The following is a 72,089-nucleotide window of genomic DNA, read 5'->3' as shown; positions in this document are numbered from 1 at the left end:
CTTTGGTTTCGTCAAACGTCACCCGTAACTGGGTGGACCATAAAGGCGATTACTGGGTATGTAACAAATTATGCGGAGGGATGTGAGTGATGTAGATGTGATCTATCCCTCCTATATGACGGGAGAGACATCGGTATTCTTGATAGAGTGAGACCACGAAGTGCATGACCATGCCCAAATGAGTCAATATAAGATATTAAGCTCATTTGATTGAGTGAGTCTACTTGGAGTTCAAGATTTAGATTGATTAGAGGATGACACGGTCTATGCTTCACATTGATCAATCTAGATGTCTAGGATAGAATGACACTTGTCATATATTGTGAGGAGTCACAATTAGTAGTCACGAGGTGATGTTGGATCTCAACATTCTTGTAACTTGGGTAGTAATGATGTATTGCTAGATACCGCTCATTACTTATGTTTCTAAATGAGTTTAGGGGCATTGCCAACGTTACAAGAACCTATTGGGTCACACACAATGAACAAGTGGATGGAAATTAGGTTCATATGATGAACCAAGAGGATTAGATTCATTTGATGAATCAAATTGGATTAAGAGTAATCCTAATTGGGCTAATTGAGTTGGACTCAAGTTGATTCATGTGTTCAATGAGTCTAATTTAGATTATGACTCATTGAATCAATTTAATATAATGAATTAGATTCATTATATTAAATTGGCTTGAATTAAATGGTTGGATTAGATCAACCATGAGAGAGATTAAGTCAAGTTTGACTTGACTTGAGAGGAAGATGAAGAGTCAAGTTTGACTTGACTTTATGCCACCTCATTGGTGAGTTGGCATTAAGTGGACCAATGATGATACTCCACATCATCATGGTTACTTAAGTGAAGTGCCACCTCATGGGAGTTACCAAGAGTTGTGACTCTTGGTATCCCATGGAGGTTACAAACCACTTAATTAGATGAAAAAAGAGTTTCATTTTTGCAAGTGTAACTCTCATTCAAGTGATCTTCCTCCTCCTAAGCTCTCTTCTTGCTCCTTCTCTTCTCTTGGTCGTGGGTTTCAAGCAAGGGAGAAGAAAGGAGAGTGAATCTAATCCAAGAAGAAAGGTTAGTGAAAGTCACATAGAGATTTTAGAGGAGTGTGTTCTCTTCTTTTCCTTTCTTCTTCTTCCAATCCTACCCGAGAACCTTAGAGAGTGCTAGCACACTTGTGGTGCTCTCTTCTCCATCCTTGAGTGTTAGAGAACACTTCTTGTTCGTGTGGATATCACTAGAGAATTGTCTACGTTGACAACTTCGAGATCCGGTGTACCGTTGGACGAGCGGGATTTGCGAGGGCACGCTTCAAAGGTATAAAATGTTTTTCCTTTGTAGATCTACTGTAGATCATAGTTTGAAACTCGTACTCGTAATTTTGAAATCTATCCTTCGCACGAAATCCAGTGGCATGGGTGATTGGGGTTTTCGCGACGCGAAAAGTGATTTTCGTGACCTGAAAAACCCAACACCCAGTTGATAAGGCATATAATTATTGACTAATTAGTAGCTATGTAACAAGTAAGCAGGCATAATATTGTCATAAAACAATATTATAGTCCTAATTATAATCCTTACAATCATAGCGTAGTGTCATGTTTAGCATAGATATAAAATATCTAGCGGATAGGCCCCATACCAACAGTTGCAAATGATATCGAATTGATAGTATGTTTATAAAATCCGTTACCAGTATGGGCTAATTATAATCATATATATCCGGTATCTATAATCACCGGATATAGAAACAACAAAAAGGGTTTATAAACGCTAACACAATGTCATTACTAGGCCCTATAATAATAGAACATAGCTATTATGTAAACAGTCATGTCAATACTCGTGGTTCATGGGCACCATAACCCACTGTGACATAGTTTAATATGTCCTACATGTCCTACATGTACCACTGTATTAACCCATATAGGCCATATCCTGGTAATAGTTAGTTAATTTACATTATGTTACCGAATACTAGGTACTCAATTGGGTATAATACCCCAGTGGGTTATGGTGCATCATACACTTATACTGCACATTGGCAATGACATGCTCATATTATGGTAACACCATAATATGGGCCTTACCAACATAGTCAACTTGATAATATGTATAACAATATGTGATATTATCACTAATTTATATTTAATAGGGTACTAGTATAGATAAACTTTTACTCATATCAGGTAATGAACGTGATTTACCTAATTATTAAATCACGTGTATATATACCCACGGTCAATTATGTGAGCCATAAAAAAGATACATATCATAATTGTTACATTAATGGTAACATTATCCCATACGCTAAGCTTATATGTATTGTCCATTATGACATATCCAATTATATCATCATATAATAACATTATGATGGCCTCATACATAGTACCCTATTAAAGATCTATATAATTGACATGGGTTATCACTATTGTAGGTGTTTACACATTATATAATTATGGATAACATATTACATAGTATGATAGTCAAATGTACTCTATAATACTCTATATGACCAATTAGTTTCATTACTAATTGTCGCATATGCCTCCTTGCTATCACCCCTAATTGCTTATAGGGATTAATTACATAGTATAATGAGCAACAACCACCCTGGCATTATATCATGAACTAAAGGGATACAATATTATGGGAAACATACATTATGATGGTGATTACATTGGTATTAGTGGCATTGCACTGTATGATGCTACGATCGGGGTGGATGTCACTCCGACGTTCTGGGCGTAAGTATAACAACAGACCCTTTTATGCAATTGTGGTCTGATATACATGGTGTTGGTTAATATCGATTATATCATATTTTGCATAGCCATAGTTAACAGAAATCGATAGAAAAATCTTGGTCGATATCATTCTTCAAACACTGCGTAAAAGTTTTGAGCAGTTCCGCCTGAACTATAATATGAACAAGAGGGTTTATTTGTTAGCGGAACTTCTGACAGAACTTCAAGCAACAGAAGGACTATTTTGCCAAAGTTCTCAAATTCACATTGCTGAAAATGTTTCTACTTCTAAGCCGAAAGACAAGAAAAAAAAGAAGAAATAAATTGGTTCAGCAAAGAAAGTGAATCGATCTCTGGGGACTGGGCCGGAAGTAGGAGTGAAGAAGCCGAAGGGCAAGTGCTTCACATGCAAACAGTCTGGATATTAGAAGGTGGACTGTCCTTGTAGAAAGGAGAACAATAAAGGTATATCTTATTCTTTAGTGGTTGAAACATGTTTAGCGGTGTTATCTACCGGTACCTGGTGTATAGATACGGGAGCCACTGATAATGTCTGCAATTCATTGCAAGGGTTCCTGGAAACCCGACGACTACATGAAGAAGAGATCACCGTCTACATGGGCAATGCTACGAAAGTGGTGGATGTTGCAGTGGGAGATGTTTATTTATCTTTTGATAGGAATAAAACATTGATATTGAGAAATTGCCTTTATGTACCAAGTTTTAGAAAGAACTTGATTTTAGTTTCTAAACTATTTATGGATGGATATTATGTTTCTTTTGATGACAAAGTAGTTGTCAAGAAAAATAGGGTGGTTATGTGTTCTGGTACGTTGGTTGACAATTTGTACACTCTAAATCCAATAACTCCCATGAACTAACAAACAGAAATTAATAACATATGTTCTAATTCTAATAAGAGAAAGCAGCATTTGGAAATGAACCAAACATATCTTTGGCATCTAAGGCTAGATCATATTAACTTGAGTAGGATTCAAAAGTTAATAGTCGATGGACCTTTGGGTTCATTGGTGGTGGAAAATTTTTCAACCTGCGATTCTTTCTTGGAAGGAAAAATGACCAAAAGGCCTTTTAAGGCAAAGGGGTATAGAGCCAAAGAAGTGTTGGAATTGGTTCATTCTGATTTGTGTGGACTTATGACGATCCAGGCGAGAGGTGGTTTCAAATATTTTGTCTCTTTTATAGATGATTATTTGAGATATGAGTACATTTACTTGATGCGGCGCAAGTCTGAATACTTTGATAAGTTCAAAGAATACAAGGCTGATATGGAGAAACGTCATGGTAAAAGTATCAAGACACTACGATCTGATCGTGGTGGAGAGTACCTCTTAGGAGAGTTAGGAATTACTTATCAGAGGCTGGGATTCAATCCCAACTGTCTATACCTGGTACACCCCAACATAATGGTGTGGTGGAACGAAGGAATATGACTTTTATGGAAATGGTTAGATCGATGATGAGTTATTCAGAATTACCAAATTCGTTTTGGGGATATGCTCTGGAAACGATGGTGTACATTCTGAATTTGGTACCTTCTAAGTCAGTACTCTCTACTCTCATAGAATTGTGGAATGGGCGTAAGCCTAGTCTAAGACACATTCAAATTTGGGGTAGTCCAGCACATGTGCTAAAGAGAAATACTGATAAGTTGGAATCATATACAGAAGTTCGCTTGTTTGTGGGTAATCCTAAAGGAACGAAAGATGGTTTGTTTTATAGTCCTAAAGATCAGAAGGTCATTATTAGCACCAATGCTTGATTTTTAGAAGAGAACTATGTAATGAACCACAAGCCCATGAGTAAAATTGTTCTTGAGGAAATAAAAGAGAATACGTCTAATTTAGTACCAACACTACAAGATGAGATACCATAAGAAACTGCAACACGTGTCATGAATGATATACAATCACAGGTAGTGTCTCATCGTAGTGGAAGGGTTGTTCGGCAACCTGATAGATTCATGTTTTTGGGAGAGTCTTTGGACTTGATCCCTGGTGAACATGAACTTGATCCCTAGACATATGATGAAGCACTCCAAGACAAAGATGTGTTGGTTGCTACTCGGAAAACCTAGAGGTTCCACTGTACAAAAATTTTGTACAAAGGTCTGAACCTTTTCCTAGCTACCATGTGTTCTTTTAAATTAAATTTTGGATCGCCTGCGGAACTTAACACGTTTGATCCAAATCACCTAAGTTATTAATTCCATTAAATATTAATTTCCATAATTGGTTCCCAGTACTGACGTGGCGAGGCACACGGCCTTCTTGGATATGGGAGCAACCACCACTGACTAGACAAAACCTTTTATAGAAAGCTAATATTTAATTTCCTAAAATAACTTTAGGTTAACCGAAAAGAACAATCAAATCACAAGGAAAAAAAAAATAAAAGAACACAACATCGAAAAACATATTCGAAATTCTAGAATCGTAAGCCTCTTGTATTTGGTATTATTTCCATAAATAACTAGTATGATGCGGAAAGAAAAATTACTAGTTATACATTGTAGAAAAACCTCTTGATCTTCTACCGTATTCCTCTTCTAACCTCGGACGTTGTGTGGGCAACGATCTTCCGAGATGAGAAACCACCAAGCACCTTCTTCTTCTCCTAGCTAGGTTCGGCCAATCACAAAGAAGCTTCACCAAGGATGAAGAACAAAACACCAACCAAGCTCCAAGGGATACAAGCTTTCTCTCCTTCTTCTTCTTCTTCTCCAAGTAGTATCCGGCCACCACAAGAACTCCAAGCAAGAGATAAGTTTCGGCCACCACAAAAGAGGAAGAAAGGAAGAGGATGGCCGGCCACAATAATTTTCTTCAAGGATGAATAATTTCGGCCACCACCAATGCTCCAAGGGATGCTAGAGATGAGACTTGCTTTCTCTCCTTCTTCTCCTTCCTTGATCCGGCCACAAACAAAAGCTCCACCAAGAAGATAGGTTTCGGCCCACAAGAGGAGAAGAGAAAGAGAGGAAGGACGGCCACCACACCAAGGAAAAGAGGGAGAAAATAATAGAGGTTGTATCATGAAGGCACCCCTACCCTTCTTTTATATTCCTTGGCTTTGGCAAATAAGGAAATTTATTTATAATAAAATTTTCTTAACTTTCCTTGACAACAATTAATTAAGAAAAAATTAAATAAATTTTCCTAATTAATTGTATGTGGCCGACCACCTCATGTAGAGCAAATAGGATAATTTTAATCAACAATTAAAACTTCCTTTTTTGTCTTTGGAAATTTTAAAAAATAAAATTTCCTTTTAAAATCCCTTCATGGTTGATAAAAAGAAATTTCTATAATTTTAATTTTCAACATGTGAATAATTTTTCAGAGAAAATAAAATATCTTTCCAATCTACAAATAAGGAAAGAGATCTAATCTCTTTCTTTTAATCTTTTGGTAGATCTTTTTAAAGAGATATTTTAATTTTAATTCTCTGTAATAAATTATATCTTCCACATAATAAAAATTAAAATTAAAATTCCTTTTAATTTAATGGGGCCGACCACCTAAGCTTGGGTTCAAGCTAGGGCCGGCCACCCATGAACCAAGGCTTGGCCGGCCCTAGCTTGAACCACAAGCTAGCTTGGCCGGTCCCTTTATCATGGGTACGAAGGTGGGTATAGGTATGTATAGTACTCTATAAATAAGAGGCTACGATAGGGACCGAGAGGAGGAATTGGTTTTGGTCTCCCGATAAAATTAAGCATCCCGTGTTCGCCCCGAACACACAACTTAATTTTATCAATAATAATTCATTCCACTAGAGAACTATTATTGAACTACCGCACCAATCCCAAATTACATTTTGGGCTCCTTCTTATTATGAGTGTGTTAGTCTCCCTGTGTTTAAGATATCGAATGTCCACTAATTAAGTGAGTTACTGACAACTCATTTAATTAATATCTTAGTCCAAGAGTAGTACCACTCAACCTTATTATCATGTCGGACTAAGTCCACCTGCAGGGTTTAACATGACAATCCTTATGAGCTCCTCTTGAGGACATTATCAACCTAGTATCTCTAGGACACAGTTTCCTTTTATAATCAACAACACACACTATAAATGATACCATTTCCCAACTTATCGGGCTTATTGATTTATCGAACTAAATCTCACCCATTGATAAATTAAAGAAATAAATATCAAATATATGTGCTTGTTATTATATTAGGATTAAGAGCACACACTTCCATAATAACCGAGGTCTTAGTTTCTTTATAAAGTCAGTATAAAAGAAACGACCTCAAATGATCCTACTCAATACACTCTGAGTGTACTAGTGTAATTATACAGTCAAGATAAACTGATACCTAATTACACTACGACCTTCTAATGGTTTGTTCCTTTCCATTATGGTCATGAACTACTGTTTATAATTTATAAGATACTGATAACATGATCCTCTGTGTGTGACACCACACACCATGTTATCTACAATATAAATTAATTGAACAACTACATTTACCATAAATGTAGACATTTGACCAATGTGATTCTTATTTCTAGATAAATGTTTATACCAAAAGCTAGGCTTTTAGTATACACTCTAACAAGATGCAGCATCTTGGCAAAGTACAAAGAACTCTGAAATAGAATCTATGTATTCTAATCAGGTCTGGGAGTTTGTAGAACCACCAAATGGTGTAAAAGTCATTGGATGTAAATGGGTCTACAAAAGGAAAAGAGGGACAGACGGAAAGGTGGAAACCTTTAAAGCAAGGCTTGTTGCGAAGGGGTATACTCAGAAAGAAGGAATCGATTATGAGGAAACCTTTTCGCCGGTAGCCATGCTTAAGTCTATCCAGATTCTTTTATCTATTGCTACTCATATGGATTATAAGGTTTGGCAAATGGATGTCAAGACAGTTTTCCTTAACGGAAGTCTTGAAGAAAACATCCATATGAAGCAACCAGAGGGGTTTATTGAAAAAGGTAAAGAGCATCTTGTTTGTAAGTTCAATCAGTCCATTTATGGACTGAAGCAACCTTCAAGGTCTTAGAACATCTGGTTTAATGAAGTAATCCAGTCTTATGGATTCATTCAATGTCCGGATGAGTCTTGTGTATACAAGAAAAATGACGGAAACATGGTGGCATTTCTTGTACTATACGTAGATGACATTTTGCTCATTGGCAACAATGTCAAAGTGTTGTTAGATGTAAGGGTATGATTATCCAAGTAGTTTGATATGAAGGACTTGGGAGAATGCGGATATATTCTTGGGATCAAAGTAATAAGGGATCGCAAGAAAAAGATATTGTGCTTATCCTAAGCTTCATACATCGATACTATCCTTACTCGTTTTAGCATGCAAAACTCTAAAAAAGGTTTCTTACCTTTTCGGCATGGAGTACATTTATCTCAAGAGATGTCTCCTAAGACACCAAAGGAGATAGAGGAGATGAAAGCGGTTCCTTATGCTTCGACTGTAGGAAGCCTAATGTATGCAATGCTATGTACGAGCCCAGGAGAGAGACATTAGACTGTTATAAAGCATATATTGAAGTACCTGAAAAGGACTAGAGATTATATGCTGGTTTACCAGGTAAATGATTTGCTCCCTGTGGGATACAAGGATTTCGACTTCCAATCAGATAGGGATAATAGTAAGTCAACCTCAGGGTATGTGTTTTCTTTGGGAGGTGGAGCCATAGTGTGGAGGAGTGTTAAGCAGAAATGCGTTTCAGACTCCACCATGGAAGCTGAGTATGTGGCAGCCTCTGAGGCAGCCAAAAAAGCAGTATGGCTCAGAAACTTCTTGATGGACTTAGATATGATTCCTAGTTTGCCCAAAGTTATCACAATTTATTGTGATAATAGTGGTGCAGTAGCAAACTCGAAGGAACCACGAGCCCATAAGGCAAGTAAACACATTGAGCATAAGTACCACCTAATACGAGACATCGTGAAACGAGGAGAAGTTCTTGTCGGTAAGATTGCATCAGTAGATAACCTGGCAGATCCTTTCACTAAGGCCCTTCCGGCGAGAGCTTTTAATGGGCATGTTGAGGGTATGGGAATCAGATGTATGGCAGCATATATGACAGCATAGTCTTTTAATATAAGTGGGAGATTGTTAGAATGTATAAAGTCTAGTTTTTTGTATAAATATTTACTTTAAAATAAGAATCACATTAGTCAAATATTTGCATTTATATGCAATTGTCCATTTAATTTATATTGTAGATAACATGGTATGTGGTGTTACACATAAGTTCATGTTATCGATTCCTTATAAATTATAAAAGTAGCTCACAACCAAGATGAATTGGGACAAACCATTGGAACGGTTATAGTGTGATTTGGTATTAGTCTATCTTGACTATAAAATCACACTAGTACACTATGTGTGTATTGAGCAGGACCATTTGAGGTAATTCCTTTTATACTGACTACATAGAAGGACAGAACCTCTATTATTATGGATGCACATACTCTTAATCCCGATATAATAACAAGCACATATACTTAGTATTTATTTTTTTGACTTATCAATGGGTGAGATTTATTCGTTAAATCAATAGACCCGATAAGTTGGGAGATAGTGTCATTTATATAGTGTGGTGTTGATTATAGAAGGAAACTGTGTCCTATTAATATAGGTTGATCATGTCCCCTTGAGGAGCTCATAAGGATTGTCATGTAAACCCTGTCGGTGGACTTAGTCCGACATGACAATGAAGTTGAGTGGTACTACTCTTGGAGCTAGATATTAATTAAGTGAGTTGTCAGTAACTCATTTAATTAATGGACATTAGATATCTTAAACACAAGAAGATTAATGCACTCATGATAAGAAGGAACCTATATTGTAATATGGGATTGGTGCGGTAGTTCAATAATAACTCTTTAGTGATATGAGTTATTATTGATGAACTTGAGTTGGGTGTTCGGGTCGAACACAGGAAGCTCAAGTCCATCAGGAGACCAAAACCAATTCCTCCTCTTGGTCCCTGTTGTAGCCTCTATATATAAGCCTCGCATCCACCCAAGCCCTGCTTCTTACCCAAGCTAGGGTCCTGCCACATCCTTGCTTGGAGCCCAAGGGGTCGGCCAAGCCTTGCTTGGTGCCCAAGGTTGGGTCGGCCACAATCCTTGCTTGGTGTCCAAGCAAGGGGCCGGCCAATCCCTTGCTTGGTGCCCAAGCAAGGGGTCGGCCAAGATGGATTTAAAAGAGAGTTTTAAATTTTAAAAATCTTTCCTTTTTTGTAGCCATCTACAATGGTTTAAAAGAGAGATTTTAATTTGTTAAAACTTCCCTTTTTTAGCCATCCATAATATGAATAAAAGAAAGATTTTATTTTTGTTAAAATCTTCCCTTTTATAGTCATCCATGAAGGGATTTAAAAGAGAAATTTTAATTTTAAAATCTTTTCTTTTATAGTCATCCACAAAAGAATTTAAAAGGGAGATTTTAATTTTAAAATATTTCCTTTTATATCCATCCACAAAAGGATTTTAAATGGAGATTTTAATTTTAAAATTTTCCTTTTATAGTCATCCACAAAATGATTTAAAAGAGAGATTTTAATTTTAAAATTTCCTTCTTTCTTGCCCAAAGAATGGTCGTCCACATATAAGGAAGTTTTATTTTTGTTTGAAACATTCCTTTTTAGCAATCACCAAGGATTATAAAAGAGACGTAGAGGGTGCCTCATGAGATACAACCTAAGCTCTTCTTCTATTCCCTTGGTGGCCAAATCCCTCTCTCTCAATTCCTTGGTGGTCGGTTCTCCTCTTCTCCCTTTTTTCTTCATAAGGACCGGTGGTACTTGGAGAAGGAACCTCACCTTATGGCCGGTTGCTTGGAGGAGGAGAAGAAGAGAAGGAGGTTTTCTATTCTAGCATCCCTTGTTGGCCAAAGTCTTGGAAGCTAAGCAAAGGAAAGGTTCAAGTGGTGTTGTCTTGGTGGATCGTCACCCACACGACGTCCAAGAGGAGGAGAGGAATACAACAGAAGATCAAGAGGTCTTTAACTACAAAGAAAGGTATAACTAGTTATTTGTTTCCCCTGCATAATTAGTTTATTTTCTTTATATGGATCTTGAAATACCAACACAAGAGGTCAATGATCTTGTGCTTCGATTGTGGTCTCTGAAGTTAAACCTAAGGTTACTGTAAGGAGTTTAAATATTCAATTTCTTTGAAAGGTTTTGTCTACGAAGTGGTGGATGATCTCATACCCAAGAAGGACGAGTGCCTCGTCATGTTTAACCTGGAAGCCAATCCTTGAAATAAATATTTAATCAACTTCTGTAAATTAGTTTAATTTTTGAAGAACACATGAGTTAAACTTGGATTAAGAATGTTAAGTTTTGTTTACAATCCAAGTATAACTTCTAAAGAACACATGGGTTGCTAGGAAAAGTTCTGTGCTTGTACAAATTTTTATACAGGGGGTTTACATAGAACGAAATTCCTAGTGCCAACAATTAGTATCATTGCTAGTTTTCTACCTCTGTGTGTTTGGTTTTCAGTTAAATTATGCACTTTTCATACATAAATTTAGGCAGAATAATAGTAGAAAGTTCAAAAAGATTAACTCTATGGTTGCAGGCATCCTAGTTCCAACTATTATGGCCCTATTGTGTTTGTGTGTGATTTGGACCCTCAGGCATATCGAGCGCATTTTATGTGTGTGCATGATTGTAATTATTAAATACAGCAGGAGCTGTATTAGTTTTACGATTTTACATTCTGTTTAATCTAGATTACGTGTACATTCCCTTGTGAAATATAGGATCGATAAATGTAAAATTTTATTTTGTTGCGGCTCATCTCCTTGCTATGCGAGGACTGGAGGCGCGGCGGAAAAGGAAGAAGAAGAATGCAACGACATAAACCCTAGGGCGGCGGCTAGGATTGCTGGCATACGGAGGATAGATATGGATGAGGACATAATAGTTGGAATTTTTTTTCCATATTTATTGCCTTTTATGCTATTTATATGTGATGTGTTGTGTGCATATTAAAATTCCTCGTTTTAAATAACTAAGTGGGAGAGGAATTATTTAATTATATTCCACGGTCTCCATTACTAGTTTGTAAGTGATGCATTCAAACTTGCGTGTTGGCTTTAAGTGCCTTCCTTCACATCGGATGAGTTTGTTTACGGATCACTAGATCAAACTTCCTTTATGGATGATTATAGGAAATTACTTAGGTTTGTGTGATCTTCTTCATCTGAAGGGACACAATCCTATTTAATGGACTAAGTATCAAGTAATGGTATATACTTAGGCGCATTTAATAGTATCCTTCCTATCGGAGTCACTGCTATTATTTGTGTGACCAAACACAAACCAACTATTAATTTTATTTGTCAAAAAGTTAGGTTGACAAGTTAAAATTAACGGGTAAAACCTCCTCATACAAATGATTTTAATTTGTATACGTCCACACTATCGTGGCATACAAAATTCACGGTGTTTTGAGATGTTAGTGAATTTAAATGATATTATTTAAGGAATCAATATTATTTTAAATTCTAAAGTTTTGACCAAATATTTTGTGATTCTTAAGGATTTCAAATGGCTTTCAATCCTCTTGTTGTTATATTGAAAGAGAACAAACTTACTAGTCCCAATTACATTGATTGGAAATGAAACCTGGACGTTGTCTTAACTGCTGAAGGCTATAAGTTCATACTTTTTAAGATATGTCCTAGCCTGCCTAATAGCGATTCTAGTGAATAGGAGATTGAGTATCATAAGAAATGGGTCAGGGCAGATGAGATGGGACGGTGTTACATTTTGGCTTCTATGTCAAATGTACTGCAACATCAACATCAGGTCATACCTACTGCTTATGATATGATGCGCGATCTCAAGGAACTCTTCGGACACCAGAATTGAGCTACCATGCAAGATGCTATGAGGAACTTAATGACAACCACCATGACTAAGAGGACACCTGTGAGGGATCATATCCTCAAAATGATGGCTCATTTAAATGAGATAGAAATCCTTGGAGCTTAAATCGATGGAGAAATCCAGTCGATATCATTCTTCAAACACTGCGTAATAGTTTTGAGCAGTTCCGCCTGAACTACAATATGAACAAGACACTACAACAAAATCGCTCATAGACATCGGTTTTCCACTGGTGTCTATTTGATTTTCGACCGATGTCTATGAAGCCGATGTTAAAAGTCTGCCATTTTAGACATCGGGTTAAAACCGGTGTAGTATCACTTAACGACACCGGTTTTCGAATCGGTTATTAACCGGTGTAGTATCACTTAACGACACCGTTTCATACACGGTGTAAAACCGATGTAATATTGTATGTTAATAACACCAGTTTTGGCAGCGGTAAATGACCGATGTAATATTACTTTATAACACCGGTTTTACATCGGTGGAAAACCGATGTAATATGTATTTTTTCTAACAGCACAGATTTGATTTTAAAACCGACAATAACAAAAAAAAAATACACAAATATTCACAAATTGTACAAATATTCTTCATTCAATAATATCAATAAAATACACAAATATTCACAAATTATATAAATAATCTTCTTACAACAATATCCATAAAATACCCAAACATTCTTTTTACATCAAAAGCTAGCTAATAAATATCAAAATCAAGGTAGAACATTCTTTTAACACATCAAGGTAGAACATTCTTTTAACACATCAAGGTAGAACCGCACTTCAAATGTAATCTAGCATGCATTCAGCCCACTCGAACCGCACTTCATCAATTTCAACTCTGGAGTACTTGAGATTTGTAAACTGTAAAAACACATAAATCCACCATATGTCAAATAACTAAAACAAATCCACAGAAGAGGAAAACACATCCACATAAGAGGAAAACATATCGAAAGCGTCTACAAAAGAAGTAAATCAAAACATCTCCAGGAAGAACAATCAAAGCCTTTACCAGAAGAAAACCAGTCGAAATCCATACCAAATCCTCACTTTCTATAGGTTTTCCACCCCACTATACCTTATGGATTTCGAGTTATCACAGGTAGATACACTTGCCTCTTTCTTCTTCGTCTCGCCTCCACTCGTCCTCGCGTTGTGCCCCGTCAGCTGTGGCGCCGCCTGCGAAGCTCAGCTAGGCAGCAAAATGGCGCGACGAGTGGCTCTGTCGACTCGGGAAAAATGGAAAGAAGAGAAGGGTCGGCGGAATCGGGCAGGGAGATGTGACGAGGAAATGAACCCACTGTTCAAAGGGGACGGCGACGGCGAGAAATCGAGGGAGCGGAAGTTGAGGCGGCGCCAGCAGCTAGGGTCGAGGGAGGCGCGGTACCAGGACTTGCAGACGAAGGGGACGGCGACGGCGAGATCTCCGAGGGCGAGACGGCGGAAGGGGAAGAGGGAGATGAGGCTGAGGTTTAGGTTTAGGTTTAGGTTTATGTTGAGAGAAGGGGCACGATATTGGTTTAGGTTTGGACGGAATTTTGTGAAGTCTTGTAAATTTTGGTCGGTGAAAAAATTAAATTATTTAAGAAGGGGTTTATTAACATCGGATTTAAAAAACCGATGTTAAAATCGGTGTCTATTAACCAAAAAAAGGGCACTCATAGACATCGCCTAAAAAACCGATGTCTATGAGCTAAAATCTGCGCTCATAGACACCGATTTTTAGAAAAACCGGTGTAAAATACTCAAAGACTTCGGTTTTAGCCTAAAACCGATGTTGTTCCACTGATGTCTATGAGCGATTTTGTTGTAGTGAGAGGGTTTATTCGTTAGCAGAACTTTTGACAGAACATCAAGTAGCAGAAGGGTTATTTCGTCAAAGTTCTCAAATTCACATTGCTGAAAAGGTTTCTACTTCTAAGCCGAAAGGCAAGAAGAAAAAGAAGAAACAAGTTGGTTTAGCAAAGAAAGTGAATCGATCTCTAGGGACTAGGCTGAAAGCAGGAGTGAAGAAGTCAAAGGGCAAGTGTTGTTGGGTTTTTTGAGCCGCGAAAACCGCTTTTTCGCTTCGCGGAAACCCCGAAGCCCCAAGCCACTGGATCCGTACGAAGTAGAAATAAAACAAAAATACGAGTACGAGTTTCTAATCTAGATCTACACTAGATTTACAAAGAGGAAACCCTTTATACCTTAGATGCGTGCCCTTTTCGTATCCCGCTCGTCCAAAGAGATGCCGGATCTCAAGTTGTCAAAGTAGACAACTCTCTAGAAGTATCCACACGAACTAATTAGGTGGAGAAGACCAAACAATAGGTGTGCTAGCACCTAGATGATGTTCGGCCAAGAGAGGAGAGGAAGAGCAAGAAGAGAGAGCACTTGAGGAAGAAGAAGATGTAAATGACACTTGAATGAAAAAATGAATTCATTCCCTTCACAAAAGTGGTCGGCCACTTTCACAAAAGTGTAACCCCCATTTTGCATTAAGTGTAGCCATTAAAGAGATTTGTAACCTCCATGAGGTGGCACACACATGTGTTAAACATGATGATGTGGCACCTCATCATTGGCCACTTAATGCCAAGTCACAAATGATGTGGCATAAAATCAAGTCAAACTTGACTCTTCCTCTTCCTCTCAAGTCAAGTCAAACTTGACTTAATCTCTCTCACGGTTGATCTAATCCAACCATTTAATTCAAGCTAATTTAATATAATGAATCTAATTCATTTAATTAAATTGATTCAATGAGTCATAATCTAAATTAGACTCATTGAATACATGAATCAACTTGAGTCCAACTCAATTAGCCCAATTAGGATTACTCTTAATCCAATTTGATTCATCAAATGAATCTAATCCTCTTGGTTCATCATATGAACCTAATCTCCATCTAATTGTTCTTAGTGTGTGACCTTATAGGTTCTTATAATGTTGGCAATGCCCCTAAACCCATTTAGGAGCATAAGTAATGAGCGGTATCTACCAACACATCATTACTACCCAAGTTACAAGAATGTCGAGATCCAACATCACCTTGTGACTACTAATTGTGACTCCTCACAATATATGACAAGTGTCCTTCTATCCTAGACATCTAGATTGATCAATGTGAGGCATAGACCGTGTCATCCTCTGATCAAACTAAATCTTGAACTCCAAGTAGACTCACTAAATCAAATGAGCTCAATATCTCATATTGACTCATTTGGGCATGGCCATGCACTTCGTGGTCTCACTCTATCAAGAATATTGATGTCGCTCCCGTCATATAGGAAGGATAGATCCCATCTACATCACTCACATCCCTCTGCATAATTCGTTACATACCCAGTAATCGCCTTTATAGTCCACCCAGTTACGGGTGACGTTTGACGAAACCAAAGTACATAACTCCTTATGTAGGGACCCATGGTGACTTCAGGTCTAAGGACTAGTAGTCATACTAATAGCCACATGAGAAAGTATATGACACTCATATAACGATCCATGAAACTTTCTCATGGCGGGTCATTCAGTATACATTCTCCAATGCATACCCATGTGTCAACTTGATATCTCCATATCCATGACTTGTGAGATCAAGTCATTGAGTTGACCTACATGCTAGTCTCGTCGCATTAACATTGTCCCTGAATGTTAATACTCGACTAGGAATGATTAAGAGTAGTGTTCCCTATATCACTCACTATCGGTTCAACTAACCGATTGATATAGGTGAGAACCTTCTACTCAAGGACGCTATTATACTTAGTTTATTTGGCACCAATACAAGTAAGTATAATAACAAAAAACAAATTCCTTTAGTTATATAAGAATATGATACAATAAGTCCATAATACAATCATCAAATGATTGGCTCTAGGGCTCTAACTAACAATCTCCCACTAGCACTGGTGCCAATCAGTGTAGGCTCTAAGCCCCAATGACCTAGTGTGACCATCACGCTTCCTCTGTGCCAAAGCCTTGGTCAAGGGATCTGCGATGTTAGCCTCTGTAGGTACTCTGCATATCTTCACATCTCCTCTCTCAATAATCTCTCGAATGAGATGGAAGCGTAGTAGTATGTGTCCGCCGGTGTGAGCGAGGTTCCTTCGTCATATAGCTCCATTGTTGTCACAATAGTGCTCAATAGGGTCACGATTCGGAACCACCCCAAGTTCATGATGAACTTGGATCTAAATCGCCTTCCTTCTTGCCTCGATGCGAATGTACTCGACCTCAGTAGAATCATCTCATCGTGTCTGCTTGAACTCTTCCACCACGACCACCATTAATGCAAAATACGAACCCTGACTATGATCGATAATCATCCTGGTCGGTCTGGAAGCTAGCATCACTGTAACCCTTTACAGCTAGCACATCATTGCCTCCATATATCAAGAAATATTCTTTAGTCCTTCTTAAGTACTTAAGAATATTCTTGACCGATATCCAGTGACTTTCACCTGGATCAGACTGGTATCTGCTCGTCATGATCAAAGCATACGAGACATCAGGTCGAGTACATAGCATGGCGTACATGATAGATCCTATGGCTGAGGCATAAGGGATCTGATCCATGCGGTCTCTCCCCTCTCTAGAAGAGGGACCTTGAGTCTTCGAAAGACTCACGCTATGTGACATCGGCAGAAATCCCTTCTTGGAGTTCTGCATGGCAAACCGAAGGAGTACCTTGTCAATATATGTACTTTGACTTAGGCCAAGCAATCTCTTAGATCTATCTCTATAGATCTGTATCCCTAGAATGCGGGATGCCTCACCTAAGTCCTTCATTGAGAAGCAACTGTTGGATCGAGACGCGCTAGAGGGGGGGGTGAATAGCGCTCGTGGCTATTTTGATCGTATCGGAATCGTAAAACTATCAAAGTAAATATACGCAACGGAAATAACGAATGCAATCACAGAGGGACACAAGAAGTTTTACTTCGTTCGGAGCCTAGGTCGACTCCTACTCGAAGGCCCGCGATCCTTGATCACTTTCGGTGGGCAACACTTATAAGTACGAAAAGGAGTACAAGATTTACAATTAGTACAGTAATTAAAAACAAGTATACCGACGACAGAATCGTAATCTCGAAGCTCCTGGTCGTCGTGGACTCGTAACAGCACTTCAGGGTCGTTGATTGAGCAGCACGCAGCACACGGATCGCTTGGAAGTTGTTGTTCTTCAATGCTGCTCGAAGTCCCCTTATAAAGGGCATCCAAGGCGCCTTGAAGGCCTTTGAAGGCGCCTTCACGGCTCCGAGTCCACCGTGCAGATGAGCGCTGACCAGTTTGCGCTTATCACCTTTGAGGGCGCCTTCAAGGGCCTTCAAGGCGCCTTCCAAGGCGCCTCCAGAGCCAGCTGAGGCGCCTTCAACCCTGTTTCGCGGCCAGGTCAGCTTTTGTACCCGAGGCGCCTCCATGCTCCATGGAGGCACCTCGGACACTGTTCATCCGAGGAATTAGGTTGCTCCTTTGCACCTGCAAGATATGTTAGTTCCAAACACAATCCTACAACACAAAGTTAGCACAAAACACATGATAAATAAAGTATAGACAGTCTCCGGCCAGTCTGACTTCGGGTTTCGACCGGAAACCCTAGGTCGACCCGACGCCTACTGTTCTCTACGGGAACGCGGCCTCACCTACTCCACTCAGAGATTTACTGTTGTCATACCGATCCAGCTTCGGGGCCCCTCGACGCTCTTGGACTTTCTGCTGGACATCCGCTTCCCTACCAATCCAGTCTTTCACCTTCGCGACACCAGGACTTTCCACCTAGGGTTACCACCCCCTAGGACTTTTGCCTGAAGACATCGACCTACCAAGACTTTCCGCATAGGGTTACCACCCCCTATGACCTAGGGTTACCGCCCCCTAGGGTTTTCCCTTTGCCTAATCGCAGCTAGGACTTTCCTGACATCCTCAAGTAGACTTGTTAGACTACCAAACATCTTAACTTTGAATTCTTTGCCATTATCAAAACACGAGTTCGATCGTCGGATGCTTCCCGCACCAACAATCTCCCCCTTTTTGATTATGGCAACTCAAATTCAAAGTTAAGTAAACAAACGAATAGACATTTTTAACACAGGCAAATCTGCTAAGTATAGATGTCCAAAATAACTAAAGCAAATTTGCCTTATATGCTCTCCCTTGACTTTTGCTCCCCCTTAACTTTTGCTCCCCCTTAACTTTTTGTTTACATTTTTGCTACTCTCCCCCTTTGCCATATATCAAAAATGGGTAATAAATGTTTGATTGAGTTGTACATGATTTTACTAAGGTTAACAGGTTAGCTAAGTTCAACAGGGTTTGAAAGTTAATGTCAATTGGAACTTAGTTTCAATAAAGTTTTAAGACAAGGTTATTCATTTAAGTTCAGTTGGTCCTTAAGTCCAAGCACAAGACATGTTCAATAGATTGATTTATTAGGTATCAGAGTCATAAAGAGCAAAAACATTCCTTAAGAAGAAAATTGAGTATCCCTTACCAACTGTCTAACCTTTAGTTACTTGCTGATAGTCTACAGGATAATAGCTTTCACTAGGTTAGTCAAGTTAAGTTATTTTGGTCCAGATAGACATGACTAGAGCTGGAGAACTTAACTTGATTAATGTTTATTGCATATTTAATGCCCAGACTCATATTGATGCACAGATATAAGCATTCTTGAGTCCAGGCTATACCCTATGCATCTCACGCCGTTCTATGTTTGTCAATCACAATCAAGGTAAACTTAGGTGCTTTGTGAGATGCTCTGGCTTAATTCTAGGGGAACATGATATCTAGGGGGGAAAACCTAGGCTAATTCCAAAATTTTGAAAAAAAAATCTAGGAACTTGGGAATTTTGAAAATTATTTTTCCTAGAATTTGAAAAAAAACAATAAGAGTTATTTTAAAAAAATAAGAACACTACTCTACCCAACACATTCCTATTTGCCTTCTAAGTGCACTGAACTCAAGTTCAGGTAAGGGTTTTGTAAAGATGTCAGCTAGGTTTGATTTGGACTCAACGTGGTTGAGTGCAATTTCACCTTTAGCTACATGGTCCCTTACAAAGTGGTGTTTTACCTCTATATGTTTAGTCCTAGAGTGGTGAATAGGATTCTTGGTGAGATTAATTGAGCTGATATTATCAATAAAGATTTGTGTATTTTTATACTCTAGTTGATAGTCTTTTAACGTATGCATCATCCATAGTAGTTGAGATGCACATTCTCCTAGAGCTATGTATTCAGCTTTTGTGGTGGAAAGAGCAACACAATGTTGCTTTCTGCTTGACCAACTTACTAGGCACTGACCTAGAATCTGGCAGCTACCACTTGTACTTTTTCTGTCTAGCTTGCACCCAGCATAGTCTGAGTCAGAATAACCGTAAAAGTCAAAGATGCAAGTTCTTGGATACCAAAGTCCTACATTTAGAGTTCCTTTAATATACCTAAGTATTCTTTTGACATAAGATAGGTGTGACTCTTTTGCACTTGATTGGTATCTAGCGCACATACCTACTACAAACAATATGTCGGGTCGACTTGCAGTTAGATAGAGTAAGCTACCTATGGCACTTCTATAGTATTTTGAGTCAACTGGTTTTCCTTCAGGGTCAGAGTCAATGTTTATGTTGGTTGCCATTGGAGTATTTATAATTTTTGAATTTTCCATACAGAATTTTTTAATTAACTCTTTAGCATATTTAGTTTGATAAATGTAGATTCCATCTTTAGTTTGTTTAATTTGTAAACCTAAGAAGAAATTAAGTTCTCCAACCATACTCATTTCAAATTCACTTTCCATTAATTTGACGAATTCTTTTAAGAATTTTGAATTGGTTGAACCAAAGATTATGTCGTCAACATAGATTTGGGCTATAAAGATATCTTTTCCTATAGTTTTCACGAACAAAGTAGGATCGATTTGTCCTTGGTTAAATTCTTTGGATATTAAGTAATTAGATAATCTTTCATACCATGCTCTAGGGGCTTGTTTTAGTCCATATAGTGTCTTTTTTAATTTAAATACGTGATTAGGGTAGTCTATGTCTTCAAACCCTGGAGGTTGGCTTACGTAGACCTCTTCCTTGATAAAACCATTTAAAAAGGCTGACTTAACGTCCATTTGATACAATTTGAATCCTTTATTGGCTGCATAGGCTAATAACATCCTAATGGACTCGAGTCTAGCTACTGGAGCATAAGTTTCATCATAATCTAAGCCTTCGACTTGACTAAACCCTTTGGCTACTAACCTTGCTTTGTTTCTTACTATATCACCGTGATCATCCAACTTGTTCCTAAAAACCCATTTAGTGTCTATTATTGATTTATCTATGGGTTTAGGTACAAGGTCCCAGACTTGGTTTCTTTCAAATTGGGCTAATTCTTCCTGCATGATCCAGTCTGGATCAGGCAGGGCTTCTTCTATAGTTTTAGGTTCAATTTTAGAAATTAGAGCAATCTGACTAAGGTTTCTATAGGACGATCTAGTTCTGACTCCTAGGTTTGGGTCACCCAAAATTTGGTCAGGTGGGTGAGAGGTGCTTATTCTAGTTGGTCTTATTTGTGAGTCAGAAACTGGTTCTTCTGACTCATTAAGATTAGGTTGGATTTCATCATCGTCTGCTGCTCTTGGATTAGTGTCAATATTTTCATTTATATTAGGTAAATTGTTTTCTTCATCAAATATTACATTAGTTGTTTCTTCAACTTTTAAGGTATTTTGATTAAATACTCTAAAGGCTCTACTGGTTGAGGAGTATCCTAAGAATATTCCTTGGTTAGATTTGGGTGTAAATTTTCCTAAGTAATCTTTAGTATTTAAAATGTGAACTTTACACCCAAATACTTTTAGATAGTTTAGATTGGGAATTTTATTATAGTAGAGTTCATATGCTGTTTTATTGTGAAATTTATTAATTAAAATTCTGTTTTGAATGTAATTTGCAGTATTTATTGCTTCAGCCCAAAATTGATGATTTAAGTGATATTCATTTAACATAGTTCTAGCTGCTTCTTGTAAAGTTCTATTTTTACGTTCCACTAGTCCATTTTGTTGGGGGGTTCTAGGACATGAAAATTCATGTTGGTATCCATTAATTTTACAAAATTGGGTGAACTTATGATTTTCAAATTCCCCTCCGTGATCACTTCTTATTCTTTTAATTTTAGTATCTTTTTCATTTTCCGTTAAGTTGCAAAAATTACTAAATATTTCATAGGTTTCATCTTTTGTTTTTAGAAATTTCACCCAAGTGTACCTAGAGTAGTCATCAATTATTACTAAGCAATATTGGTTCTTGTTTAGTGATTTGGCTCCATGTGAATCAAATAGATCAAGGTGAAGAAGCTCAAGTATGGTGTTGGATCTTTCTAGGTTAGTTGACTTGTGGGTTGACTTGGTTTGTTTTCCTTTTTGACATGCATCACAGATTGAATTTTCAATAAATTTTAATTTGGGCAAACCTCTAACTAGACCATTTTGACTCATTTTTGAAATAAGTCTTGTGTGTGTGTGTGACCCAGCCTTCTGTGCCATAGTTGGGTTTCCTCTTGACACTTTATTGAGGATATTGATAAATCAATTGTGTAGATGTTATTTTTCTAAGTCCCTTAAGTTTAATTTCTGGATTTTCAATATTTTTAACTAGACATCCAGATTTATCGAAATTAACTAGGTATCCGCTGTCACACAATTGACTTATACTTAGTAAATTAAAGTTAAAATTTTCAACCAATAAAACATTTCGAATAATGAAATCGGAACTAAGTTCAATATTACCTTTTCCGATTACTTTAAGTTTACCGTTGTTGCCGAATGCAACTGATCCTAGACTCTTGTACTTGAGTTTGGTAAACTTCAACTTATCTCCAGTCATATGTCTGGAGCATCCACTATCCAACATCCATTGATCCAATTCCTACACATGAAGTAGTTGAATTGGTTTCTTTTTAATGGATTAAAGATAGCGTGATTGAAGCAGACACTATGTTTATTGTCTCCTTAAATTTTCTATTCTATTGTATTCAAGATAATTTAGCAAACACTTATGTTTATTGAGTTTAAGAATAATTTTGAGATTTAAGTTTTTAAAGTAATTTTGAAATTTGAAATTAATTTTGAAAAGATAATTTTGAAATTGATTTTGAAAAGTTTTTTTTAAATAATTTTGAAATTGATTTTGAAAAGTTTTTTAAATAATTTTGAAATTGATTTTGGAAAGATTTTTTAAATAATTTTGAAATTGATTTTGAAAAGTTTTTTTTTTAAATAATTTTGAAATTGATTTTGAAAAGTTTTTTAAATATTTTTGGAAAGATTTTTAAATAATTTTGAAATTGATTTTGGAAGGATTTTTTAAATAATTTTGAAATTGATTTTGAAAAGTTTTTTAAATAATTTTGAAATTGATTTTGGAAAGATTTTTTAAATAATTTTGAAATTAATTTTGGAAGGATTTTTAAATAATTTTGAAATTGATTTTGGAAAGATTTTTTAAATAATTTTGAAATTGATTTTGAAAAGATTTTTTAAATAATTTTGAAATTGATTTTTAAATAATTTTATTTCTTAGTCATCTCACCCGATCTAAATTGTCAATCAGGGAATCCTATAATTGATGTGAGATGATTTATTGTTGACTTCAAGGGTCTGGTTTAACTTTGTGTTAGATTCAGGTTTAGCTTTGGGTTCAACAAGTAAGCATTCTTTGGATAAACTTCTGGGCTATGGTGAGTCACAAGGAGCTCATTAAAGTAACCATGCCTTCGAGGTTTTCCAAATAGTCCTACCCATTGAACTTAATACTAAAACTTGGTCTAACTAGTTAGGATCCATTTAAGGGTAGCTTCGGTCAGTTCCACTTAGCCAAATGCACCAGGTCGAAGCCATATCTTCCTAGACATGCGATGCCCAAGCTTCCCTAACGTACTATCATCCAAAAACTTCACCAGTACTGTGGTTCAAGTTAAACTTATCCCGTTTTAATCTAACCTTAATTACCCTGCCGGGTAATCTATTCTTGTTTTACCCATTTTGGATAGATTAGGTTCAGTTACCCTATCGGGTAGTTCAGTTGGAGGTGCCAGCTAGTTTGGATCCTCCATCTAGTTTTCAATTTAATTTTAAATTTTTAGTTTAATTTTGAATTTTAAATTTTGAATTTGATCTTTAATTTTGAATTTTTAATTTAATTTCCAATTTTAAATTTTGAATTTGATTTTTTATTTTAATTTAATTTTGAATTTTAAATTTAGAATTTGATTTTTAATTTTGAATTTTTAATTTAATTTTGAATTTTAAATTTAGAATTTGATTTTTAATTTTGAATTTTTAATTTAATTTTGAATTTTAAATTTAGATCGTTTTCATTTTAGCTTTCCCTGGATCACGGCTTCGATATGGTTTGTCGAGGTAGTATATTTGATCCTTCGGAACCCAGTATTGGCCAAGTCCAATTTGATTGATCAATTTGGACTTGGGGACCCATGCTTGGACTGATTTACTACTTTGTTTGTTTATTAAGGATAAATAAGATTTATATTTCCTTTTATTTTTATATCCTAGCCTAGTTCTATTGTAGACGGCTCTTTGTGTCCCAAGAATTAGATCCAAATTCTTGGAGCCCAGAGAGAACTTTTCTAAAGTAATTTTTAAATCTTTTAACTGATTTTTCAGATTTGAATTTTCTTTCTCAAGTTGTTGTACTTGAGTTGAATCTTCAGTTAAAGATGTTGAGTTAGTTACTCCTTTAAGAATGGTTACTTCTTTTAAAAGTGACTTAGTTTTCAAATTTGACTTGGCTAATTTGCGAAGTAAATAATTGACTAAATTATTAAGCCTAGGAATACTTACAGCGGAGTCTGGCCCTTCGGAAACGGATGCGGATCTGTGGCTTTGCTCAGAGTCGGCTTCTGACTTGCTCTCGGATTCGCTGATCTGGTCCCGGGCCATCAATGCGAGTAAACTCGTTTGGTCGAGTTCGTCGTCTTCGTCCTCCGAAGAAGATTCGTCCCAGGTTGCCTTTAGTGCCTTCTTTCTTCTTTGCTTCTTGGCTTCCTTTTGATTGGGGCAGTTGGCTTTTATATGCCCCTTCTGGTTGCACCCGTAGCAAGTGACTTCGTACTTTGCCTTTGAGTTCTGTTGAGCCTCCTTAGATTGAACTGCCTTCTTTAGATCTTTCTTGTTGAATCTCTTCTTCTTCTTGTAGAGTTTCTTCACGAGATTTACTAGTTCGCTGGTCAGTTCATCCTCTGAATCTTCTGAGTCGGGTTCGTCTTCTGATTCCGATTCAATCTTTCGCCGTACTCTTGATTCCCTTGTTCGACTTGTACCTGCAACCAAAGCAATGCCCTTCTCGGATGGCTGTGCATTAGTTTGTTCATGGAGTTCAAATTCACTAAATAATTCGTCTAATTTTAAGGAAGACAAATCCTTAAAGACTTTGTAGGCATCTACCATTGATGCCCACAATGAGCTCCTAGGAAATGAGTTAAGAGCATACCTTATTATATCTCTGTTTTCTACCTTTTGCCCGATTCCATGAAGAGAGTTCAGAATATCTTGGATTCGAGCGTGTAGAGAACTTGCCATCTCGCCTTCCTGCATTTTCAAATTGTATAATTTGTTAAGTAACAGATCACGCTTACTTACCTTGGTTTCCGAGGTGCCCTCGTGAAGTTCGATCAGCTTCTCCCATAGTTCTTTTGCGGAGGAGAATGGACCGACTCTGTTGAGCTCTTCTTTGGTCAGACCGCACTGGATGGTGCAGGTGGCTTTGGCGTCAGCTTCCACTTTTTTGATAAATGCGGGCTCCCAGTTCTCACAGGATGTAGGCTTACTGTCTGTACCAGTTGGTAGTTGCAGTCCTGTTTTGACGATCATCCAGGTGTCGAACTGGATCTTTAGATATATTTCCATTCGCCCCTTCCAATATCCGAAGTCTTCTCCGAAAAATAATGGGGGACGAACGGTGCTATATCCTTCTTGTTGGGCCATTTAGATCTACAAAAAAAAATAGAAACAACAAGATCTATTCCAAGACTAAGTCTTGGATTAGTAGTGCGGGAGGAAGGAAAAAATAACAGGCTCAAGTGGTATTGACCAACTTTGAGCAAAAATTGATTCGTAAAAAGAAATTAGAATATAGCTATGAGGCTAAATTCTAATCGACTCCGAACAAAACCATGAAAAAAAATTATCTCGAATAGTGGTTGCACTGATTCAAGACGACCCCGCTCTGATACCAATTGTTGGATCGAGACGCGCTAGAGGGGGGGTGAATAGCGCTCGTGGCTATTTTGATCGTATCGGAATCATAAAACTATCAAAGTAAATATACGCAGCGGAAATAACGAATGCAATCACAGAGGGACACAAGAAGTTTTACTTCGTTCGGAGCCTAGGTCGACTCCTACTCGAAGGCCCGCGATCCTTGATCGCTTTCGGTGGGCAACACTTATAAGTACGAAAAGGAGTACAAGATTTACAATTAGTACAGTAATTAAAAACAAGTATACCGACGACAGAATCGTAATCTCGAAGCTCCTGGTCGTCGTGGACTCGTAACAGCACTTCAGGGTCGTTGATTGAGCAGCACGCAGCACACGGATCGCTTGGAAGTTGTTGTTCTTCAATGCTGCTCGAAGTCCCCTTATAAAGGGCATCCAAGGCGCCTTGAAGGCCTTTGAAGGCGCCTTCACGGCTCCGAGTCCACCGTGCAGATGAGCGCTGACCAGTTTGTGCTTATCACCTTTGAGGGCGCCTTCAAGGGCCTTCAAGGCGCCTCCAGAGCCAGCTGAGGCGCCTTCAACCCTATTTCGCGGCCAGGTCAGCTTTTGTACCCGAGGCGCCTCCAAGCTCCATGGAGGCGCCTCGGACACTGTTCATCCGAGGAATTAGGTTGCTCCTTTGCACCTGCAAGATACGTTAGTTCCAAACACAATCCTGCAACACAAAGTTAGCACAAAACACATGATAAATAAAGTATAGACAGTCTCCGGACTTCAGTATTTTCGACCGGAAACCCTAAGTCGACCCAACGCCTACTGTTCCCTCTACGGGGAACGCGTCCTCACCTACTCCACTCAGGAGATTTTACCTGTTGCCAGTCGATCCTCCAGATCGACTGGACTTTTGCTCAGCACCCGATGCTTCCGGACTTTCTGCTGGACATCCGCTTCTCGGCCAATCCAGTCTTTCACCTGGTTCGCGACACCAGGACTTTCCACCTAGGGTTACCACCCCCTAGGACTTTTGCCTGAAGACATCGACCTACCAAGACTTTCCGCATAGGGTTACCACCCCCTATGACCTAGGGTTACCGCCCCCTAGGGTTTTCCCTTTGCCTAATCGCAGCTAGGACTTTCCTGACATCCTCAAGTAGACTTGTTAGACTACCAAACATCTTAACTTTGAATTCTTTGCCATTATCAAAACACGAGTTCGATCGTCGGATGCTTCCCGCACCAACAGTAACTCCCTAGCCAGGTCTTGACAGACTGAAGCATAGGGATGTCCTTCCCAATGAGTAGTATGTCATCCACATACAATATGAGGAAGACAACTATATCCCCTACAACCTTCTTGTGGACACAAGGCTCATCTTCGTTCTTGATGAAACCAAACTATTTGATTGCATCATTGAATCGAAGATTCCAGCTCCGAGAAGCTTGCTTTAGTCCATAAATACACCTATGCAGCTTGCATACTCTGCTAGTATGCTGTGGATCTTCAAAACCCTCAGGTTGTGTCATGTACACATCCTCGAGCTGGTTTCCATTCAGAAACGCGGTTTTGACATCCATCTGCCATATCTCATAATCATGGTAAGCTGCAATAGCAAGCATGATTCGAATGGACTTAAACATCGCTACAGGAGAAAAGGTTTCATCATAGTCAATACCATGAATCTGCTTGAAACCTTTAGCTACCAAGCGACCCTTATAGATAAGTCCATCCATGTCAGTCTTTCTCTTAAAGACCCACTTACATCCTATGGTTTTTACCCCTTCAGGTGGATCAACCAAAGTCCATACTTGGTTGGTGTACATGGATTCCATTTCAGATCTCATGGCCTCTGGCCATTTCTCGGAATCTGGTCTCATCACAACTTCCTGATAGGTGGTAGGCTCATCCTCTATGAGCATAACGTCATCATGGTCAGACAAGAGAAATGAGTATCTCTCAGGCTGACGACGTACCCTATCAGACCTGCGAAGAGGTAGGTCTACTTGAACTGGTTGTTGTTCCTCAACTCCTTGTGGAACAAAATCATCCACAACACTTTGTGGTTCCAGTTCTACTTCCATCGAGGCTTCAGTGCTATTGTTCGCATCTTAAATTTCTCCAAGATCGAACGTACTCCCACTAGTCTTTCTAGAAACAAAGTCCCTTTCTAGAAAGACTCCAGTCTTTGCCACAACTACCTTGTGCTGACTGGGAATGTAGAAGTAATATCCCTTAGTTTCCTTGGGATATCCAATAAAGTAGCACTTGTTGGATTTGGGTCCTAACTTGTCTGAGACTTGACGTCGAACGTAAGCCTCACAACCCCAAATCCTCATGAAAGACACCTGGGCATCTCTCCTAGTCCATATCCTATATGGTGTCTTTATCACGACCTTGGATGGAACTCGGTTGAGTATAAAAGCTGTCGTGTTTAGAGCATAGCCCTAAAGGTATGTCGGAAGATCTGTATGACTCATCATAGATCGTACCATGTCTAATAGGGTACGATTCCTCCTTTCGGATACACCATTCCACTATGGTGTTCCAGGAGGAGTGAGTTGGGATAGAATCCCACACTCAACTAGGTAGTCACGAAAATCATGGCTAAGGTATTCTCCACCTCGATCTGATCGAAGTATCTTAATACTCTTGCCAAGCTGGTTCTGTACTTCATTCTTGAATTCTTTGAACTTTTCAAAGGATTCTGACTTATGTTTCATCAAGTACACATAACCATATCTACTGAAGTCATCAGTAAATGTGATGAAGTACCTATAACCGCCTCTAGCAGCGACATTGAAAGGGCCACATACATCACTATGTATGAGTCCTAACAAATCAGTCGCTCTTTCGCTGTGCCCACTAAAGGGAGTCTTGGTCATCTTGCCTAGTAGGCATGACTCGCACGTCTCATAAGATTCAAAATCAAATGAGTCCAACAAACCATCCTTATGGAGCTGGGATAAGCGCTTGTCATTTATATGACCTAAGCGACAGTGCCAGAGATAGGTTTGGTTCAAGTAATTTGACTTGAACCTCTTGGTATTTATGTTATAGATAGGGCTTTCAAGGTCTAGAATGTAGAGTCCGTTCATCAGAGGTGCACTACAATAGAACATATCTTTTAAATAAACATAACAACATTTGTCCTTAAAAATAAAAGAGAAACCTTTCTTGTCCAAACAAGAAACTGAAATTATGTTCTTAGTTAATGCAGGCACATAACAACAATCATCCATCTCTAATACAAGCCCAGAGGGCAGAGATAGAAAATAAGTCCCTACAGCAACAGTAGCAACCCGTGCTCCATTGCCTACGCGTAGGTCCACCTCGCCCTTCGCCAATGCCCTGCTATTTCTTAGCGTCTGCACATTAGTACAAATGTGAGATGCACATCCGGTATCTAATACCCATGATGAAGAAATAGATAAATTGACTTCTATAACATATATACTTGAATAGGAAGTCTCACTTTGCTTCTTCTTAAGATCTTCCAGGTACACCTTGCAGTTCCTCTTCCAGTGCCCGGTCTGACCGCAGTGGAAGCAGGTAGCATCCTTGGCGACCCCTCCTTTAGGCTTCAGTGTCTTGCCTTTGCCCTTGGCTTGGGACTTTCCCTTGCCTTTGGACTTGCCCTTGCCCTTGTGTTTTTGAACCATCAGAACAGAGTGGGGCTTTGCCTTCTTAAGGTTCAGCTTAGCAGTTCTCAACATGCTAAGCAGCTCGGGCAGTGACTTGTCAATTTCATTCATATTGTAGTTTAGAACGAACTGACTATAGCTATCTGGCAAGGATTGCAAGATCAGGTCAGTGGCCAGCTCTTGGCCAAGAGGGAATCCCAACCTCTATAAGTTTGCTATGTACCCAATCATTTTGAGTACATATGGGCCTACGGGAGCCCCATCTGACATATTGCACTGAAATAGTGCCCTTGAGATCTCAAATCTCTCATGTCGCGCTTGTCCTTGATACAGTTGACGAAGATGTTCAACCATATTGTAAGCGCCCATTAACTCGTGTTGCTTCTGAAGCTCAGAGTTCATGGTCGCGAGCATTAGACAGGACACATCTAATGCGTCATATTGATGCTTCTTGTAAGCATCTTTGTCAGCTCGCGGGGCATTGGCAGGAGGAGCCTCCGGAATGGGCTGCTCCAGAACGTACAGTTTACATTCCTGGGTGAGAACTATTCTCAAGTTCTTGTACCAGTCCAGGAAATTTGCTCCGTTGAGCTTGTCCTTCTCAAGGACAGAACGTAGGGAGAAGGAGTTCGTATTCGACGTCATGGTTATCTACAGCAGAAAAATACAGAAAATAAATATCATATTCTTTTAAGTCATTTAATTAGGCCTTTAACTAAATGATGCTCCCACTGAATTCTATAATTCATGTGGGACAAGATCCACATCATACTAACTCTTGAGTTAGCTTTGGCTAATACGCCCAAGATTTAGTATGATCGGTAGGTAACGATTTACCAATTACATCTCTATGCAACTCTTGATTTATAGGATCATTATCCGCAGTTATATTAAAACTTGAGTTAGCTTTGGCTAATACACCCAAGAATTAATATAAATGTGATTTATGTCCTATCTTTCCAACCATTGGAAGAATGTCTATAGTTGTACTCGATCTAACCGAGTTAACTAGGAATACTCAATCTAATTGAGTTTGTATTCGCCCATGCGTTGATAAGCGGGACCACGATTGTCCCTCCGTACCCTACCAAGATAATATGTGTTGCTCTGCTTTGGCAGATTCAACAACACATGTGATCAAGATAGTGATAGGTATCACGGCATGGTAGGCATTAGAGTTGACGTGATTTAGATCTAATCTAAACGATGATGCGTATCATATACTCAATTTAGATCTAATCTAATCGTGGGGTGCATCATGTGCACGACTTAGATCTAATCTAATCGTTATGCACTAATTAATTACTTAATCATGCATCACATATACACAAGCAATTAATTAAATTAATTTGTGATTAGTCATGGCCCTACTACGATCTTCTCAAGCCAATAAGAAGATCGAATGGTCAACCTAGGGTCAACAGCTTCTCAAGCTCCTTCCCTTGACCACCTTGTGTTGCTCGCGCCCTCCTCGTAACTCCGTCTCGAGTGGACCTTCCACGGCTCCAATTTTGTACATTACAATTTTGAAACTCGAGTTACATTCGAGTCTAAACTAATTTATAACAAGAATAAATAATAGAGAAAGGCACGACGCGCAGGTCGCGAATCAAATGTACAACACGCACAACACAAATAACGGCGCGTAGGCCTTAATATGAATTACAACACAAATCCAATCAGATTGGGTCTTTTGGGCCATGACTATCACAAATTATACATAATTCTAAATTATGTAATTTCCATAATTTTATGTAATTTTAATACTAATTTTTACAAATTTACGAGTAAAATTTCCCGGCGGTCCCGTTTAGCGGTTTTCAAGCGCAATCGCGGAACGAATCCCCTTGTGGGGCTAGGGGAAACACCCCTACCCGCGATCTAACCATCGCGAGTGTCCATAAGTGATCCTACAACACCTTAGTCCGCTGTCCCAAAAAGTTTTGGGCCGAAACCTTGTCGTTTCGGAAAAATCTTCTCGGTAGTCGAAGCCTACAAGTGTCGAAACACTTGTGCTTCGCTTCTACGAGAAAATTACTCATAAAAATCCATAAAAACTTAAATTTACAGAAAATCACAGAAGCTATATTTTTTATAAAAATCAAAAATAAACTCGTACAAGTCTTCGAACCTGACTTTGATACCACTGTTGGGTTTTTCGGGCCGCGAAAACCGCTTTTTCGCGTCGCGAAGTAGAAATAAAACAAAAATATGAGTACGAGTTTCTAATCTAGATCTACACTAGATTTACAAAGAGGAAACCCTTTATACCTTCGATGCGTGCCCTTTTCGTATCCCGCTCGTCCAAAGAGATGTCGGATCTCAAGTTGTCAAAGTAGACAACTCTCTAGAAGTATCCACACGAACTAATTAGGTGGAGAAGACCAAACAATAGGTGTGCTAACACCTAGATGATGTTCGTCCAAGAGAGGAGAGGAAGAGCAAGAAGAGATAGCACTTGAGGAAGAAGAAGATGTAAATGACACTTGAATGAAAAAATGAATTCATTCCCTTCACAAAAGTGGTCGGTCACTTTCACAAAAGTGTAACCCTCATTTTGCATTAAGTGTGGCCATTAAAGAGATTTGTAACCTCCATGAGGTGGCACACACATGTGCTAAACATGATGATGTGGCACCTCATCATTGGCCACTTAATGCCAAGTCACAAATGATGTGGCATAAAGTCAAGTCAAACTTGACTCTTCCTCTTCCTCTCAAGTCAAGTCAAACTTGACTTAATCTCTCTCAAGTGCTTCACATGCAAGCAATCTAGACATTGGAAGGCGGACTGTCCTCGAAGAAAGGAGAACAATAAAGGTATATCTTATTCTCTAGTAGTTGAAACATGTTTAGCTTTGTTATATACCAATACCTGGTGTGTAGATACGGGAGCCACTGATCATGTCTGGGAGCACTCCAAGATAAAAATGTAACATCTTGGTAAAGTGCAATGAACTATAAAATAGAATCCATGTATTCTAATCTAGTCTGGGAGCTTACAGAACCACCAAATGGTGTAAAAGCCATTGGATGTAAATGGGTCTACAAAAGGAAAAGAGGGACAGAAGGGAAGGTGGAAACCTTCAAAGCAAGGCTTATTGCAAAGGGGTATACTCAGAAAGAGAGAATCGATTATGAGGAAACCTTTTCGTCGGTAGTCATGCTTAAGTCTATCTAGATTCTTTTATTTATTGCTACTCTTATGGATTATGAGGTTTGGTAAATGGATGTCATGATAGCTTTCTTTAACGGAAGTCTTGAAGAAAATATCCATATGAAGCCACCAAAGGGGTTCATTACAAAGGGTAAAGAGCATCTTGTTTGTAAGCTCAATCGGTCCATTTATGGACTGAAGCAAGCTTCGAGTTCTTGGAACATCCAGTTTAATAAAGTAATCTAATCTTTTGGATTCATTCAGTGTCCGAATGAGTCTTGTGTATACAAGAAAAGTGATGGAAATGTGGTGGTACTTCTTGTACTGTACTTAGATGATATTTTGCTCATTGGCAACAATGTCAAAGTTGTTAGGATATATACTAAAAGCCTAGCTTTTTATATGAACATTTAAATTTTTAAATGAGAATCATTTTGGTCAAATGTATGTTGTCCATTTAATTTATATTATAGATAACATGGTGTGTAGTGCCACACAGAAGATCATATTATCAGTTCCTTATAAATTATATATAATATCTCACGACTGAGATGGATAGGGACAAACCATTGGAATGGTTGTAGTGTGATTTGGTATTTGTCTATCTTAACTATAAAATCACACTAGTACACTATGTGTGTATTGAGAAGAACCATTTGAGGTAGTTCCTTTTATACTAACTACATAAAAGGACAGAACCTCTATTATTATGGATGTGCATACACTTAATCCTGATATAATAACAACCACATATACTTAGTATTTATTTCTTTGACTTATCAATGGGTGAAATTTATTCGTTAAATTAATAGGCCTGATAAGTTGGGAGATAGTACTATTTATATGGTGTGTTGTTGATTATAGAAGGAAACTATGTCCTAAACATTTATGTTGATGAAGTCCCCTTGAGGAGCTCATAAGGATTATCATGTAAACCCTACAGGTGGACTTAGTCCGACATGATAATAAAGATAAGTGGTACTACTATTGGAGTTAGATGTTAATTAAATAAGTTGTCAATAACTCATTTAATTAATAGACATACGATATCTTAAACACAGGGAGATTAACACACTCACGATAAGTAGGAGCTCATATTGTAATATGGGATTGGTGCGGTAGTTCAATAATAACTCTTTAGTGGTATGAGTTATTATTGATGAACATGAGTTAGGTGTTCAGGTTGAACACAGGAAGCTCAAGTCCATTAGGAGGCCAAAACTAATTCCACCTCTTGGTCCCTTTTGTAGCCTCTATATATATAAGCCTCGCATCCACCCAAGCCCTGCTTCTTACCCAAGCTAGGGGCCGGCCACATCCTTGCTTGGAGCCCAAGCAAGGGGTCGGCCAAGCCTTACTTGTTGCCCAAGGTTGGGTCGGCCACAATCCCTTGCTTGCTGACCAAACAAGGGGTCGGCCAAGATGGATTTAAAAGAGAGTTTTAAATTTTAAAAATCTTTCCTTTTTTGTAGACATCTATAATGATTTAAAAGAGAAATTTTAATTTGTAAAAACTTTTCTTTTTTAGCCACCCACAATAGGAATAAAAGAAAGATTTTATTTTTGTTAAAATCTTTCCTTTTATAGCTATCCATGAAGGGATTTAAAAGATAAATTTTAATTTTAAAAAGCTTTCCTTTTATAGCTATCCACAAAAGGATTTAAAAGAGAAATTTTAATTTTAAAATCTTTCCTTTTATAGTCAACCACAAAAGGATTTAAAAGGGAGATTTTAATTTTAAATTTTTATTTTTATAGCCATCCACAAAAGGATTTAAAAGAGATATTTTAATTTTAAAATTTTCTTCTTTATTGCCCAAGGAAGGGTCGGCCATATATAAGAAAGTTTTATTTTTATTTAAAACTTTCATTTTTAGCATTCACCAAGGATTATAAAAGAGAGGTAGAGAGTGCCTTATGGGAATGACACAATTTTAATCCCTCTTCTATTCTCCTTGGTGGTCGGCCCTGTTGGACCCCCGTGGTTATTTTGATGTGATTAACCAAGTTGGTTAGATCTTGCTTTATGTTTGATCCCTGTGTCTGAGTGTACAGGAGCGTAGGAACGCAGGAAGTCGAGCAGAAGACGCAACTAGCGAGAAGGACGGCACGGGAAGGGAGACGACGGGCTTGGTGCGTCCGAAGGACGAGAGAGCTGCGGAAAAATACACCGGTGGACGAGAAGAATGTGCGCGACGTTCGAGGGAAGTAAAGCCGGGATGAAAGCTTGCTCGAGGAGAAGGCCGGAAATTAGGTTCAGGTGAGCCCTCTTTCGGTTGGCCAAAATCACCCAAAAGAACGGAGCTTCGGAAGTCAAAGCGAAGAAAAAAAGTGAGCTGGAATTCAAGCCCAAGGCACCTTCATCAAGCTTGGAGGCACCTTCATCTTGAAGGCACCTTCATCTTGAAGGCGCCTTCAATGCTTGTTGGAGGCGCCTCGGACCTGGCCAAAGTGGTCTTTGAGCTTTCGGATAAAGTTTTATCCGCTCACTTGATGGAGGCGCCTTGGACCTCTGTTGGAGGCGCCTTGAACATACGAGATAGAATTTCCAGAGGCTATATAAAGGCCACTGGAGCTAGGAATTCATTATCAATTTTTCAATCAACTCTGTATTCATTCCTAGCCATAGTTCTGACCAGGTTAACTGTTGAGTCTCGATTTCATTTCTGTTTCTTTATCTCTGTGATTTTATTATTGTTATTCCAATTTTGAGTTGAAAAATCTGAGGAGGGTATAGTTTTATTTTTACAGGTAATTCACCCCCTCTTGCCGGTCTCCGCTGCACCTACAGGCCCCTCTTCTTCCTATTCTCTCCTTGATTTCTTCCCTTAGGGCCGGCGGCATCAAGGATGGGAAAATCCTTGTGGTCGGTTGCTTGGAGGGGAAGAAGGAGAGGAGGCATCCTATTCTAATCCCATGGTGACCGAAACTCTTGGAAGCAAAAGGAGAAGTTCGGGTGGTGTTGTCTTGGTAGATCATCGCCCACATGACGTCCAAGAGGAGGAGAGAATACAATAGAAGATCAAGAGGTCTTTATCTAAAAAGAATGGTATAACTAGTTATTTGTTTCCGCTGTATAATTAGTTAGTGTTCTTAGTATAGATCCTGAAATATCAACACAAGAGGCCAATGATCTTTTGCTTCGATTGTGGTCTCTATAGTTAAACCTAAGGTTACTGTAAGAAGTTTAAATATTCAATTTCTTTAAAAGGCTTTGTCTAGGAGGCGGTGGATGAACCCAAACCCAAGAAGGTCAAGTGTCTCGCCATGTTTAACCTCGAAGTCAATCATTGAAATAGATATTTAATTGACTTCTATAAATTGGTTTAATTTTTATAGAACACATAAGTTAAACTTGGATTAAGAATGTTTAGTTTCATTTGCAATCCAAGTATAACTTTTAAAGAACACATAGGCTGCTAGGAAGAGTTCCGTGCTTGTACAAATTTTTATACAGGGATTTTACACAGAACGGAATTCCTAGCGCCAAAAATTGGTATCAGGGCTAGTTTTCTGCCTCTTTGTGTTTGCTTTCCAGTTAAATTATGCACTTTTCATACATAAATTTAGGCAGGATAATAGTAGGATGTGCAAATAGATTAACTTTGTGGTTACAGGCATCCTAGTTCCAACTATTATAGTCATATTGTGTTTGTGTGTGGTTTGGACCCTCAGGCGTATCAAGGGCATTTTATGTGTGTGCATGATTGTAATTATTAAATACAGCAGGAGCTGTATTAGTTTTAGGATTTTATATTCTATTCGATCTAGATTACATGTACATTCCCTTGTGGAATATAGGATCGATAAATGTAAAAAAATTATTTTTTATCGCGGATCGTATCCTTGAGAGGCATGGTACTATTTGAGGACCAGAGGCATGGCAAAGAAGGAAGCAAGATAGATGTGACGACATAAACCCTAGGGCTGGCGCCACCTTGCTAGTTTTGGCGGCGGCTAGGGTTGGTGGCATATGGAGGACAGCTATGGATGAGGCCATAATAGTTGGAAAGTTATTTTTCATATTTATTGCTTTTTATGTTATGTTGTGTTTGTGTGCATGTTAAAATTCCTCATTCTAAATAATTAAGTGGGAGTGGAATTATTTATTAAATTCCACGGTCTCCATTACTGGTTTGTAAGTGATGCATTCAAACTTGCACGTTAGCTTTAAGTGCCTTCCTCCACATCGGATGAGTTTGTTTGTGGATCACAAGATCAAACTTCCTTTATGGATGATTATAGGAAATTACTTAGGTTTGTGTGATCTTCTCCATCTGAAGGGGCACAGTCCTATTTAATGGACTAAGTATCAAGTAATGGATCACAATAGTATCCTCCCCATCGGAGTCACTGCTATTATTTGGGTGACCGAAGATGAACCAAAAATTGATTTTATTTGTCATAATGTTAGGTTGACAAGATAATGAAATCAATTGGTAAAACCACCTCTTACAAATGTTTGAATTTATATGTCCACACTATCATGACATACAAAATTCACGGTGTTTTGAGGTGTTGGTGAATTTAAATGATATTGTTTAAGGAATCAATATTATTTTAAATTCTTAAGTTTTGACCAAATATTTTATGATTCTTAGGGTTTTAAATGGCTTTCAATCCTCTTGCTATTATATTGAAAGAGAACAAACTTACTAGTCCCAATTACATTAATTGGAAATGAAACCTGGACATTGTCTTAACTGCTGAAGGCTATAAGTTCATACTTTTTGAGGTCTGTCCTAGCCTGCCTAAAAGCGATTCTAGTGAAGAGGAGATTAAGTATCATAAGAAATGGGTCAGGGCAGATAAGATGGCACGGTGTTACATTTTGGCTTATATGTCAAATGTACTGCAACATCAACATCAGGCCATGCCTATTGCTTATGATATGATGCACAATCTCAAGGAACTCTTCGAATACCAGAATCAGGCTTCTAGACAAGAGGCTATAAGGAACTTAATGACAACCACCATGACTAAGGGGACACCCGTGAGGGATCATATCCTCAAGATGATGGCTCATTTAAATGAAATAGAAATTCTTGGAGCTGAAATCGATGGGGAAACCCAGGTCGATATCATTCTCCAAACACTGCCTAAAAGTTTTGAGCAGTTCCACCTGAACTACAATATGAACAAGATGGTTTATTCGTTGGCGGAACTTCTGACAGAACTTCAAGAAGTAGAAGGGCTATTTTGTCAAAGATCTCAAATTCACATTGCTGAAAACGTTTCTACTTCCAAGCCGAAAGGCAAGAAGAAAAAGAAGAAACAAGTTGGTTCAGCAAAGAAAGTGAATCAATCTCTATGGACTGGGCTGAAAGCAGAAGTGAAGAAGCCGAGGGCAAATACTTCACATGCAAGTAGTTTGGACATTGGAATGTGGACTGTCCTCGTAGAAAGGAGAACAATAAAGGTATATCTTATTCTCTAGTGGTTAAAATATGTTTAGCGGTGTTATCTACCAGTACCTGGTGTGTAGATATGGGAGCCACTGATCATGTCTATAATTCATTGCAGGGGTTCTAGGAAACCCGACGACTACATGAAGGAGAGATAACTGTCTACATGGGCAATGCTACAAAAGTAGTGGCTGTTGCAGTGAAAGATGTTTATTTATCCTTTGATAGGAATAAAATATTGAGAAATTATCTTTATGTACCAAGTTTTAGAAAGAATTTGATTTCAATTTCTAAACTATTTATGGATGGATATTCTATTTCTTTTGATGAAAAAGTAGTTATCAAGAAAAATAGGGTAATTATCTGTTCTGGTACGTTGGTTGACAATTTATACACTCTAAATCCAATAACTCCCATGATCTAACAAACAAAAATTAATAACACATCTTCTAATTCTAATAAGAGAAAGCAGCCTTCAAAAATGAACCAAACATATCTTTGGCATCTAAGGCTAGGCCATATTAACTTGAGTAGGATTCAAAGGTTAATAGCCGATGGACCTTTGGATTCATTTGTGGTGAAAAATTTTCCAACCTGCGAATCTTTCTTAGAAGGAAAAATGACCAAAAGGCCTTTTAAGGCATAGGGGCATAGAGACAAAGAAGTGTTGGAAATGGTTCATTCTGATTTATGTGGACCTATGACTATCCAGGCGAGAGGTGGTTTCGAATATTTTGTATCTTTTATAGATGACTATCAAGATATGGGTACATTTACTTGATGCACCGCAAGTCTGAGTGATTTGATAAGTTCAAAGAGTACAAGGCCGATTTGGAGAAACGTCATGGTAAAAGTATCAAAACACTACGGTCTGATCGTGGTGGAGAGTTTAGGACCGTTGGGCCGGCTAGAAGGGGGGTTGAATAGCCCTGTAAACAAAAAACAAAAGCAACCCTTCTCGAACTCTTAAACTAACACTTATATAAAATTAGCTAAGCAGAAATACAAGAAAGAAACGAGGCACCGTGTTTGACTTGGTTACAACCGGGGAGGTTGTTAATCTAAGGAAAATGATCACACTAAAAACTCCTTCGGGCGGAGAAGCCTCTTACACCGGTGAAAGCACAAAAACAGAAGCTAAAACAGAACAGTGAGCGCACAAGTGTTTGGAATGTTAATTACTGAGTTGATGAAAAGCTTCTGGACCAAGGCTATATTTATAGCCTTAGTCGGGGTGCCTGGAAGGGTTCCGGATCAAAATCAGGGTCCAGGCGCCCGGAAGGGTTCCGGGCGCCCCGGAGGGCTCCGAGCGCCCTGGACTGCTCCGGGCGCCCCGGAGCCCAAAGTCAATAGCCGTTGACTTTTTCGTCCAGGACCTCTTCTCTGGTTCAGTCCCGCCTCGGTCCGGTTCTTCTCCTCCGGATCCGCTCACTTGGTGATCTCTGCCATCCGGAAAAGGGCTCACCCGAACCCAACTTCCGGTCTTCTCGAGCGAGCTTCCCTCCGGCTTCTCGTCCCTCGGAATCGCCGCGTGTTTCCTTCTCATCCGTCGGCGTACTCATCCGCAGTCTTCGTCCCTCAGACGCACCGCGTGCCGTCCTTCTCGCTAGTTGCGTCTCTTGCTCCCCGAACAATCTTCCGCTCCGGCTTTCGTCCCTCGGAACCACCGCACGCTTACTTCTCGTCCACTGGGGTACTCTTCCGCAGCACCTCGTCCCTCGGACTTTCGTCCTTCTCGCTAGCTGCGTCTTCCGCTCGACTACCTGTGTTCCTAAGCTCCTGCACACTTAGACACAAGGTTAGAAACACACAGGACCTAACTTAACTTGTTGATCACACCAAAACAACCTTGGGGTTCCAACAATCTCCCCCTTTTTGGTGTGATCAACCCAAGTTAAGCTAGGGTAAAATAGACTTTAAATAAAATTAAGTAACTTAACTTAATTTGCAATTTAAGTACAAAAAGATAGAAAAAAAAATTAACTCTATCTACCTCAGTACAGAAAGATAGACAAAAAATTAAATCTATCTACCTCCCCCTAGACTTATACTTTCCCTTCTCCCCCTTTGATCACAAAAAAATGGGGTTCCAAGAGAAACAATCTAAGGGTTAAAGATTTAGTGAATTTGAAAAAATATTTAGAAGAAATTCATAAAAACAATTTTAAGTTTTTGCAAGAATTATTTTGAGAAATATTTCTAACTTAAAAAAAATTTCTAAGTAAAGTGAGCATAAATTTCTAATTTCAGAAAATCTTTTAACTTAAGAAAGAATGATTTTTGAGAATTTTTAAGCACATAAATGACTTAGTCAATTAAAAATTTCTAAGTAAGTAAATTGCTAAATTGAAATAAAATATTTTGAATAACCCTTTTTAAAGCAGTAATTAATTCTTGTATTAATGCTTCATTAGTAAGTTAATTAAACATTTATTTCAATATTTTGGCTTCCAGGTCGTGGCGAGGCACTAGGCCTTCTTGGTTATTAGAGCAACAACCACTTCCTTGACAAAGCCTCATAAAGAAATTCTTTGTTTAATTTTCTCACTTAAAGCGCTAATTTTAATTTTAAAATTTAGTTTAAGCATAATTTAGGAACCCAATATAGGTTCCAACCTACTAGATTAACTAAAAAGTTTTTAGGAACATATTTTCTTGAAATGTTCCTAATTTATCCAGGGTGATATTTAAAGTACCAATTTAAATTATTAAATCTTCTAACATTGGTTTTAGATGAACATGCATGGTTTTTCAAGTTATCTACTTGAATTTTCAAATCATCATTTTCAAGTTTCAATTTTTCATTTGCTAGTTTTAATTTATCTAATTCTTCTAAGGGACAAGACTTAGCTAGAATTATTTTTAAATTTTTATTTTCACTTTCTAATTTGCAGCAATCTTTTGTTAAAAGTTTAAAAAACTTAAACATTTTATCGGGAGGAAGAGATCGTACCTGACTTACCTTGTCGATCTCGTTGTCTGTTTCTCCCCCTGAGCTGCTGCTTTCTTCCGACGTGTCTCCCCCTTCATCGATGCTCTCGATGTTCATTTCGGAAGAGCTTGAATCGCAGTCGTCGTCTTGATGGCTTGCCATCAGTGCGAGTCCGGACAAAGCTTCGACTTCCGATTCGGACGATGTATCGTCCCACGTCGCCTTTAGGGCCTTTCACTTTTGGATAGGCTTCTTACCCTTCTCCTTGTCCTTGTTCTTCAGCTTGGGGTAGTTGTCCTTGACGTGCCCTTCTTCGTCGCAGTGGTAGCAGCGGATTGTTCTTTTCCTCATTCCCTGCGGATGGTTAGTAGATCTGGATTTACAAAGTTTCTTGAATCTTCTTACCATCATTACCATTTCCTCATCGTCGAGAGAGGATTCCAATTCTGGTTCGTCTCTCGAGGCTTTGAGGGCGACGTTGTTTTTAGGCTCCTTCATTCCTGCACATCTTGACTCATGCACTTCAAATGTTGAAAAGAATTCTTCTAATGAAATCTTTTCTAAATCTTTAGAAATGTAAAATGCATCTACTAATGATGCCCATTTGGTATTTCTAGGAAAGGAATTTAAAGCGTACCTGAGAGAATCTCGACTACTTACCTTTTCTCCGAGATTCGAAAGTCCGATGATAATTTCTTTTATTCTCGAGTGCAGATGCGCGACTGACTCGTCTTCCCCAAGTTGCAGGTTGGTGAGCTGATTGCGAAGCAGATCTCTTCTGGCGAGCTTGGCTTCGGATGTTCCTTCGTGCAGCTCGAGGAACTTCTCCCAAAGTTCCTTTGGAGAGTTGTATTTACCTATCCTGTTGACTTCTTGAGGTGGAAGAACGCTTAGCAGATGGTACTCTGCTTTACCGTTCGCCACGAAGTCGGCCTGCTCCTTTTTTGTCCATTTATCTATTTCCTTGTCCTCTGGAGCTTGAAAGCCAAGTTTCATTGTTAAAAATAATTCAATATCTGTTGTAAGAAATACCTGCATATGTTTTTTCCAAGTGACAAAATCCCCTTCAAATTTCGGCGGGTGAATGCTTGGTCCGGCCATCTCGTTGCTTCGTTCGGCGGTTAGTCCTCCTGAAGCGCCTTGGCTCTGATACCACTTGTAGGACCGTTGGGCCGACTAGAAGGGGGGGTTGAATAGCCCTGTAAACAAAAAACAAAAGCAACCCTTCTCGAACTCTTAAACTAACACTTGTATAAAATTAGCTAAGCAGAAATACAAGAAAGAAACGAGGCACCGTGTTTGACTTGGTTACAACCGGGGAGGTTGTTAATCCAAGGAAAATGATCGCACTAAAAACTCCTTCAGGCGGAGAAGCCTCTTACACCGATGAAAGCACAAAAATAGAAACTAAACTAGAACAGTGAGCGCACAAGTGTTTGGAATGTTAATTACTGAGTTGATGAAAAGCTTCTGGACCAAGGCTATATTTATAACCTTGGTCGGGGCGCCTGGAAGGGTTCCGGGCGCCCTGGGGGGATAAAACTTTATCCCCCAACGTTCAGATCGCGTAAATCGTGATCTTGGTCAAAATCAAGGTCCGGGCGCCCCGAACTACTCCGGGCGCCCCTGAGCCCAAAGTCAACAGCCGTTGACTTTTTGGTCCGGGACCTCTTCTCTGGTTCAGTCCCGCCTCGGTCCGGTTCTTCTCCTCCGGATCCGCTCACTTGGGTGATCTCTGCCATCCGGAAAAGGGCTCACCCGAACCCAACTTCCGGTCTTCTCGAGCGGGCTTCCCTCCGGCTTCTCGTCCCTCAGAATCGTCGCGTGTTTCCTTCTCGTCCGCCGGCGTACTCATCCGCAGTCTTCGTCCCTCAGACGCACCGCGTGCCGTCCTTCTCGCTAGTTGCGTCTCTTGCTCCCCGAGCAATCTTCCGCTCCGGCTTTCGTCCCTCGGAACCACCGCATGCTTCCTTCTCGTCCACTGGGGTACTCTTCCGCAGCACCTCATCCCTCGGACTGTCGTCCTTCTCGCTAGCTGCGTCTTCCGCTCAACTACCTGTGTTCCTAAGCTCCTGCACACTTAGACACAAGGTTAGAAACACACAGGACCTAACTTAACTTGTTGATCACACCAAAACAACCTTGGGGTTCCAACAGAGAGTACCTCTTAGAAGAATTTAGGAATTACTTATCAGAGGCCGGGATTTAATCCCAACTGTCTGCACCTAGTACACCCCAGCAGAATGGTGTGGCGGAACGAAGAAATAGAACTCTTATGGAAATGGTTAGATCGATGATGAGTTATTCTAAATTACCAAATTCGTTTTGGGGATATGCTCTGGAAACGGCGACGTACATTCTAAATTTGGTACCTTCTAAGTCAGTACTTTCTACTCCCACAGAATTGTGGAATGGGCGAAGCCTAGTCTAAGACACATTCGGATTTGGGGTAGTCCAGCACATGTGCTGAAGGGAGATGCTGATAAGTTGAAATCACGTAGAGAAGTACGCTTGTTTGTGGGTTATCCTAAAGGAACGAAAGGTGGTTTATATTATAGTCCTAAAGATTAGAAGGTCATTGCTAGCACCAATGCCTGATTTTTAGAAGGAGACTATGTAATAAACCACAAGCCCATCAGTAAAATTGTTCTTGAGAAAATAAAAGAGGATATGTCTAATTTAGTACCAACGGTACAAGATGAGATACCACAAGAAACTGCAATACGTGTCACGAATGATACACAATTACAAGTAGACCCGACCCCGGGCCGGGTCTGGCCCGGACCCGGCCCGGGCCCGTAACCGGGTCAACGGGCCGGTTGCCCGTTGACCCGGTTCGCCGGGTCGAACCGGAACCGGCCCGGCAAGTTGCCGGGCCGGTTCCGGTTCATTGGATGTAAAACCGGCGGGTTGAACCGGCTGTTCAGCCGCAAATTTTTTTTTTTTTTTTTAAACGGCTTGAACCGCCGGTTAACCGGCGGTTCATAGCCGTTGGAACCGCCGGTTAACCGGCGGTTAATAGCAGTGGGAGTAGGTATTTTTTCAACGGTTAGGATCATTTGACCGTTTTTTGATCAATGGCTATGATTTAGTGTCCGTTACTATCAAAACTCTATAAATAGAGAGCTTATTTCATCATTTTTCACACACATCTTCTCTACTCTTAATCTCATTTTCGTATTCTCTAATCTCTACACGCTTTCGTTTTCAATTACAATGGAAGGAGGCCGCGGAGGTGCATCATCTCGAGCTCGGAAGGGAAAGCAAATAATGAATCCGCGGGAGGAGGACCCCAACATTCAATCCACCGATGATGAGATCGAGCATCTTCCGAATCCGACACCCGACACACAAGGAAGTACCGATGCAATTACTTCTAAGGTTCGGGAACTTCCTCCTCTAAAGTCTTCTATTTTTACTAAACATTTTGAGAAGGTCACTCTTCCGTCGGGAGAAATGCGTGCAAAATGTAAGCACTGCAATGCTTCCTACAAATTCCAAGCCGGCGGCGGCTATGGGTCGTTGAAACGACATGTAGAAACGAAGCACCCGACGGAATATGGACTCGACCGTTCTCAAACACAATTATCAAGATTTTCTTCAACTAGCGGTAGTACCGATTCCGGTTTATTTTTATATTCGGATAATAAATTAAGAGAATCATTAGCTAAATTTGTTTTCGTAGAACATCTTTCTTTTAGTTTTGGATCTAAATGCACATTTGAAGATTTTTGTAAAGAATCTCTTAATCCATGTGCTAAGCGTGTTCCTAGGACTACACTTACTCGTACAATTAAAAAATTAGTAAAACAAGGAAAAAAAATTTAATTGATGAATTTAGTAAATTAGATAATAAAGTTTCTTTATGTTCCGATATTTGGAGTGATCATTGGCAAACACATTCGTATATGGGTGTGACTTGCCATTGGATCGATAACTCTTGGAATCTCCAAAAAAGATTATTAGCTTATAGAGTTTTTGATGAATCACATAATGCTCATAATATCGCACAATTATTATGTTTAATTTTAGAAGAATATGGTTTAACTCATAAAATATTTTCAATATCATTAGATAATGCTAGTTCTAATACCGCTTGTATAGATGATCTAAAATTTGTTTGTCAACCTATTATTGGAGGTTTATTTTTCATATTCGTTGTGTATGCCATGTTTTAAATTTATGTGTTCAAGATGGTTTAAAAATTTTAGAAAGTTATATTAAACCAATTAGAATTGCAATTTCTTATTTATGGTCTCATCCATCTATAATGAAACAATGGGGTAGGTTTTGTAAAATTAATGGAATGAGACCTAAAAATTTCCACGTGATGTACCAACACGTTGGAATTCAACATACCAATTATTACAAGATTCATTTCAATATAAAGAATTATTATGTTCATTTTTGCACAAAACACTAATGCTAATATATATTTATTTTCACAACAATGGAATATTTGTAGTAGTATTTGTGAAATTTTAAAAGTATTTAATGATGCAACCAACAACTTTCCGGTGTTTATTATCCCGCTCAATTAGTTTTAGAAAATTTTTCTAATATAGTATTAGTTTTAAATGAACATATTAATAATGAATCTTTATCTCCTTGCATCTTAGCTATGAAAACTAAATGGGAAAAATATTTTATTTAATTCCTGAAATTTATTTAATTGCATTTGCTTTAGATCCTAGATTTAAATTAGAAGTTTTACAAGAAATGTTAACTTTATATTATGACGCTTTAATTCCAATTAAAGATTCTTCTTCCCCTGATCCAGTTAATATTATATATAATGTTAGAATTTATTTATATGATATTTATAATCAATATTATGCAAAATATGGAACACAAATTAATATTTCTGAAATTCAACAAACTACTAGTAGTAATTTAAAACTTACAAAAGCACAACTCTTATTAAAAGAACGGACAAAACGTCCACGGGGATCCTCAAGTTCCACACAGGAACTTGAGAATTATTTTACGACTTCTTTTGATTTTAATGAAGCAGATAGCGAAAACTTCGATATCTTAAAGTGGTGGTCACAGAAGGCTCAAAGCTTTCCCGTTCTCTCCGTGATCGCAAAAGAAATTTTAGCTTGTCCAGTGTCAACTGTTGCTGTGGAGCAGACGTTCAGTGCCGGCGGCAACATATTAGATGAACGACGATCAACTTTGTCTCCTGACTCATTGGAAGCCCAAGCATTACTGGACGATTGGACCAGAGCGGAGAAAAGAATCCAAGGAATGCAACTTTCAGATGACGAAGTTGAAGATTTTGATACTGAAGGAACAAATACGACAGGAACAGGAAATGGAAGTGAATGAAAATGTAAAAGGATAAAAATGTAAAAGAACTACGTGGGCTTTGATTCCCCTAAAGGGATACGTAGGCAACTTAAATAAGTGCAAGCCCTTTTTTTAATAAATTTTAATTTCTAATTTTTAATGTTTAATGTTTAATTTTTAATTTTTAATTTTTTTTAACATATTAATCTTGAACCGTGACGAACCGTGAACCGGCGGTTCTGAACCGTGAACCGTAACCGTCTTGGGCGGTTAAGGTTAAGGGTCGACCTGCCTGGAACCGTCGAACCGGCGGTTCCGAACCGTCGAACCGTCGGTTCCGAACCGTCGAACCGTCGGTTCCGAACCGTGGTCAGGTCTAATTACATGTATTGCCTCATTGTAGTGGGAGGATTGTTTGACAACCTGATTGATTCATGTTTTTGGGAGAGTCTTCAGACTTGATCCCTGGTGAACATGAACCTGATTCCTAGACATATAATGAAGCACTCCAAGATAAAGATGCAGCATCTTGGCAAACTGCAATAAACGCTGAAATAGAATCTATGTATTTTAATCAGGTCTGGGAGCTTGTAGAACCACCAAACGGTGTAAAAATCGTTGGATGTAAATGGGTCTACAAAAGTAAAAGAGGGACAGATGAAAAGGTGGAAAGCTATAGAACGCGAGAAAACACGCATGACATATTTAAGGTTTTCCGGATACACCCAACCCCTTGACCTCTGCAGATCTATTATATGATGAAATGGGTATTGAACTTCCTTACTTTTCCCCTTTTGTTAGCACATAAGGGTTTATAAGTTAATCATGAAGAGTACCATTAGGCCCACCATATCATGCACCCTCGTTCAATCGCCGGGTAAAATACCCATATGTTGCTAAAAATTGATCATTGAATTGACATTTAATAATTATGAATAAAGTTTCAAGATAGTATAACATTAATTGAGTGACTAACAGAAAAACAGTAGGTTACTGTCAGGTCCATGCATAAGCATATATTAATTATCAAATAACACAGGGTGCATAATAACTCAATCATGTGCATTAGGGTAAATACCCTAATATGAGCTAATTATATTATATATGACATTAACGAATCTTTCATTATCACAAGGTTAATTGTATCAAGGCAATATTAGACGCATGGAAATATTGCCAATCATTAGGCCCCTTATGGTGACTAACATTAACCTCAAGATAATGTTATGGGACATATATGGGTATAATTTATGCTATAGGGAGCAACTTGCATCATATATATGTTTAGGGGTCCCATATGATAGGTTAATAAAATGGGATCACCTAAAGGGTCCCTAACGTGACTAAGGTTATCATTTATGCATAAATCATCATCCCCTATTAATCTCCTAATAGGATAATGGTTCTTATCAATATACCGATTGTATATTTTTAGCCTAGCAATATGTGACCCGTTAGGCCCTTCAAAATTTTAGGCACCAACTATATGTTGTATTTTTTATCATAACCACTATATGGTCATGTAATGTGACATACAAATATTAGACAACACAATGACTTAGCTTATGTACAATAGCATGTAATGTGATAAGCTAATCACTAATACAATAAGCTATGGTCATATCAGGCAGGGCCGTCTCTAAAAATAATTATAACATTAAAAATAGTTATAAGGTTAGACCAATATTAACTATGAAAACAGTGTAATGTTCACTCTTGGTTATTGGACATTATCAATTTAATATTCTGTACTAGGGCCGTCACCTAGTAGTTTAGAGGTCCCTAAAATTGATACTATGGTAAAACGGATTTCATTTTACCAGTAAATGGGGATCTGGGTGATACTATGAGCATGTACTATAAACGGATAAAAAATTACAGTCATGTCAATACTCGTGGATATAGTATTATTCCACTGTGACCATAACTCATGGATATAGTATACAATTTACTATACCCATATAGTACCCCATCATATGCCATTACAGTCTCATCATGGTATGACATGAAATATTTACCGTGGAATTACAGTGGAGGTGCAATTAACTTATGTGTTATTTTACCGTGGAATTCGCCATCACTAATCATCTGTGGGATCACTATCATGTTTAATATTACAGGATATATTATGTTATAATCCTACAACTGATAACTATACGGGTACCAATACCATAATGGGAATAAAAAATGATTACACTTATTATTAATGTGACCATACACGCATACATAATATGAGGGGTAATATGATACATGCATGTGTATCTGTAATTGTAATTCCTGATAATAGGGGTACAGTTAATATACATATTGGCCCTATATTGTCCATAATCTAGGGTGGTATGCTACAAGGCATGTCCATAGTTATGCTAAGTGTCTCACATGTTATGCTAAGAAATTTATGAGATATTAGCTTAATACTCTCCATGCTTAAAATGGCTTAAACCTAGGATCATGCCTTATGTAGGTTTCGGTCAAACCAAGAAAACTAGGGTTAGAAGTCCTTTTATGTTGCTAAAGGTCTTCCATATTATGATAGGTACCATGTGATGCTAGTATGATGCCTTCTTTGTTTAAAGTGCCTAAGAAAACTAAGACCATGACCTTGGTAAGATTCGGCCAAGACATAGATTAGGGTTGTAGGAAGTTCAAAATTCCAACTATACATGATAATGACTCCCTATGATATGCTATATGTTATGTGTTAGTTAGAGCTCTAGAGCCAATTTCATTTGATGATTGTTGTATGGACTCATTGTATCATATTCTTATATTTATAAAGACATTTGTTTTTTGTTATTATGCTTACTTGTATTGGTGCCAAATAAATTAAGTATAATAGCGTCCTTGAGTAGAAGGTTCTTACCTATATCAATCGATTGGTTGAATCGATAGTGAGATGATCATATAGGGAACACTACTCTTAATCATTCCTAGTCGAGTATTAACATTCAGGGACAATGTTAATGCAATAAGACTAGCATGTAGGTCAACTCGATGACTTGATCTCACAAGCCATGGATATAGAGATATCAAGTTGACACATGGGTATGCATTGGAGAATGTATACTGAATGACCCGCCATGAGAAAGTATCATGGATCATTATATGAGTGTCATATACTTTCTCATGTGGCTATTAGTATGACTATTAGTCCTTAGACATGAAGTCACCATGGTTCCCTACATAAGGAGTTGCATACTTTGACTTCGTCAAATGTCACCCGTAACTGGGTGGATTATAAAGGCGATTACTGGATATATAACAAATTATGCAGAGGGATATGAGTGATGCTAGATGGGATCTATCCCTCCTATATGACGGGAATGACATTGTTATTCTTGATAGAGTGAGACCACTAAGTGAATGGTCACTACAAGAATTATTGGCTTTCCTGACACTTTCTTCATGACATTTATTTAAAAGTGTAGTTGATTTATATATATCATGACATTGACTAAAAATAAAAAAATTAATAAAATTAAAATCTAATTAGGTATATTATTGTGACACTATTAATGAATGTCATGTAAGTTTTCTTACCGCGCGCCAATTTTTTTCCTCACTCCCTCCGATAAAATTTACACCCGCCCGAATCGTATTAATTATATCCCTAATTCCCGTCACTTTTCTCCAATTCCCGTCGCTCTTCTCTACGCGATCCTCCCCCAGCGCTAGGCGTCTCTACGCGATCCACCCCCAACCCTCGCCGTCTCTACCCGATCCTCCCCCAACCCTCGACATCCTTGTGCGCCATCTACCTTGTCGTCTTCCCCGCCATCCGCTCCATCGTTTGCCACACCGAGGCCTTCTTCTTTCCTCTTCTAGCGTCTCGTGATCAGAAGCCCTAGGTTGAGCCCTAGGTTGCAAGTGGCTGTGCGTCGTCTGCCCTGCCATCTTCCCCTTCGTTTGTGACGCCAAGGTTCGATTTTTTCCTCTTTTCATGATCCGAAGCCCTAGGTTGCAAGCTAAGTAATTATGTGCTCTGTTTCTTTTGAAGAATTTGTTGTTTCTTTTAAAGATTTTCTTGTTTCTTACTATGTTTTTTGGTGGTAAAGAGGCTATTTTGTTGTTGATTTCAAGTGATTTCTATCAATTACTTTTAAAGAGGTTGTTTAAAAGTAAAGAGTTGTTTCAAGATTTTGTGAAGAGAGGTGATTTCAAGATTTTCTTGTTTCTGTTTTTATTTTTTATGAAGTTATTCTTGTTTCTTTTTGAAGATTTTCTTGTTTCTTATTGTGATTTTTGGTGGTAAAGAGTTGTTTTGTTGTTGATTTCAGGTGATTTCTATTAATTTCTGTAAAACCACATCTTGCTTTGATACATTCAGTTTGAAGGAAGTTTTTAGGTTGATTTCAACCTATCTACCTCTCTTCTCTTCTTTCGTTAACTTGATTTCTTTGTTATTTCTATTGTATTGTTGAGCTGAGAAGGATTAGTGATATTTATAAGAAGACATTAGTTAGTAAAATATCTAGGCTACAAAATTCATGGGATGAATCATTTCAACATCTGAAATTGCTTTTCCAGGAGAGTGAAGCTGATAATCAATTGAAGGAGTGGATTTTACTTAAATGTTTATTGGCACAAAAGGTCACTAGCAGCAATACAATAGCAGTTTCCCAAGTGAGCTTCTAAAGTTTTTTCTTATGTTGTGTCTACTTTTTGAAGCAAGTATGGTAATCACTGTATGTAATTGTTATTTATTATTTGATGTTATTTGTAATTTTTAATTGTGATATGTGTATGCTGGCACGTACGAGTAAAAAATGTACTGCATATTTTTTTAGTGCTTATCCTATCTCATCTATGTGTAGCACAACTTTCCTGAATGTACCAGTACCTGCACCAACCATATTAAGATGAACACATAAACTATAATACCCCTAGACCCATCATTCTAACTACATAGAAAACCTTGTCTTTTTGGTACATTTTGTTTCTATCTTTTATTCACATCTGCTTAATTAATAATAAGTATAAAAATATTTGGTACTATCATGAATTAAAAAAATTAAATTTAGCTTGTAGGAAGAGATAGTGGGTTTTTCTATATTTTCTAGAACTATAACTAAATGTACATATGTTGAGATATTGAAATCATGTTATCTTATTGACTTATCATGTTTATCACACTGACTGAATCTATTTAATCATATGTTTGCAGCATATATATGACATATTCAGTGTTTTTAAGTTGTTCATAGATAGATTTTTTAGTTTCTATGTTGGTTATTGAGTTTTTCGAGTTTTTGACTGAATCTATTTTTTTTGTTGAACTAGTTTTAGTACATCTTTTTACTGGAATTGTGATGGATAAAGGTTGGATGTTTTTACCAAGACAAAATGAGGAATACAGAAAAGGACTTGAGAATTTTCTAGATTTTGCATTTTCTAATGCAAACATTAATGGAATGATTGCATGTCCTTGTGCAAGATGTAAGATTGGCATATGTGTTTCAAAAGAGGATGCTTATGAGCATTTGATGGTTGACGGATTTATCAAAGGTTATACTCACTGGGTGGCTCATGGAGAGATATCTTGTAGTGCATATTCAATATCTAGTTCGGTTCCGTCTCATGATGATGTAGATGACATGGAGGGACTAGTTCACGAGGCTTTTGGGGTCCAACAACACGATGGTAGTACAATTAATACAGCAGGATTTGAAAAGGATACAGATATTCCAATTGGAGAGGTCGAGACATTCTATAAATTAATTGATGATGCACAGAAAGAGTTATATCCTGGATGCAAGAAATTCTCAAAACTTGCATTCATCATTCGCTTGCTTCACTTAAAATGTCTTGGGAAAATGGCCAATAAAATCTTCAATATGCTTTTGGATTTGTTGAGAGAAGCATTTCCTAATGCCATGAAAGATTTACCAAAGTCATACTATGAAGCAGAGAAATTGATGAAGAAATTAGGACTTGGTTATGAAAAGATCGATGCTTGCCCTAATGATTGCACTTTATACTGGAGATTGGATAAAGATAAAGTTCGATGCAAAACATGCAATGAGCCCAGATGGGAAACATCCGAAGATGATCCTATTGGTGACAAGAGTAAAGTTGCATGTAAGGTTTTATGGTATTTTCCAATAAAGCCTAGGTTACAACGTTTGTTCATGTCCTGCAAAACGGCAGTCCATATGAGATGGCATTCTGAATCTCGCACAAAAGACAGTTACATGCGACACCCAGCTGATTCCCCAGCTTGGCAAACGTTTGACCATAACCACCCAGAATTTGCGAAGGATCCCCGAAACATAAGGCTAGGATTAGCTTCAGATGGGTTTAATCCATTTAAAAATATGAGTATGGTGCATAGTACGTGGCCAGTCATTTTAGTGACTTATAATCTTCCACCATGGATGTGTATGAAACAACCATACTTTATGTTATCATTGCTAATACCTGGTCCATCTACTCCTGGAAATAACATCGACATTTACTTGCAGCCTCTTATTGCAGATTTGAAGGATTTGTGGGAAGTAGGAGTACAGACATATGATGCATCAACCAAGCAGAATTTTCAATTGCATGTCGCATTACTATGGACGATAAGTGATTTTCCTGGATATGCAACCCTATCTGGATGGAGCACCAAAGGTAAATTTGCATGCCCAGTGTGCCACAAATTTACACATTCACGGTGGTTAAAAAATGGTAAAAAATATTGCTATATAGTTCACCGCAAATTTTTGAACAGTGATCATGAGTTTCGCAAAGATGCTCAACATTTCGATGGAACAGAAGAGTATAGAAGACCACCACCAATACTTACAGGAGACATAGTAATAAATGAGTTGAAAATTTTTAAATTTAAATTTGGAAAAACAGTTGATGATAATCAAGAACTACCATTCAATTGGAAAAAGATGAGTATTTTCTTCAATTTACCATATTGGAAAAATAATGTGATACGTCACAATCTTGATCTTATGCATATTGAAAAGAATGTGTGTGAATCAATTTGTGGGACATTGCTAAATATGGAAGGGAAAACGAAAGATAATATTAAATCACGTCTTGATTTGCAAGAAATTGGGATAAGATCAGCACTTCATCCTATTGAGAAGGGATCGGGTAGAGTTTACTTGCCTCCAGCATGTTATTCAATGGGGAAAAAAGAGAAGAGTACATTTTGCAAGGTTTTGAAAAAAGTTAAAGTTCCAGATGGCTATGCATCTAACATTTCACGATGTGTTCAAATGAAACCAGCAAAATTAATTGGTCTAAAAAGTCATGATAACCATATTTTGATGCAACAGTTGTTGCCGGTAGCACTACGTAAAACTTTGTCTAAATCAGTTCGGAATCCTTTGATTAGATTGTGTAGGTATTTCAGAGAGCTATGTTGTAAAGTAATTTCTCCTACTGATGTCGTTCGTATGAGGAAAGATATTGTGGTGATTCTCTGTCAACTGGAGAAAATTTTTCCTCCCTCATTTTTTGACATAATGATTCATTTGACTGTACATTTGGCTATTGAAGTACAACTTGCTGGACCAGTTTACTATCGTTGGATGTATCCAATTGAAAGGTAATAGACAATTTTCTTAATGATATTATTTTATTTAAATTATTATTTTCACTAAATAATAAAAAAAATATATTTTTGATATAAGGTACTTGGGAACATTGAAGTCATATGTCCGAAACAGAAGTCGGCCAGAAGGATCCATTGCTGAGGGGTATTTGGCTAAGGAATGTTTGACATTCTGTTCCTTATATTTAGCTGATTATGTAGAGACAAGATTCAATCAATCATTGAGAAATGATGATACAACTATCGACTCAACATATGCATTGGACGTATTTACAACCTCTGGTTATGCACTTGGAAAGACCATTGCAACTAAGTTTGATGATGAGACATTAAAGAAGGCACATCAATATGTGCTATTCAACTGTCATCGCGTACAATCTTATATAGAGTATGTTATTATATATTTCATCGTGTTAAATATATAATCATCGATGTTTATCATATCATCATTCTTAATTTGCAGTGAACACCGTCAGATTTTGAATCTTAGTCATTCTGGTCTTCCACCTCACCAAATTGAACGTATGCATAGTGAGTCTTTTGCATCTTGGTTTGCAAAACATGTAAGTTTACGTTGTAATTGTCATTAAAGTTATATATTATGATTTTTATACATATTTTATCAATTTTTTCTTGTGTACTAGATCGAAGATACAAATCTTTCACAAGATGAACCAATATCAAATCATCTGAAATCACTTGCCAGAGGCCCGAATTTCATAGGGATACGATATGAAAAATTCATTTCCAATGGATTTAGGTTTCATACAAAAGAAGTAGAACGCAAGAGAAAAACTCAGAATTGTGGTGTAATTGTTCGGGCTACTACTTCAAGTTATTCGAGTATTAGAGATCAGAATCCAATATCAAGTGAACTTGATTATTATGGAATTTTGCAAAATGTGATTGAGTTAGATTACGAGGGAGGTCGAAAAGTTATTTTATTTGAATGTGATTGGGTCTCCAAAGGCAAACGACTAAAACTAGACGAGGATGGTTTTATGTTGGCCAATTTTACAAATGTGAAGCGCCATAATGAGCCTTATATTTTAGCATCCCAAGCCATGCAAGTTTTTTATGTGGAAGATCCAGTTGATTGTAATTGGCATGTAATTATCACCACTGATGCACGAGGACATTATAAAATGCAACCTATGGCAGATGTTGATACATACCTTCAAAGTTGTATTGGTAATCCTGAAGACCACAATGATCATTAAGAAATCGTTTGGGTTCGGGATGATGCTACAGGAGTTGAAATTGATGTTGATACATGATGAAATTCTGTTTATGATGAGATTTTGTCTAGCATGTGTAATTTTTATGTTTAATTAATATAATATAAAGTGATAGTAGGAGAGTGGATTTGCCATACATATGTTATTTTCAGTGTTCACTATGGACCTTTTATTTATCATATCAAAGGATATATAATTAACTTTCTTTTTATCTATAAATTGTAACATTTGCTCTTGATAGGAATGACTTGTGATGGTAAAACTATTGGAAAACCTCATTTTCAACATCAAGACAAGGCAAATACACAATCTAGAATTATGATTGCCAATCACGCAGCTCGAAAATCAAACATCGGTTAGAACATTCTTACTTATAATTATGATTATTTCATGCTTTATTTATCCTATATAACTTGCCTTTGATAGGATTGACTCTTAAAAGTAAAAATATCGGAAAACCTCATTTCCAACTTCAAGATAGGGCAAATACTCAACCACATATTTTGATTGGCAATCACGCAACTCAAAACTCAAAAGAAAGAGGTAACTGTTGGGGTTGCAAGATTGCAAACATAGTCCCATATTAGAAACACATGGGAAAGATCATGGGTTTATAAGAGAAAAGATATCTCCATTGGCATGAGGCCTTTTGGGGAAAGCCCAAGAGCAAAGCCATGAGGGTCTAGGCCCAAAGTGGATAATATCATGCTATTGTGGAGATATCTAAATTCTTTTCGATCCTACAATTGGTATCAGAGCCCGAACTATCAGAAGGTTTAACCGTCGACTGTGCACAAGAGCTATGGTCTGATTGAGCCATGTGGGTACAATATTGATCTCGAACAAAGAAAGTGGGAGCTCCTATGTTCGGATCAAGAGGACCAGACACCAGGCAGGAAGTCCTAGTTGCGACTAGTCAAGGAAGTCCTAGTAGGTCGGGTGGATCGAGGGGCAGGAAGACCTGGTGGGTCGAGAATCGGACGTGGGAAGCCTATGGTCCTTTGTTTGAGGGGGGGATTGTTGGGGTTGCAAGGTTGCAAACATAGTCCCATATTGGAAACACATGGGAAAGATCATGGGTTTATAAGAGAAAAGATATCTCCATTGGCATGAGACCTTTTGGGGAAAGCCCAAGAGCAAAGTCATGAGGGTCTAGGCCCAAAGTGGGCAATATCATGCTATTGTGGAGATATCTAAATTCTTTTCGATCCTACAGTAACATCGTATTTTATATATACACAATTTATTGTTTTCTTTTGTATGGTTGGATTTGATGCTATCTATGTCTATTAATTCGAAAATCAAAAGTTAACTATTGATGCTATCTATGTCTATTGTTTTCTTTTGCCTTGTGCTGCTTTATTTATCTTATATAACTTGTCTTTGATAGGAATGACTCTTAAAAGTAACAATGATGGAAAACCTCATTTTCAACTTCAAGATGAGGCAAATACTCAACCACAGGTTTTGATTGGCAATTACACAACTCGAAACTCAAAAAAAATATATAGCATCTTATTTTATACATCAACAACCTATTATTTTTTTTTGTATAACTCTTATTTGACTTTTTCTTTTATATGATATATACTTTATTCAAGTCTATCATGCAAGGGAAATTGAGAACTTGGTAACTAGCGAAAAAGGTCAGAACGCTCTTATTTATGATTTAAAACTCAAGTTGTTTATATTTTGTTCAAACAATAGTTGTGCAGATTGTCAAAACATTCAAGGTGCATCAAATAACCAAATCGATGAAGCTTCAAAGCAAGAACACAATGATGTACAAGGTATTAGATATAAAAATATATGAAACTTAAAAATTTTTTATTTCAAAATATTACGTTTCGATATAGTTTGGTATAATGACTTTTCATGTTTTCTTTATCTTATATAACTTGTCTTTGATAGGAATGACTCTTAAAAGTAAAAATGATGGAAAACCTCATTTTCAACTTCACGATGAGGCAAATACTCAACCACAGGTTTTGATTGGCAATTACACAACTCGAAACTCAAAAAAAAGAGGTAGCATCTTATTTTATACATCAACAATCTATTATTTTTTTTGTATAACTCTTATTTGACTTTTGCTTTTGTATGCTATATACTTTATTCAAGTCTATCATGCAAGGGAAATTGAGAACTTGGTATTTGTGTTTTTTTTTGTCACAACTCATAACCTAAATATGTGCACAACCCAAATGATATTTGCAGGGTTGTGAATCGCATGGCCAACTCCAAATGATAGAGAAGTACATACAATTATATTTTCTTTGTAATGTTTATTTACCCATTTGAACCATATTACATTAGAATCAAACCTGTCTCAATCGATCCTGCACTTCTTCCTTTTCAAGATAGGAAACTCCTACATGAAAAAGCTGAATAGCATCAAACAAAATACAAGATACAAATACAAACAAACATCACTTAATTATCCATCAGGAAAACACTATTTCTATATAATCCATAGAAGATGAACTAAATTGTAAATAACAAACTAAATCAATTCTTCTATATGAATCTTCGCTTTGCCATATATGCTGATAAAGATACTACAAAAATAGATTGCAAATTGAATCTATAATGGCAAAACAAATCATGGTTGGGGAAAAGTAGCACAATAGCGAGGATCTGCAAGAAGCACAACAAATTAAAGGCCTATTTTGGACTTTTGTTCGGTGGAGTTAAAGCCTATTTTGGACTTTTGTTCGGTGGAGTTTAGTTGGGGTTTGAGAGGTTGGGGTTCAGTTTGGTTGCTGTAAAGTAAGGTTTGATAAGATGGGTTGTGTGAGGAGAGGAGTTACAACTGCCCTCCCAATCCCATCTGCATAGATGTTGCTTGAGGAGAGATGGCGATCCCATATCTCCACTTCCCATAACCCAAAACCTATTTTCCCACTTGCAAGCCTTCTTCTCCACTGAATATCCTGCACTAAGCTCCCTATTTTCTGTGATTTCTGCAACCAACCACAGCAGCAAGGAATGCGGCAAGAAGGCAGTTGCCTCCTTAGTTCAGCACCCAAAACAGCAAGTTAGAGCTTCCTTTTAGGTCCATTCAATCCTCTAGTAAGTAGAAACTATTTTCCCTTTGGTTTATGATGGATTTGGAGTGTCTTGACCTAAGATATAATCCTCTTGTAGCCCTCTATATTAAAGGCCAGCATACATGGAAAATCTAGCATGTTCTTCTGAAGTCATAACACAGTAGGTAAACTTTTCTTGTAGTTTTTATTCATTTGCTTCATGTAGGAGTAGATTCTAGTAAATTCCCACACATTTAATGTTTAATCATAATTACATGGAAAATCCAGCATTTGCCTCAGTTTTTATCTCCTTCAAGTATATAATCTAGTTTTATGTTTAGTGAATTCAATTAAAGCAGATTTGTGAATGATTGTGCAACTGCTTGGTTGTAGATTTGTGACAATGCGAAGAATCATAATGTACTATTCATTAGCTATTATGAGGCTTACTTATTTTAACATAAATTGCAATTTTCAATATGAGGATTAGCTTCAGAATTTGCTTGATTATAATTTAAAACTCAAGTCATTTATAATTTATTCAAACAAATACTTGTGCAGATTGTCAAAACATTCAAGGTGCATCAAATAACCAAATAGATGAAGCTTCAAATAAGAAAGACATTGAGTTACAAGCTTCAAATTATATTGTTGAAAATGATTTTATGGATGAAGAATTTGATCAAGGTAACTTGTGCGAAGAATGTAATAAGTTATTTCACTGTATTTATTCAACCATTTATTTATCTTTTTTTTTCTATATGTAGATAGTGAAAGTGAATCTCCTAATGCTAAGAAGAAAACTAGAGGCCCTACATTTATGAAAGAAATTTGGGGTCGACCTAGTACGCTACCACGTATTAAGATCCAATGTGATGGTATGGGACGCCCTATAGGATCAAGAAGAAATAAATTTGCTGATTTTTTAGGTACTTTGGCAAGAAATGGTAAATTTTGTCCAATTGACGTGGAAGATTGGCATAAAATGCCCCCAGAAAATAAGAAAAAAATGTTAGATGTTATAAAGGTAATCGAAATATTATTGTTTAATTTTATTATTAAATAATTTTTTATTATTTGGGTAAATTGTCTAAATGCCTGTGTAGGAAAAGTATGACCTTCCTCCTGGAACAGAAAGTTGGACACTGCGTTCAATAGCAAAAAAATGGAGAAATTGGAAGGCAGAACTAAAAAAGAAGTATTATGATCCTGAGTTGCCAATGCAAGTTCTTCTAGAAGAAAGAGATAATAGAGCTTTTGTAGAGCAATATGTCAAATTAGTTCTTCAGTGGAATTCAGAAAAATCAAAGGTATATAACATTTTATCTATTTAGAAAATTTTCACTTTTCCTTTTGTATTTTGTATCAATTTTTTAATTAATATATTAGGAACGAAGTGAAAAAAATAAGATTGCTCGGAAGCAAAAGATAATGAATCAGACAACTGGAAGAAGATCTTTTGCTCAAGTGCAACAAAAATTGGTAATTTATCTTATTAATCTTATAATTGACATGCATTAGAATATACAAATTTTTAACAATTGTAATTTTAGGGAAAAGAAAAGGGGCGACCTCCATCACGAGTCGAATTATTCCATGCTTGCTTCACTCATGCTAATGGAAGCCCCTCAAGCAACATTGTGGCAGAAAAATTGGTAAGTTACATTATAAACTTCATTTATATTACTTTCAAAGATATTTGTTTTCATCATGACTATGTATAAATTATGGCTTTTGATTTTTTTGGTAAAGGCTGCAATGAAAGAACTAGAAAATCAACTTCCTGAAGATGAGGATGATCAAGTTGGTCAAAATGACATATTTGCTCCAATCATTGGACCAGATAGACCAGGCCGAGTACGTATGTTTGGTGATGGTGTTAACCCATCTGATTTATGGGGAGAAGTTCCAAGCCGTAGTACATGCAACAGAATAGTGATGGAGCAAAAGAGAAAGTTAGAAAAAATGGATGAACAAGTTAGAAAGCAAGGCCAACACATTGCAATGTTAGAATCAAAGATTGCCAATCAATCAAACCAAAACCTTGGTTCAAATTACAACAGTATACAACACACAACATCAACTAGTAGTCCATTACTTCCTGATCCAGTTAGTTTATCTCTAAGGGTAAAGTCTTTATCTAGTTTTATTACTTTATTATTATATTGAGTTAGTACTTTGTTGGTTCAGCATGGTCTTGGGGTTAAGAATATAAGTTAGATGCATAAATGCTTTTTCGTTGTTTATTTTGATATTATGTGTTATTTGACGTGCCATAATGAGTTAGAGTTTGCTTTCTTGTAAGCTATATATGTTTTGTGTGAGATTATAATTATCTTGAGTTAGCCATTTATTAATTTCTTGTAAGCTATGTTTTTGTGTGAGATTTTTCAAGTCTTGTTTACTTTCTACAAAAATTTCATTCTACTGCCAATTCACTTGTATTAATAAGTTAGAGTCTGCTTTCTTCTAAGCTATATATGTTTTTGTGTGAGGTTATAATTATATTGAGTTAGTCAGTTATTGATTTCTAGTATGTGTATTGTTGCTTATTGTGAGAAGTTGAGAATTCAATTAGATTGAGTAATAATGTATAATCTTATGTAGCATAATTGTTGTTGCTGATGGTATATCATATTTGTTTTCATCATATCCTTCTCTTTTTTCATTGTTAGATTGGATATTCTGTCTCAATAAAAAGTCTATTTGATTCGACGAAAATTGTGGCAAAAGGAGTTGTTCGTAGCATGGATCCAAATACTGAAGTAGGAAGACAAGTGTTGGGACCAAATTGGTGTGAAATACAAGTTCTAGTTGTCCTAGAATGGGAAGAGAGTTTGATTAGGCTATATGATCTTTTACAAAGGTTTGAGGATGCACTTGGAGGAATGATAGCTTGGCCTTGTCATTTGGTATGATGTGCAACTTTTTAATGAACTACTATTTATTATATATGTCCATCATGTTATGACACTTTTTAATTATATTTGCAGTTGACGGTTAATGAAGAAGACTTCTACTATGTGCATTTGGAGTTTTGTGGCACAATAGTAAGGTAAACGTTAATGTTAGTGTCTTTTAAAACTAATTATATTTGATGTTGTGGAGCTTTCCCGGCTTATCATTTGATAAATATTCACTAGTTCAAATTAAATTTTAGTCTCTTTAGTTTATGTTTTTTTTACTTTATTTTATTTACACAAATATATGAATTTTTATTGTAGGTGACAAGAATATTGGATTTTGTTTAAGAAGCGATGGTTGAAGAATGAAGATGCATCACAAGTTTGGTTATGTTTTTCTTTACGAGACTTGATTTTTTTCTAGTTCTTAAACTAAATACATTGGGTACATTTGTAATTGATATATAAATATTTTTTGATGTGACAAATTTATTAGCCTTATGGATTGGAAAATTAATGACAATTATTGATTAGCATTTTAATTTCTATTTTAAAACTTTTATGTGTATTTATGTTAATATGTTATATGCGTGAATATTATGTCATGAAAATGGATAACATATTTCATAATATATGTCATTTTTATATCATAATAGAATATCAACCTTGCTTGAGACTTTTCAAAAAATCATCATAAATAACTATTAATGATAATTTTTAATGTCTTTATAGTCTAATGTAGAGGACATTTGTAAGTGTCATTACAAATTACATAATGAAGCATTTTAAATTAACCTTATAAACTATCATTAAGGACATTTTTTATTGTCACTATAAATAAAATACAAAACACTTATAGTTGTCCTGTTAAATGATTTTAAAAGACATATAAATTTGTCATCATTACTATAATAACAAGGCATGCATAAATGTCATTACAAATTTTATAGTGACATTTTTTTTGTCACTATAATAGTTATTTATGACATTAATGGTGTGATTATTTTTATGCTATAGTGACATTAGGAAATGTCATGAGACTTTGGACGACATCACTATAGAGGACATTTTGACTTAATGTCACTATATTAAAAGTGTCAGTATAAGTAGTATATGATGACACTTTTAAATGTCGTTAAAAGCATATATTCTTGTAGTGGGTTATGCCCAAATGAATCAATATGAGATGTTGAGCTCATTTGATCGAGTGAGTCTACTTAGAGTTCAAGATTTAGATTGATTAGAGGATGACACGGTCTATGCCTCACATTGATCAATCTAGATGTCTAGGATAGAAGGACATTGTCATATATTATGAAGAGTCACAATTAGTAGTCACAAGGTAATGTTGGATCTCAACATTCTTGTAACTTGGGTAGTAATGATGTGTTACTAGATACCGCTCATTACTTATGCTTCTAAATGAGTTTAGGAGCATTGCCAACGTTACAAGAACCTATAGGGTCACACACAAAGGACAATTAGATGGAGATTAGGTTCATATGATGAACCACGAGGATTAGGTTCATGTGATGAACCAAATTGGATTAAGAGTAATCCAAATTAGGTCAATTGAGTTATACTCAATTTGGTTCATGTGTTAAATGATTCTAATTTGGACTTAAACTCATTGAATCAATTTAATTAAATGAATTAGATTCATTAAATTAAAATTGACTTGAACCAATGGTCCATGGGAGAGAAGTGGTCAAGTTTGACTTGACTTGAGAAGAAGATGAAGGGTCAAGTTTGACTTGACCATTTATCACCTCATTTGTGAGTTGCCATTAAGTGGGATAATGGTGATTTGCCACATCATCAAGGCTAGCACATGTGTGTGCCACCTCATGAGGGAGATCAAGAGTTGTGACTCTTGAAATCCCATGGAGTATATAACTCCTCATGAATAGTCGGCCACTTAATGGTGAAAGAGAGTTTCATTTTTGTGTAACTCCATCATCTTCTTCCTTGCTCATTCTCCTCTCCCTCTCCTCCTCCTTGGCCGAGACCTTCAAAGGTGCTAGCACACCTTTTGTTTGGTCCTCTCCACCTAATCGTTCGTATGGATACACATAGAGGAGTGTCTACTTTGACATTCTCGAGATCCGACATCATTTGGACGAGCGGGATACGCGAAGGGCTTCGCATCAAGGGTAATCTCTTAACCATCTAGAATTAGTGTAGATGTAGGAGTAGGAAACTCGTACTCGAAGTTTTTACGAAATTTTATTCTTCGCACGGATCCGGTGGCATGGGTTTCGGGGTTTCCGCAACGCGAAAAAGCGGTTTTTGCGGCCCGAAAAACCCAACAGTGGTATTAGAGCCACGTGTGAAGCGCGTACGAGTTTCATTTGTATTTTTATGAAAAATATAAGTTCTGTAACTTTCTGTAATTTTATGATTTTTATAGATTTTATGGGTATTTTTCTCGTAGAAGCGAAGCACAAGTGTTTAGACACTTGTAGGCTTCTACTACCGAGAAAAATTTTCCAAAAACGGCAAGGTTTTGCCCAAATCATTTTGGGACAGCGGGCTAGGGCGCTGTAGGATCGCTTAGGAACACTCGCGATGGTTATATCGCGAGTAGGGGTACTGCCCCTAACCCCGCAAGGGGCTTCGTTCCACGATTGCGCCCGAAAAATGCTAAACGGGACCTCCTGGAAATTTTGCCTCATAAAATTATAAAAATTATGGAAAAATTACAGAAATTTATGGAAATTACATAATTTAGAATTATGTATCATTTTGTGATGGTCATGGGCCAAAAGACCCAATTTGATTGGAAATTGTGTGTTGTAATTCATAATACGGTCTGCGTGCCGTCATGTGATTGTGCGTGTTGTATATTTGATTCGCGACCTGCGCGTCATGCCTTCCTTATTTTATATTCCTGTTGTAAATAGTTTAGACTCGAATGTAACTCGAGTTTCAAATTTGTAATGTACAAAATTGGAGCGGTGGAAAGTCCACTCGAGGAGGAGTTACGAGGAGGGCGCGAGCAACACGTGGTGGTCAAAGGGATGAGCTTGAGAAGCTGTTGACCCTAGGTTGACCATCCGATCTTCCCATTGGCTTGAGAAGATCGTAGTAGGGCTATGACTAATCACAAAATTAATTAATTACTTGTGTGTGTATGTGATGGTACCTTAGACAGGAGTGAGAGACAGGAGTCCTGAAAATGATCCAAGGTACGAAACATGATTTTAGTTGTAAGCCTTGCACATAGGAAATATTTGTTGCCGAGTATCCTTAATGAACAATACTCGGGTACCAAATAGGTTCAAGCTTCCCAACGCTGTACCTAATGAAGGTATCATAATGATCCGGATCCACATATTAGTCAAATGAAAAGTATGTCAGACATATTATTAGTTGAGCATGTGATGAGTAAAAAATAAGAATATCACACTCAGAGACATCATATTTAACAAATATGTGGGGATAAGTATATCACACTATAACTATAATTTAACAATACTCATAATGATAGGTGCACAGATCTGCTCATATTTCAACGTGTATATTTTCACAAAATATTATCATTACCCTTACTAAAGGGTAATGATAAGATTAGCATAAGATTAGTATGATATGCTAAGCTATAATGGTTTACGCCCATATTGATAGGGTAATCATCTGCCTATATAGACAGGATATGATAACCCAGCAACGTGTATTTTTTGACCAATCATAGTTATGCTAAAGTGTGCATAAGCATAACTATTAGTATGCAGTTGGCCAGATAATCCCAAGTAACTGTATACCCCAATATGCCACTATTATGATTCATATTAGAAGTTATGTTAGGGTCCGAATGGCTATGGGGCGAAATTGATACTAGGTAACCAGTATTAATTAATAGCATAACTAATTAACCCTAGGTGCCAATCATAGGCTACATATGGAGTAATCATATATTATAAGTTACTACGATGATAGTAACTTAATTAGAAGGCTAGGGTATTAGGTGCCTTCGAAAATGAGCCACACATAGGAAATATTTGGGTATTGTGAATATGGTTATGCTAGTAATATGGTTATCACAAGTGGGGTCCCTCATATTACTATTGATAACCCCGGTATAAGGGATATGGCATATACTATATAGTAAGGTGATGTTAGTAACCAATATCATGATGCGGTAACATATGACACATAGGCCACTATATAATGTGTAAAAGGCTCAGTATTATAGTTATCACAAGGCCATATAGTTATGGATACTATTAAATACTGGGCATATTAGTAATAAGATCATATTATGGGTGTTATGATAACCTAATAAGGGGACCCCTATAATAAGCCCCTAATTGTCATACACGTTACATTAGTGTACCATACTAATGTAATCCCTATATGATCATATTAGTTTTAATATGAGCATAATATATTAATTATAGTATATGGTGTGGAACACATTACGGTCATATCATATGGGTAAATCATTATAGAAACCATATCATATGACTATAATTAGTTAGACCATTCGGACAATTTATGCATGCTATTATCATAATAAGGTTACCTATAGCATAATATCAATATCACATTTTCCTTCATGCAAAATGCTTATCAATCCCGCTCCTATAAGTGGAATGATAATCATAACCCCTATGACACAAATATATTATCCCCTCAGGGGATAAAAATGCATATAGATAGGAGAGCAGATCTTCTGGTCCGCAAATTGTGGATCATGGGATGGTCCACTATATGTGGACCTTTGATTTGAATAAACCCCACCTATTTAAAGATGGGATCCATCTAAACCAAAGGTCCAGATCAATGGACCATCTCCTGATCCGCAATTTGCGGACCAGAAGATCTCTGCCCTATAGATAGTCCATAATTAGTACCTGAATCAATATCACCTCACCATGCATATGACAAATTGCATAGATATTCTCAGTAGATCATATAATATACTCATTAGTATATTATTATGGTCTGTGAAAATAACCTAGTTAGGGATAATAGTAACTATGTGTCAGAAAATACTAACCTAAAATAGGGGATTACATACGTGTAATCATATTTCTTCTCTGTTCATTGTAGTCGGCCCCTATGTGTATATCAGTAGTATGGTGCATCACCTAGTATATCATTATATATACTTATCTGGAACCTTTCCACATTGGTGCATCACCTACGATCAATTATTAATAGTACAACATTATAAGAGTTAGTAAGGTTCATATAGACATTTATGCATGGCAATGGTTCATTATAGCTCATTATATCATTAACCAATTAGAATTAATCATCTAATATGGTCATATTATGCATATTCAATATTATGATAATTGTCATAATAGATTCCGTCTGCACCATACCCGTTAGGGGTTCATAATTCATTAATGTTGTAATTAGGCTCATATAATATAATGTGCGGGGTTTATTGCCTAATGATAGTCTAATATGTAAACACTATCGACATGATGATAAGATTGAGTGGTATTACTTTTGGAATTAGATATTAATTAAATGAGTTGTCAGTAACTCGTTTAGTTAGTGAACATTCGATATCTTAAACACAAGGAGACTAACACACTCATTATAAGAAGGAGCCCAAAATGTAATTTGGGATTGGTGCGGTGGTTCAATAATAATTCTTTAGTGGAATGAATTATTATTGATGAAATTAAGTTGGGTGTTCGGGGCGAACACGAGAAGCTTAATTTCATCAAGAGACCAAAATCAATTCCTCCTCTCGGTCCCTATCGTAGCCTCTTATTTATAAAGTATTATGTCCACCTATACCCACATTCCTACCCACCATTAGGTGGCCGGCCAAGCCTAAAGGAGGAGGCTTGGATTGTGGCTGGCCCTAGCTTGGAGCCACTACAAGAAAAAGGTCTATAATAACACACATAAATGTCCTTATAGTATATTTTTTGTGACACTTAAGTTTTAGTGGCATCACCGAAAAACGCCCTATAAAGTGATGTTGTCTTAGACCTCCTCGCATTCCTGACATTTTATGATGTCTATATATAATATCAATGCTAACTTTAAAAGTGTCACAATATAGGGATACCAACAGTCAAAAATGTCAAGAAAAATCATATTTTAAGGACATTTATAAATGTCACCTAAACTAATTTTTAATGTCATAATAAATATCATTATAATAATTTATAAATACATTAAAAATTATCATTAATTTTTATTTAGAATAAATAACTTGAATTCAATATTTACATATCATCACAATTCATTGACCATCTAGAGTAGAAAAAATTACAAAACAAAATTTAAAGGGCTCATAGATATTTTTATTCATCCAATACTCATTTGAGTCAAATTTACAAATGCAATACTAATGATAAATCTTTTACATCCAAAACAATCTACAAATACACTCAAAATATTAAATTGTAATACTAACAAAGTCTTGTAAAATAAAAACTCTATTAGATGGATCGTCTTCAACCATTATATTGATTCATAAAAATCCAAGTACCTGTCACCTGCAAATACAATGTATATATTTGTATAAGTGAAATAAAACAATGAAGATACAAAATTAATAAAAATAGTTCAAAATATTATATATCATACCAAACGAGAAAAATACAAAGTATCATTCCATATGCACCTAATAGTAGTCTTCACTTACTGTTAACTACAAACACCAAAGAAAATAATGAAAAGTTTTTGTTTCCATAACAGTATATGTACACCAACAAAGCAAACATCATTAGTAACAAAATAAATCAACAAACTTTACTTGTCAATCAACACTAGTAATCAGTCCTCTCATTATCACTTAAACCAATTAGGGAAAATGCATACTACACAAACTTAATAGAGCAGAGTTTATTCACACTTCTTTAAACTATCAACCTTAACTCCAATTCTACTTGAAATTTAATGGATAGGCACATACATAAAGAAATTGGTAAAGCTTTGAACTAGATATATAGACTACTTTGACAAACATAAAAGAGCACGAAAGATTGATACATGTACTTTATGAACTCTACCAAAAAATAAATAAATAAAAAGAAAAGCAACAAAAATAGTGCTCGTGCTTTAAAAACCCTAGCTAGTCTTGAGAATTTTTCCACTTCAACCCACAAGGATATATTAGAATTGGCAAAAAGTAGTAACAATGTTGGTGATACAGTAGTAACAATGTTAGAGAATACAATTGCACCCTGAAATTTTGACAAATTGCATTAGAAGAGTAATATGGCAAAAAATATTTACATAGATTTAAAACAATTGCATAGTGGTCTATGTAATTACTTTGATAGGATTAACTCTATCATGTGCCGAATTATCCTGCATCCTATCAGATCTGTTCATGTGGTGAACATCAAGACCACATGATGACAATTCTGAAGCAGGAGCTATTCCTTGATGCTCAAAGTTGTGGCAGGTAAAGCAAATTCTAGCTGAATTCAAACTCTTTGCAGCATATATGTCCCAATAAAGTGGTGCCTAAAATTTTTTTTAAAAAAAATCTGATTACGTTAATAAACCATAGATCTATAAAGCTAAGGTCCATTGAATTTCATTAGAAATCAATGACCATCAGACAACACGATTTAAGAAGATAGGATTTGGTCCATACAACAAAGGATGTCTGCCAATCATGATAATGGATTATGTCAGGCCTTTTCCCAGTTTCATAGACCAACTCAAGAAAAGATAAAGAGGAAGAGAAGATAGATAAAATCCTAAAAATCTTAGTTTATAGTAAATGTATTCTATGCGTGTTGTATCACCCAAATACTCTTGTAGCAAAAGGGATATATTACATCATCGCATTAAACTGACACAAATATTTTAGCATCTTTGTGATGATCCATAATATTTCAAAGATGCAACATGAAAGGAAATTTAGAACAAAGTTTTAACATCAAAATTAAATCAGCAAATCTACATGTCATCATCTTCTTGAATAGAGAGAAAAGATATAAACTGTGTGATAATACAATGAAAGTGATGATAAAACTAAATGGTGAAAAACAATAGTCACTTAGCTACCTGTTATTGGAGTACTCATACAAGCGGCCGTGGGAGGAGAAGTCGATTAGTGCGACGTCAGAGCACAGACAATTCATAGGCTTTCTTGAGCAGCCCATTCGTTCTCTTGCAAAAGGTAACCTGACGACTTGTAATGTTCTCGATATGCTTGATCTCAATCTTTCCTCTCCACATGATAATTAATTCACTTTTCTCCATGTGCATGATATCAAATCAATTCATATATATGACATGTTGCAAATATAGTTAATGTTTCTCATAGAATATGTTAACTCAAAATAAAGTTATAGTGATCTGACAATATTTTCTTTAGTAAAACAACAAATGTAAATTTGAAAATGATACCACTATAAAGTTGGTAACTTACAAGATTCTGCCAATAATGACAATGTTTAGTGCACTTTTCCTTCTTCCACAGATGAAGGTCAAACTTCTCCTTGATAAAGGTTTGTCAGAAATTCATATATTTGCATAACGATGAAAAGACCCCAAGCATGTCTCAACTGCTCCATTCACCTTCCCATCCATATCAATTTTCCACAATATTGTGAGATCTCGCTGCACCACAATATCATTATCTAAGAATAGAATTTCATGCAGTTTTAGGTACATCTCAGGTAAGTAAAACCTTAAATGGTTCAAGCAAAGAAAGGAGACATCAAGGAGAAGGGAGAGGTTGCGAGCTAACTCAATGAAGACCCGCTTCTGCTTCAAGCTCTCTAGATTGAGATGTGCGCGTACGAGGTGTAGTCAGAGGCAACGGCGGCGTGGCCTCCACCTACTTTTGTATCAGCTCCACTCACGTGTTTAAGGCGTGTGATCAGAGGGTCAACACCGATCGTGAAAAATGGAGGCTATGTAAGTACAGATCTGAGGCCGAAGATGACAAATTCTACTCCGTTTCGGCCACCACCGGCACTGTGGCGGTGGAAGGGAGGAGGATAAATAATACCACGGTAAAGATGCCAATGATGTGGAGGAAGAAGTGTCGCATCGCAGAATTACGCTTGGATCTTCAATTGGAGATCACCATTTTGGCTAGGGTTTGGGGATCAACTTGCAGAGAGAAATGAAACCAGAGAGAGAAGAAGAGATCCTCCCTACTTGCTGTGGAGAGGGAAGACGAGATCCTCCCTAATCGCTGTGGAGAGGGAAGACGAGATCCTCCCTGCTTGCTGCGGAGAAGGAAGAATCTGCAAAGAGAAAAGATGCGAAGAAAGGGAAGAGGAAAGGAATGTCTGTGAGAAAGAGATCAAGTGTAGGTTAGTGAAAATAAATAGAATGAATTAAATTGTAATGACATTTATCAATTTTGTCACTATAGGTGATCTAATAAGATATTTTATTTTTATAAATAATTTTTTTCATAAGTGTCATTAAAAAATATTTATAATGACATTTAAAATTAAGTGTCATTGAGAAAATGTCATAATAGACATTATTTCTAGTAGTCCCAAGCAAGGGTGGCCGGCCACAATTAAATAAAAAGGATTTTATTTTTTAAAATTTTTTTGATATGGAAGCCATGGTTTAAAAGAAAGTTTAAAAATTTAAATCTTTCCTTTTATAGCTTTCTACAAAAGATTAAGAGAAGGATTGGATATTTTTCCTTATTTGTAGATGAAAGGAAGATTTTAATTTTGGTGAAAACTTTCCTTATTTGTAAATCATCCACATGTTTAAAAGAGAGATTTTAAAAGTTTCCTTTTATAACCTACCATGAAGGGATTTTGAATTGGGAAATTTTATTTTTAAAATTTCCCAGAAGTAAATAAGGAAGTTTTAATTTTTAGCGAAAACTTTACTTATTTGTATGTGATGAGGTGGCCGACCATTGAAGGATTAAAAAGAAAGTTTAAATAAATTTTTCCTTTTATTCATAAGGAGATTTTATTTATGTCGAAAACTTTCCTTATTTGTCATGACCAAGGAATATAAAAGAAGGGGTAAGGGTGCCTTCATGAGACACAACTCTATTCTTTTTCTTCCCCTCCCTTCCTTGGTGTGGCCGGCCATATCATATCCTTTTCTCCTCCTTTTCTTCTTCTAGTGGCCGAACCTTATCATCCTCTTGGAGCTTGCTTTGGTGGACGGATATAGCTTGGAGAAAAAGGAGAGAAAGAAAGCATCCCTTAGAGCTTGGTGGTAGCCGAACCTCAACATCTCTAGGAGCTCTTGAGGTGCCCGAAACTTGTAAGGAGGAAGGAAGCTTAGGTGGATTCTCATCTTGGTAGATCATCACCCACACGACATCTGGGATAAGAAGAGGGATACGATAGAAGATCAAGAGGTCGTTGCTTACAAAGAAAAGGTATAACTAGTAATATGTTTTCCGCATCATACAAGTTTTTCTTTGTATGAATTCCAAACACAAGAGGCTAGAGATTCTAGGTTTTGAATTATGTTTCGATTTGTGTTTCTTTTCTTTTTCGATCTTGTAATTCGATTGTTCTTAATGGTTAAACCTAGGGTTACTGTAGGGAGATTAAATTTTGAATTTCTTTGAAAGGCTTTGCCTATGCAGTGGTGGTTGCTCCCATATCCAAGAAGGACGTGTGCCTCGCCATGTTTGTCCTGGAAGCCGATCTTAGAAATAGATATTTAATCAACTTTGTAACATGGGTGGACTTGGTTCAATAGTGTAAAGTTCCGCTTGCGATCCAAGTCTAAACCTATAAGAACAGATAAGTTAAACTTGGAATTAATAATGTTAAGTTCCATTTGTGATTCCAAGTTTAATTTCTAAAGAACACATGGTAGCTAGGAAAGTTTTGACACTTGTACAAAAAATTTTGTACAGTGAAACCGGTACGATATTCCGAATAGCAACCAACAATTGGTATCAGAGCTAGGGTTTGCCTCTTTGTGTTTGGTTTTCAGTTTAATTATGCACATGTCATACATAATTTAGGCAGGATAATAGTAGGATATGCTAACTCTATGGTTGCAGGCTTCAACTATTATGGCTTATGGTTATTGTGTGTGATTGGACCCTTGGATATGTCAAGGGCATTTTATTGTGTGTGTGCATGATTGTACTTATTAAATACAGCAGGAGCTGTATTAG

The 72,089-nt window shown here is 37.2% G+C and overlaps 1 protein-coding gene across 1 annotated transcript; it reads left to right on the top strand.

Annotated features, from left to right (window-relative positions):
• The first annotated feature begins 13,753 nt into the window (after window positions 1–13,753).
• LOC122055220 lies at window positions 13,754–55,077 on the top strand. Its single transcript, XM_042616592.1, has 6 exons — window positions 13,754–14,104; window positions 50,833–50,928; window positions 51,470–51,533; window positions 51,586–53,851; window positions 54,321–54,420; window positions 54,502–55,077. The coding sequence occupies exons 1-6, from the start codon at window positions 13,754–13,756 to the stop codon at window positions 55,075–55,077; spliced, it is 3,453 nt and encodes a 1,150-aa protein (XP_042472526.1).
• Window positions 55,078–72,089: the final 17,012 nt, after the last annotated feature.

The sequence above is a fragment of the Zingiber officinale genome, chromosome 3B (assembly GCF_018446385.1).
Source record: "Zingiber officinale cultivar Zhangliang chromosome 3B, Zo_v1.1, whole genome shotgun sequence".
Lineage (NCBI taxonomy): Eukaryota > Viridiplantae > Streptophyta > Magnoliopsida > Zingiberales > Zingiberaceae > Zingiber > Zingiber officinale.
The sequence above is the reverse complement of the archived record's forward strand: the minus strand, read 5'-3'. Positions and strand labels throughout refer to the sequence as shown.

Excerpts from the sequence above, each read along its gene's own strand:
- LOC122055220 (XM_042616592.1), top strand. The coding sequence starts at position 13,754 with ATGGATTTCGAGTTATCACAGGTAGATACACTTGCCTCTTTCTTCTTC. Across the intron at positions 50,929-51,469 it reads ATACAATAGCAGTTTCCCAA|CATATATATGACATATTCAG; the intron begins GTGAGCTTCTAA and ends ATATGTTTGCAG. Across the intron at positions 53,852-54,320 it reads TGGATGTATCCAATTGAAAG|TGAACACCGTCAGATTTTGA; the intron begins GTAATAGACAAT and ends CTTAATTTGCAG.